Source organism: Apodemus sylvaticus, chromosome 3 (genome assembly GCF_947179515.1).
Source record: "Apodemus sylvaticus chromosome 3, mApoSyl1.1, whole genome shotgun sequence".
In the NCBI taxonomy this organism is placed as follows: domain Eukaryota; kingdom Metazoa; phylum Chordata; class Mammalia; order Rodentia; family Muridae; genus Apodemus; species Apodemus sylvaticus.
The window spans coordinates 146,822,926-146,874,615 of record NC_067474.1 but is presented as its reverse complement, the minus strand read 5'-3'; the positions used below and the strand labels follow the sequence as shown (position 1 = coordinate 146,874,615).

Below are 51,690 nucleotides of genomic sequence, written 5' to 3'. Positions count from 1 at the left end.
TGACTTTCTACTTGCTGAAACTTTCATTAGAAAAAAAACAAAAAAACAAAAAAACAAAAAACAAAAAAACTAGCAGCATAATAAAGGCACAGGCCAGGGCTAGAGAGATGGCTCAGTGGTTAAGAGCACTGGCTGCTCTTCCAGAGGTCCTCAGTTCAATTCCCAGCAACCACATGGTGGCTCACAAGCATTTGTAATGGGATCTGATGCCCTCTTCTGGTGTGTCTGAGGACAGCAACAGTGTACTGTATACATTGAATGAATAATACAATATACATTGAATGAATAATAACAAAATAAATAATAAATAAATCTTAAAAAAAAAAAAAAGGCCAGGCCAGACTTAAGAACAGGAACCTTTTGGCTACTTTTGAAATGGAAGTTTTGGCTCCTCTCAGTGCTACCACAAAGCCCTGGTTTTATGGATTTAAAAGGTAAGAGGTGATTGGTCAAGAAACACCCTAGAACATTTTCTATAAGAGTTACCACTAAAGTATTGCCCACATCTTGTGTGGGGAAAGTGTGTGTGTGTGTTGGGAGGGGGTTGAGGACAGGGGTAGGAGGCTAATCTGATTGCTTCTTTCTTCCTTGTCTTTAAGGAGTGTTCATCGTCAACCACTAGGTGGCACTGTGAAAGGTGGACACACTGATTATGTTATTAGAACCTACCTATCAATTAGAAGAGATGTCAGATCATGAAGTGTAAACTGTTTTTTTTTTTTTTTTTGTGGTTTGCTTCCTTTTGGGAGGGAGTTTCTTGAGATAATGTTCCTGCTCTGAAAGCTCATAGCAATTTTCCTGCCTCAGCCCCCTAAGCAATAGGATCGCCAGCAGATGCAATACCTCCATACCTGGGTTAAAACTCCTTGTTTTATAGAAGAGACATGAGGTCAGTAGAAGTTATCTGCACCTACTTCTGTGATTAGACAAATCCTAGCCACTCAGATTGTTCGCAGTTTAGTGTTTCTACCCATCAATGCCCATTAAAAGACATCCACAAATTCCCTGGCATCTTGGAAAGCCTCAGACTGTATTCACAGAGTAAAGGACTGGGCTGTGTACTTGAAAGTCATGGTAAGCCACAAGGGGCTGTCCTAATTTAAATTAATTAAAGTTATTTGTAATTTAAAATTCTGTTCTCAGCCCTATTTCCGTAGCTCAGCGGATAGTTGTGGGCAGAAACTACTATAACCCGGCAAAAGTGCAGGACATTTCTGGTATTGAGGGGTTGTATCGGCATTGAATGGTATTTAATGTGCTTCCAGCATTATCCTGTTTGTTCCTGGGTGCCCTGAGACAGGGGGCAGGGGTGAATATTAAATGCGTGAGGCTTTCTATCTCTCAACCTGAGTTCCCTTTTGAGATAGGATCTCATGTATTTTAGGCTGACCTTGAATCCTCCCTGTAGGCAAGCATGACTCTAAGCTTTGGTCTTTGTTCCTTTACCTCCCAGGTGCTGGGATTACAGATGCGCCTCTCTCTTAAACTCACATTCCCACCAGCTTCCTCTAATAGCACCCTTTCCATCCCTGTATTATATTAAAGGAGTCTTCATCTGTGATTGTCCGGTGTCCTCACCCCGCAGTTCCAGGCTGGAGCCCAGGGTCCTGGGGCTTGCTCAGTACACTGGCCCTGAGCCACGCCTTCCGGTCTGCTCACATTCCCCCGTGCCCGCCGCCCCCGTTTGTGCAGATGTTAGAGCTGCAGGTTTGGAGAGCCCCACAGTCTCTCCTTTACTTGCATGAAGCGTAGCCCAGGTTGTACTGACGTGGCTCTCAGTGCTGTGCCTTCCTTCAGTTAGGGACTTTCCAGCAGCGGCATTTGGTAAGTGGCAGGTGACCATCAGTTGAGCGAACCAGTACCGATACTTCGTGTTTTGAGAACAGAAGTAGAAAGCGTGGTGCACCAGGAAGGGTGAGAACAGTGTATTGTCCTGAGACACGGATTCAGTTACTGCTTACATGTACATTCCGTAATACCGGTCATGTTGTAGCCTGAGTTTTCTCCTCTGTAAGATAACTTTCTTTTTTTTTTTTTTTCTTTTTTTGTTTTTTTCGAGACAGGGTTTCTCTATGTAGCCCTGGCTGTCCTGGAACTCACTCTATAGACCAGGCTGGCCTTGAAATCAGAAATCCGCCTGCCTCTGCCTCCCAAGTGCTGGAATTAAAGGCGTGCGCCACCATGCCCGGCTAGGATAGCTTTCAAGAAGTAACCGGAGGGGCTGGAGAGATGGCTCAGCTGTTAGGAGCACTGACTGCTCTTCTGAAGGTCCTGAGTTCAATTCCCAGCAATCACATAGTAGCTTACAACCATCCTTAATGAGATTTGATGCCCTCTTTTGGTGTGCCTGAGGACAGCAACACTGCACTTACATACAAAAAAAAAAGTTTTTTAAAAAAAAGTAACCTGATTTCGAATCTCAGAACCGTGATGAGGTAGGACAGAACTGACTTTAAAAGTTGTCTTCTGGTCCCCGAAGGTGCACCATGCCATTTCGATGAACCCCCATCACACACACACACACACACAAACACACACACACACACACACACACACACACACTAATAGTAATGATTTCTTTTTTTAAAAGCTCACCATGGGGCTTGGTGGACATAACTTTAATCTTAGTGGTCAGGAGGCAGAGGCAGACAGATCCCTGGGAGTTCAGGAGCAGCTTAGTCTACAGAGTGAATTCCAGGCCAATGAGGGCTACACAGTCTCAAAGGAAGAGGGGGGGGGGGAGGGAGGAGAGAGGGGGAGGGGAGGGAGAGAGACTGGGAAGAGAGAGAGAGGGAGAGAAGGGTTGTTTATATGAGAATCTTCAATTTCAGGTTGACTTCTGTTGCATTTGTCCAGGAGTCTTAAGATGAAAGCAATATAGCAACTATCTTTGCGGAGGCGGCCATCAGTTGGGATATACTTTGATGTTCTTGGGGAGTGTACTGGCTGGTTTTGCGTGTCAACTTAGCACAAGCTGGAGTTATCACAGAGGAAGGAGCTTCAGTTGAGGAAATGTCTCCATGAGATCCAGCTGTAAGGCATTTTCTCAATTAGTGATCAAGAGGGGAGGGCCCCTTGTGGGTGGTGCCATCCTGGGCTGGTAGTCTTGGGGGCTATAAGAAAGCAGGCTGAGCAAGCCAGGGGAAGCAAGCCAGTAAGTAACATCCCTCCATGGCCTCTGCATCAGCTCCTGCTTCCTGACCTGCTTGAGTTCCAGTCCTGACTTCCTTTGGTGATGAGCAGCAGTGCAGTGGTGTAAGCTGAGTAAACCCTTCCCTCCCCAACTTGCTTCTTTCTTGGTCATGATGTTTGTGCAGGAATGGAAAACCTGACTAAGACAGGGAGGAAAAAACAGCTATATTCATTACCATAAATTATATTTGAAAATACTTTTGTGCCCCCCCCCCAAAAAAAATCCTCAGAGATTATTGGAATTGGTCCCTTACATCCATCTCCCTTATTTGGGTCTAGAGTGTCACAGAAACACAACTGCACCTACTGGCCTTGAAAACGTCTCAAGGGTTCCCAAAGTTGCCTACCCTGCTGGCTGGGTTTTCTTCCATGAATCTGAGTACACAACTTGGTGGAAGATATGTCTGAATTTTTTTTTTCAAAGATTTATTTTATTTATATGAGTACACTGCAGCTGTCAGACGCACCAGAAGAGGGCATCTGATCCCATTACAGATGGTTGTGAGCCACCATGTGGTTGCTGGGATTTGAACTCAGGGCCTGTGGAAGAACAGCCAGTGCTCTGAGCCATCTTTCCAGCCCAATATGTCTGATTCTTAACTGAACATTTTTCCCCCTGTGGTCTTGGGACTCAAAGCTTGGATCTTGCATGTTAGGCAAGTGCTTACCACTCAGCTGTGTCTTACCTGGCGGTTCACTATCTCTGTTTTTTTTTTTTTTTCCTATGTAAATGACTGACTTAGTTAGGGTTTCTATTGCTGTGATAAAACACTATGAGCAAAAGCAACATGTCCTGATCACAGAACACCAAATCAGGGCAGGAACTCAAGGCAGAAACCGAAGAAGAGTCCAGAGGCATGCCACTTACTGCCTTGCCCCTACTGGCTTGCTCAGTCTGATTTCTTTTACAACTCAGGACCACCTGCCCATGGGTAGCACTACCCACAATATGCGGGGCCCTATTGGGTCCTCTCAAATCAATTATTCATCAAGAAAATGTCTCACAGGCCAAGCTGGTGGGAGGATTGCCCCTCCTCGTGTATGAAGTTGACAAAATACTGGTCAGCACAGAGCAAGAATAAATATGCATCCTTCCTCTTTAATATAAGTCTGATAAGTTAGTGTTTGTCAATATATACCTGCATACATAAAAATACTCTATATGTATTGAGGACGAGAAAATAAGCAAGTTATTGTAGTTATTATTACTTCCAGTCATTTCTTGCCAGCAAACATTCATTCTGACTGAAGTTATATACTGTCACAGAAACACGATCCAGCCATCTTATCATTTCTGCAACCTTGTCGCCTTGAACAATTCCCTATTAAAACAATGTGGAGGGCTGGAGAGATGGTTCAGAGGCTAGGAGCACTGACTGTTCTTCCAGAGTTCAATTCCCAGCAACCACATGGTGGCTCACAGCCATCTGTAATGGGATCCAATGCCCTTTTCTGACATGCAGGTGTAAAGAGAGACAGTACTCTTATACATAAATAAATGTTTTTTTTTAATGACTATTAATATATTAGAAATATCTAGGCTTTGATGCCAAATTCTTCTCTTTTTCTTTTGTTTTTTCTCTGTGTAGCCCTGGCTGTCCTGGAATTCACTCTGTAGACCAGGCTGGCCTTGAACTCAGAAATCCACCTGCCTCTGCCTCCCAAGTGCTGGGATTAAAGGCGTGGGACACCACTGCCCGACCTTGATGCCATATTCTACCATTTGTAGCTATAGCTGTATGATTGTGGAGTGTTGTTTAATTCATTGGAAACACTTACCTCTTGAGAGAGATGTAGGATAAATATTAGCTACTTTGTAGCTTTATTGACCCAGTCACCCTAATGAAGAGTATAGGCCTAAAGCTAGGACTGTGGTTACAAGATGTCAAGGCCTCTTCAAGTCTTAATGTCTGTGGGGTTTTTTGTTTGCTTTTTGAGACGGGGTTTCAAGTTGTAGCCCCAGCTAGGCTGGAACTCATTACTAGCCTCAGTTATTACAGGACCACTCACCTCTACCTCCCACATATGGGGATTTAAAGTTTGTGCCACTATACTCAGCTGAGTATTCTCTGTCCGTCTGTCTCTGGTCCTCTCTCTCTCTCTCTCTCTCTCTCTCTCTCTCTCTCTCTCTCTCTCTCTCTCTCTCTCTCTCCTCTTCCTCCTCCCCCTCCTATCCAACCTTTCTAGAAGATGAGGACTGACCTGAATTCACAAGGGTAGGATTTTCTCCAAAGAGAAAGAAATCAGTTTGGACTAATTCACACAAGTGATTGGAACAGAGATGAGTAATGGAGAAAAGAAACTTGGGACCAGCACTCTGAAACGTGTGTGTGTGTGTGTGTGTGTGTGTGTGTGTGTGTATGTTTTTTGGAGACAGGGTTTCTCTGTATAGCCCTGGCTGTCCTGGAACTCACTCTGTAGACCAGGCTGGCTTCGAACTCAGAAATCCGCCTGCCTCTGCCTCCCAGAGTGCTTGGATTACAGGTGTGCACCACCACTGCCTGGTGGGACCAGCACTCTTAAGTTTTAAATGTTTGTATCTAGTTCTTGAGCGGTGCCTGCTTTCAATCCTTGTTTTTTGGCCAGCTGTGTGACCCTGGGCTAGCATCTTTTTAACCACTTTATGCTTGTTTTCTCTTTTTTTGTTTTGCTTAGTTTTTTGTTTGTTTTGGTTTTGGTATTTTTCGAGACAGGGTTTCTCTATGTAGCCCTGGCTGTCCTGGATCTCACTCTGTAGACCAAGCTGGCCTCGAACTCAGAAATCTGCCTGCCTCTGCCTCCCAAGAGCTGGGATTAAAGGCGTGCGCCACCACCGCCCTGGCTTTGTTTTCTCTTTTTATTAAAACATGTAAACAATTATATCTATCGAAGAGCATGCCCAATACAGTAGGAAAAAGGTATTATCACTTGGACGCATGTACCTACTGTGTACCTTCCTAAGTTAGGTTTATCTTCTCTGAAGGTGTTGGCAATGCTTTTGAGTTGAAGCTCCTGGTCTCTCCTCTACCTTTTTTTGGTTTTTTGGATTTGGTTTTTCCAAGACAGGGTTTCTCTGTGTAGCCCTGGCTGTCCTGGAACTCTGTAGACCACGCTGGCCTCGAACTCAGAAATCTGCCTGCCTCTGAGTCCCAGAGTGCTGGGATTACAGGCGTGAGCCACCACCGCACCGCCTGGTCGCTCTACCTTGTTATCTTCAGTGCTACCTTTTTTTTTTTTTTTTTTTTTTTTTTTTTATCTTGGAGGGTGTCTCTGTTCTGATCTGGAGCTTGAAAGTCAGAACAGTAGTTACTCGACTAATATCAGATAGACCTTGTCTGCTATCAATCTGGGTTCCTAGAGCTCCCAGGTCACTCAACATAGGACCCTTTCCTTCCAGCACCTTAAGATTCGAGCATGGAACGTGTTACTTCAGCTGAGTCCTCTAGAGCAGGAAGGGAGTAGGCTTTGCTCTGGGAGGACTCAGGGTCTTAGCCTTAGGTGTCCCGTCCCCTAATTTACAGCATCAGAGACTTTTTTGATGAGCCCTTAGGTGGGCTGTACTTGACCTGGGAGAATATGTAGATTGGGACTCAAAAGGTGTAGTGGGATTGGGGGGGCGGGTGGGGGGTGCAGGTGTGCGTCCAGGTAACTAATGGTAACTGGGCGGGGCAAGTCCACGCCGCAAGACCTCCGCGATGGCGAAAGACTACGACTCCCATGATACCCCAGAGCTGAGCCCCGCTTTCCTGCCCGCCCACTGGCTGCCGTTCCCGCGAGCGGTGAAGCCGATTGGCCCCGGCCGAGCGGGGGGCTCCCCCACTAGCAGGTTAGTGGGCGCCACCGGCAGCAGACGTTGACCGGGCGCGCGGTGGGGGGGCGGGGAGGACTTGGGCCCGCGCTCACTATTCGGGAAACTGCCGGGCGCCATCGCCGTAGCGTAGCCGCGGACCGTGAGTCGCGGGGCCGGCGCGGAGACTGCGCGGCGCAGGCGCAGTGCGGGACTTCTCCTGGGTCCCCCCCCCAGACAGCTGGAGGAGATAAACAGAGGAGGAGGGAGGGGAGTGCGTGTGTGAGAGCGCGCGAGGGAGTGTGAGTGTGTGTGAGCGCGGGTGTGAGGCGGTGCGCAGGGGCGGGCGGAGGCGCTGTCCGGCCCCGGCCAGGCGCCGGGCGGGGAGCATGGGAAGAGGCTAGAGCTGCCCGGGTCCCCAGCCCCCTTCCCGGGATCCGCACCCCTGCTCCCGGGAGAGGGGCCGGGCCCCCCGGACCGACATGGGCTCCTGAAGTTGCTCCGCTGCTGGTCCTGGGAAGAGACCTGACAGGTACGGGTCGCCGCCGCCCCATCTCCGCCGCAGACGCCGAGTCGGGGACGGTCTCCGATAGCCCCGGCTCCCGGGCCGCCCGCTCTGGGCCGGCTCCCTGCTGGGGGGGCCTTAGCCCGGCCGCCTCGGGACTCTGGGGTGTCCCGAGAAGAGGTCAGGCCTCGGCGGCGAGGAAGGGCAGAAAGGGCCGGGAAGGGGAGGCTAGCAGAAAACTGGCAGGGGGGGGGGGGGAATGCTGTAGGAGTCCCGTAGGCTCCACCGGGGCAGTGGTAGAAGTCCTATCACGGGACTTTTATTTATTTATTTATTTTTGCGGAGTTTTGGACATCTGATCTGGCGCTGATCTCACTCAGGGAGAAAGAGGCAGGTGGAAGTTTCAAGAGGTCAATGACCCGATCTGCTCTTTCCGTGTGTCTCTCTGCTTCTCTCTCCCTCTCTCGCTCTGTTTCTTTCTCTCCTTCTCCTTCCTCTCCGTGTGTATGTGTGTGTGTGTGTGTGTGTGTGTGTGTGTGTGTGTTTCAGGCTTCTGGCAGCCGCAGATGCCTTCAGTGGCTCATCCTGGCACCAAACTGAACTTTGCCAAGGTGTTTGCATCATCGACTGTAGCGCTAAGTACAAAGGGTCTCTGTTTGGGAGTGGGCTATTAGTACCCACTTCAAAGGGTAAATAAGAATCGTAGAGATAAACTACAATCCAGCAGGATCTCTTTCTGAAAAGCTTTAGAGATGCGACCCATCCCCGTCCCCCAGCCCCCACCCCAAGCCCGGTGGTTGGAGTTTCTTGGCGACTTATGGCTTGCTCTCCACTGCAGGTGCATTACCAGGGTTAATAAAAAAATACAAAACAAAAACAAATCAGGTATGAGGGTTTACATGCAATTTACTGTACTAGTAAGGACGATTTTATCTTAGCAGCTGAATGTGACTAATGTCTTGTGAAGGTCTCTGGTTTTCTTAAATCTCTTGAGGTAATGTGTTGGTGGAGCAGCTTGAAAGTTTTGTTCTCAAGTTTGAGTTTAGAAGCTGAGTGCCTTGACTGTAGCTTTTCCATTCCTTCCAAGGATGGGGTGGATGATCGGGGATAAAGTGTCAGAATAAGCATTCTGTGCATGTGTGGGTTTTAAAATAAAGTCTCAAGTAGCCCAGGCAGGCCTTGAAATCAGCGTGTAGTTCATACTGGCTTTAAACTCTTCTTTTCCTGCCTCCAGGTCCCAGGTACAGGGATTAAGTGGTATAATGTCATTACCCTTGGCCCAAAATGTTCCTTTTTGTTTTGCTTTTGGAGACAGGGTTTCTCTGTGTAGCCCTGGCTGTCCTTGCATTCACTCTGTGACCAGGCTGGCCTCAAATGCAGAGATCTGCCTGCCTCTGCCTCCTGAGTGCTGGGATTAAAGGCATGTGGCACCACACCTGGCTCCAGGTGTTCCTTTTTAAACAAAGCCTCTTGTGAGTTTGAGGCTAGCCTGGTCTACCTAGTGTGACCCAGTCTCAAAACCCAAGTAAATAAGTAAAGCCTGAATCCATTCTAAGAAAGTCATTCTGGGGTATCTTCTGAGGCAACGATGTTACTGAGGCAACGATGCTACATTATCTCTACCCAGGGCACAGGTGTGTTCACTGGTCTCCACTTAAGTTGTGAGTGGTCAGGCTCTGCTCATACAATGAGTGAGCGCCCTCGGACTATTTCTGGTTTGAATTCTCTATTTTTTTTCTTGTAAGCCTTGTATCTTTAAGATTTGGGATTTTGCTGTTGAGTATAATAATACCCAACCAAGTATCTTTTTTTAAAAAAAATTGTTTTTATTTTACATGTATGAGTCTTTTGCCTGCATGTATGTCTGTATGCACACCACATATGTGCGGTACCCATGAAATCCAAAATAAGGTGGCAGGTTCCCTGGAATGGAAGCTATAGAGAGTTGTGAGCTGCCATGTGAGTAGTGGGAATTGACCCCAGTCCTCTGCAAGAGCAGCCAATGCTTTTAATCACTGACCCATATCTCCAGCGCCCCCCCCCAAATCAGGTAAAACACAACCAGGGAGTAATTAGTAGGGTTGAATCTGCAGCTAACAGCTGATTTCTTCATTGTTAAATTGTATTTCATTTTTCTCTTCTTTTGAGACAGGGTTTTGCAATACAGTTGAGGCTTGCCTGGAACTCAAGGTAGATCCTCCTGCCTCAGTCTCCTGAGCACCGGGATTACAGGTGTGAGTCGGCATGTCTGGCATAAGTAAATAGTCTATTAAATAATTTTTAAAAATACTTTTTATTTGATGTGCATTGGTGTTTTGCCTACATGTGTGTTGGTGTGAAGGCGTTGGGATCCTGGAGTTACAGACTGTTGTGAGCTGCCATGTGGGTGCTGGGAATTTAACTCAGGTTCTTTGGAAGAGCAGCCACCTCTCCATTCCCCCAAAGAATGTTTTTAATATAGATTTCAGGCACAAACATTAAGAAGAAAAGAGGTGCTTGGGAGAGACAGGCCTCAGCATGGATGTAGGCTTCTCTGAGAAAGCTGCCTCTCTTCTGTTCTTTTAATGTCTTGGTTTGGTTTTGGCAACACTGGGGATTAAACCCAGGTCCTTGAATTTACTAGGTAAACCCTCTACACCACAGACCTTTAATCACCAGTTATTCGTTTTTGTACTTCAACTTTTTAAAATTTAAGGGTGAACTATGTTACTCTGTGTGCGAGCCTTTGCACACAGCATGTATGCTGCCTGCAGCATGTATGCTGCACTCCTGTGTGCAGGTACTGCACACACCACTGCTAGTCTGTCCCATTGCATCTGTGAAGTCAAGTGAGACAATTCCGTCCTTCACCATGGCCTCTGGGGATTGAGCTTGGGGTCTTAGGCTTGAGCAAGGACTTTTGCTCACTGAACCACGGGCTGGCCCTTTCCATGAGCCGCCCAGGCTCACTTCATAGTCCGTGCAGGCATTGAACCTGTGGACTCCTAGCCTCAGTTTTGTAAGCACCACTGAAGTTAGAGGCCTGTTTCTTCGCCTCAGCAGAGTTGCTATATTTTGTTGGTACCCTGGAGACAGCCTTTTCTGTTGTAGTTTGGATTAAACTGCCGGTAAATGTGGATTCTTTTGTTTTTTCCATCTCTTTTGGAGCCCTCGCTTTCATGTCCTGTCTTATAAAGGGAGTGCTTGCTACCTTGGGCATAATTTGGCAGAATAGTTGAACAACAGCCTTTATTTCTCCTTTGGACTTCTTTCCTGGAACTCATAGAAGGGAAGAAACAATGACATAATGCTCACAATGACAACATTAGCAACCATTGGCCAACTTTTGGAGTTGTCACAAGTGACTTCTTTTAAAGAAGAAAGCTTAGCTCCCTGGTGGCAAGAGTAAGTGACAAAGGCAAACAGAAAACAGGAGGAGGAGGGTACTGAGGCCAGGCATAAACTTCAAGGGCAGGCATGCCTCCAGTGAGCTCTCCAGGTATGCCCCACCCACCAACGCTCTTCATCCTCCCAAAAGAGCGGCAGAGGCTATGGAGGAAGCATCTGATATATGAGCTTGAAGAGGCTGGCCTCAAACTCACCAAGATCCACCTGCCTCTGCCTCCTGTGTGCTGGGATTGAAGGCGTGTGCCCCCAGCCCTGGAGGGTAGGGTTTGGCTGTATCTTTTTTGTCTGTTCTACCCACACGGGCTTATGGCCATTTTGAAATGCAAAGTATATTTGATCCATCTTGAAGAAATCTCCAAACTCTCAACATGGATCAAAAGTCCAAATTTGGACCAGTGAGATGTTTGGCTGGTAAAGGTGCTTGCCTTGCAGGCCTGACAGCCTGACCTCAGTCCTCAGATCTCAGAGCAGAAGGAGTTCCAGAAGTTGCCCTCTGACCTCTACATGATGCTCCTTTTCACATATACACACACAATAACAAACATAAAACGTAGTTTTTTCTGAAGTTCCAAGGCTCTTCTGAGACTCAAGGTAGACTTTCAAGTGTGAGCCCTTAGAGATGGAGGAGTCAACCGCACGACACAGTGAGCATCCGCTGAGTGGCAGTTTCCTACCCTTGGGCTGCAGGACATAGGACGACACAACTGAACAGACACTTTTCTTTTCTTTTTTTTTTTTGTTTTTTTTTTGTTTTTTTTTTTGTTTTGTTTTGTTTTGGTTTTTTTTTTGAGACAGGGTTTCTCTGTATAGCCTTGGCTATCCTGGAACTCACTCTGTAGACCAGGCTGGCCTCGAACTCAGAAATCCACCTGCCTCTGCCTCCCAGAGTGCTGGAACAGGCACTAAGACACACAGGAGACTGTGCTGTGCTGGGACTCACGGTATAGCTCATGTACTGTAGAATTCATGGCCATCTCCCTGTCTTAGTCTCTTCAGTGCATACACCACGTCCACCAGTGACAGTTCACTAGTTGTCTTACTTTTCTCTCTTTTAAACTTGAGCGTGTGTCCTACGTGTACAGTTCTGGTTCTGAGACAGCCCTGGACAAGTGTAATGTAGTGATTGGCTCTCCTCTGGGCCACTGGTTTAATGCTTACTCTGTTTCTTCTTCCATTACATCTTCGGGCTGCTGTAGATGGCTAGACCCACAGAACTGATGAACCGGGCCTCCTCCTTAGCTGTTATAGCTTAAGAAAATTGCCACCAGAAACCTGCACCTTATTGTTACATATAATTCTACTTTCACAGATATTGCTTTAATTAGATATATCTTAAAAATGGCTGACACATATTGATGTGCTTGGTTTATTTAATATTCCTTTTTATCCCCTTTAACCTTTGGGGCTAGCTTGTGAGATGAAATTTATTTTCCCTTATTTTGCACATGAAGTCACAATTTAGGTGATATAAGAAACTTACTGAAGCAGGGCAGCAGCAGTGGTGCATGCCTTAATCCCAGCACTCAGGAAACAGAGGCAGGCAGATCTCTGAGAGGCTGTGGCCTGACTGGTCTACAGAGAGTTCTAGAACAGCCAGGGCTACACGGAGAAACACTGTTTTAAAGAAAGAAAGAAGGGGGGGGGGTGGAAAGAGGGGAGGGGAACGGGGAGGGGAAGGGGAGGGAAGGAAGAAAGGAAAAGAAAAAACAAAGTCGCTTAAATTAATACCTGCTGCTCTGGGATGCCGGGCTCCTCTAACTGGCTTAGGAGCACAAGCTGCAGAGTCCGGCTCCGCTCAGGATGGGGAGCATGCTACTTGTCCTCAGATACTGAAGGATTGTTAGTGAAGAGGGAACTGGACTTCCTCGGGATTCTAGAAGACAGCATGAGGGTTAAAGGACAGAAATCTCTTAAGAGTTGGTTGGCTTTGGTTCGATTAAAAAAATTGGCTTTTTTGGGGCAGGGGCAAAGTCTTGTGTAACCTTGGCTGCCCGTGACCCTATTTAACCTCCAAGTACTCAAGAGATTCACCTGCCTCTGCTGGGTTTCACAGTGCTGGGGTTAAAGGCAAGAGCCACCCTTAAGAGTGTGACAGAGGGTTTAAACTTTAAGTAATCAAACTAACCAATCTTTTGGTGTCTTAAACTGTTATCCTGTGAAAATATCCAACTGCTTTCTCTTTGATCCGTAAAAAGGTGACATGTATTGATTTTCTGCTTTATCCTGGACACTTGCCAGGCGGTGAAATACCTCACTTAATCCTATCAGAAATCTGTCCCCTACAAGGCTGACATGATCATTATTCCCACTGAAGAAACAGACTCCACAAAGAAATGTGCAGCCAGGAGTGGCGGGGCTGCCATCTGACCACGTTTGCATCCTAGTAGTTATAGGTCGAAGCTCCTCTCTGAGCTACTTCTCCTAGCCTGTAGAGCGAACTTGGGGGTACCTGCTCTGTGAATGCGCTCATGAGGACCAAGACAGTGTGTGCTTTTCCCTGGAGCTCCTTGGTTTCCTGGGAGCCAGGCTTGGACTTACAGGAGTGCAGTTTATTGGCTTCTGTAGGGTGAGCTCAGACCTGAAGAGGTGAGTCCAGAAAGCCCTGGCTCATTCTTTGGACTGTTAGTAATAGCTTCAGAGTCAGCCTCATGGCATTACTGAGCAACACCTAAAACCTTGAAACCTGAGTAAGGGAAGGAGGTAGCCAGCAGGTCAGAGCTAAGAGGTCTGGTCTCAGGGAAAGCTGGCAGGCAGGCAGGCAGGCAGGCAGGCAGGCAGGCAGGCAGGCAGGCCGGCCGGCCTGGTGGTACAGGCCTCCTGTTCCAGCTGCTTGGGAGGCTGAATCTGGGAGGATTGGTAATTTAAGGCCTGCTTAGGCTCCAAGGATGAGTTCAAAGCCAGCCTTGGCAGCCTGGTGTTTTCAAAGTTGGGTGGGGATGGAGGTCAGCAGTAGAGCAAGCATCTGAAGTAGGCCCTGGCCAGCTTGGTGCTGCTTAAGGAGGGGTGCCAGGCAGTCAAGGGTCACTGTGTACATTGTTATATTAAGTACCTTGTTTTAGGATAAGCAAGCTCACAACTACTTGAGCCAGTGCCAGAACTGGGAGGTGCCAAGAATATCGACCCTTAATCCTCCCTATAACTATCAAGGGAGGGATTAACCCCATTTTCTTGGAGTGGGGGTAGGGTTACAGAGTAGGACCTTGCCCAGGGTGTTACCCAGTGACTCTCAGACAGTGTTAGGACCAGAACCTAGTAAACTTTTATTTACGACCCCAGGTTCTATTTTCAGGCAGAATAAAACTGCTTATTCTTGCATGGGAGCCGGCCTGTTTAGGAAGCTCCTTCAGTCAAAGGCTGGCTCCCCCTTCATCACATCTGTGTGTGTGTGAAGTGTCTGCTGTAAAAGGAAGGAAGGACTTCTACTGCCTCACCTTCCTTTCCCTTGGCCTTTCAGGAGACCTGAGTTAGAGGGCGGAGCTTCAGGGGCCTCCCTTCAGGAGGTAGGAATGAAATTCTGGCAGGATTTAGAAAGGTACAAATCAAAGATCAGATCCAAGACAGCTTGCTCATAAACAGCAAGGCCGGCATTATCAGAGCATGCTTCCTTTTGCCTGGTTTGCCTCCTTGCTACACATGTGTAGCAAGAAGTCAGAGGTAGCTAACTACGGAGAGCAACGCTCAGAAAACTCAGGCAGAATGTTCACACAGCCCAAATGTCCTTAGAAATCTCAGTCAGGCAGAGAAGATGTCAAGGTGAGTTTTCGCTCAGTGCTTCCCAGAAAGTAAAGCATTTCTTTGGTTAGACTTCCATGGGATCCGGAGAGCCAGGAGACTCAGAGGTGTTTCCAGAGATGCTCTGTGCGTGTACAACCCTACATCTCTCTAAATCTGTCCATGACCATGAACTTGAGTGCATTCTGACCCTCTCCTCTTATTTGAGACAGGGGTTTTCTACATAACCTAGTGTGCCCTTGGCTTCCACTGATACGGACCTGCGCTGCTGTCAGATTTTTGGTTTTATGGAGGCAGGGTAGCCTCTGCCAGCTTCAAACTCATTTTGAGTGCTGGAGGAACAAGCGTGGACTGATATGTCAACCTGAAGTAGCACTCTTGAATTTTATTATTTGTTTGTTTTTCGAGACAAGGTTTGTCTGTGTAGCCCTGGCTATCCTGGAGCTTGCTTTGTAGACCAGGGTGGCTTCAAACCCAGATTCTCCTGTCTCAATCTGAGTGCCAGGATTAAAGGCATGTGCCACCACTACCTATATATATACATTTGTGTTTAAGACTAGCAAAGCTAGTTTTTTGTTTGTTTGTTTGTTTTTTTCCTGTGAGTGTTGTGGCGTTGAACCAGAGTGCCGCACATTTGTTAAACAGATCGTTCACTGGTAAACCCCACCCCCAGCCGTGGCAATTTTGTTTCCTTGCTTAGCTCTGAAGAATGGTAAGAGATAAAATTTGTTTTAGGCAACTGTTTGGACATGGTCTGATTAAAGATCATAGCAATAGTTGTTTTGTGACCAGTAGCCTGGGGTCTGGTGTGAGACTAGGTTGACTCCTCACTTAATAACTGCATAGCTGTGATAAATTAACTTTTCTGTGTCTCAGAACCTGCATCTGGGATAAGAATAACACCTGTCTCATTGGATTGCTCTAGGGGTCTGTGTAACACGTGTAGACTGCATAGAATGCTGAGCGAGTATCAGTCAGCAGCTCAGCCCAACCCTTTCCTCCCTCGATCTCCCGTCACTGGCTGCTCTGTACAGGATCATAGGGTTGGGAAACCGAGGCTTAGCCCTTTCCCCTCTAGGATTGCTCTAGCAGAGCTACCACTGCAAACAGAAGAAAAGGAAACTTACATCTTTGCACAATGCAGAATGTTGAAAGGAGTCAGTTGTTACTTGAGCTGAAGGCACCTCCACGTTGTGGGAGTTGCATGTCCAAGGACTTGGGAGGACCTGTGTTTGAGGTTCCATCTTTGCTCTGCAGCTAAATAGCAGTGTCTCCTTAGAATCCAGTTGGTAGAAGTGGTTTTATAGCTCATCTTCAAGTCTGCCTCTTATTTAATGTGCATGTGTGTGTACGTGTGTGGAAGTCAGTCCTGTCCTTTGACCTTGTGGATACGAGAGATGGAACTCAAGTTGTTGTAAAAGGTGGCAAGTACCCTTACCCACAGAGCCATCTCGCTAGCCCTTTTCTGTTTTGTTTTTTGAGATGGTTTGAATGAGAATGGCCCCGGTAGGCTCATATATTTGAATGCTTGGTCCCCAGGTGGGATTGTTTGAAAAGGATGCGCAAGTGAGGCCTCACTGGAGGAGCTGGGTCCCGGAGGTGGGCACTGAGCTCTTGCCATTTCCAGGTAGCTCTCACCTTGTACCTGTGGATCAGATATAAACTCTCAGCTACTGCTCCAGCAGCATGCCTGCCCGTGTGCTGCCATGATGATGTAGCTCATGGAGCCCAGGCTAGCTTCTAGCTGACCACTCCCAGTTTGCACCTCTCATTCTATGGGTGGAACAAGAGCCCGACAGCGAGGTGTCTCTTTAAGTTCATGTCAATTAGGGCAGAGGCTGCTCTAGAGCATAAGATCCCAGCCCAGAGGTCTTCCCTCAGCACTACAAAGTATGCTTCAGTCTTAAGTGGGATGATGGATGATACATGTATAGCTGTATGGCTTCCTCATGAATTGTTGGAAACACATTAAAAGCCTGAACAAAGGCACTGTTACGCATACTGCATCATGTGTATGCTGGACGCCACACAGTTAATTCAGCAGTAGTTATTGGCATCTGCTCAGTTCACAGTCAGACTTGGGCACATTAGGAGATGAATCAGGTGAAGGGCTGGCTGGCCTTGAAGGAACAGAAGCTGCAAAGGTCAAGAAGGAGACAGGAAAAGCCAGGCGTGGTGGTGCACCCTGTAATCCCAGCACTTGGGAGACAGAGGCAGGCTGATTTCTGAGTTTGAGGGCAGTCTGGTCTACAGAGTGAGTTCCAGGACAGCCAGAGCTACACAGAGAAACCCTGTCTTGAAAAACCAAAAACCAAACAAACAACCCCCCCCCCAAAAAAAAACAAAAAAACAAAAACAAGGAGACAGACAGGAAAGGTTAAGGACCAGCTTTTCCGCTTTTCCGTTGAGTTGTGAATTTGAAGTAGAAAGGAAGAGAGTTTGAGAATGCCAGAAATGAACTGACATAAAGATTACAGTTCAGCGGGGCTTTGTTTTTTTTTTTTTTGTTTGTTTAAGTTTTTGCTTAGTAGTTTTTTGTGTTTTTTTTTGTTTTTTTTTTTAAATTGTGTGTATGTGTCTGTGGGCATGTAAGGAGCCCGGAGGTATCTGATTCCCCTAGGACTAGAGCTATAAGCGGCTGTGAGCCAGCCCATGTGGGCTCTGGGAGCTGAACTCAGATCCTCTTAACCTGCTAAGCTGGGTTCCCAGGCCACTCCAGTTTTATGCTTTCTTTCCAGCTCGTATTCCCGTGTATGCTTAGACCTGACTGTTTAACTGAATGGAGGGAGCAGGTTTTCTACTTCACTAATCAGTATCCCACACCTGAAAATTGCTGTATCTAGAAAGAAATTCCTGTATCTAGAGTTTAGATTTGTATTTTATTTTTTTAATTTAATTTTTTAATTAACTTTTTGAGGAAGGTCTCTCCTGTCCTAGACCTGTGTGTTCTGCAGGCTAGCCTGTGGATCCGCCTTCCTCTGTCTTGCAGGTGAAGGAATTGAAGGAACCCCCGCTATGCTCTGCCGTGTCAGTAAAACTTTTACTCATTTTTTTTCATGTTGGAAATTAAACCCAGGGCATTGAGCATGGTGAGCACGTGCTCTGCCCCAGAACTACATGTCTTCAAAAGACTGTTACTTAGCCATTTTTGAAGCAAGGTCTCTTGTAGTCCCATCTAACCTTAAGTTAGTTTATTATGCAATAATAACTCCCTCCTGAGGAAGGAGATTTGGTTTGGTTGATTTTTAAGTTTGAGACGGTCTGGTGGAGCCCTGTTGGTCTGGGACTTGCTGTGTAGCTGAGAATGGCCGTAGTCATCCTGCCTGTGCCTACAGAGCTTGATTTCAGGGGTTGCAGGTGTTCTCACACACTCCTACACAAGATTCTTAAAAATATTGTTTATTTGTTTGTTTATTTAGAGACTAGAATCTCAGTATGTAAAACCAGGTGGCCTTGAACTCATAGATATCCCACTGCCTTTGCCTACTAAGTCTGGGATTAAAGGTTTGTGCCACCACACCCCGCCTTGGAGAGAAAGAGTTAAGAAACTCTTATGTGAAGAACTCCAGTCCTTGTATACGCTAGGAAAATGTTCTTCCCTGAGCTACATCCTCAGGACTTCCTCACGATGTTCACAGCATTGCTGACATCAGCCAGTGGGCAAGCACAGGGTATATCAGTGCAGTGGAATACTATTTAGGCATGAAAAAGAAATGTAGTGATAGAAAAGAATGAAAGAATCTGAAATAAAGTTGTGATGATTGGAATACGTCAGTGACAAAGGCCGCGTGTTAGTGAGTCATCTGGAGTAGGTAGATGAATGGAGACAGTGGAGACTGTTGCTTGCCAGGTGCTGGGAACAGAGGGGAAATGGGAACTGTATTTGCTGGGTGGTTCTGGAACAAGCTAGGGTGGTGGCGTCACAACCCTGAGTGTCCTGGATGCTGCTGAGTTGTTGTTCTGCAAAACCCATATCCTTCAGCCATTCTCTTCTGCCGTCTCGTCCAACCTAAGCCACTATTAACCTGTGCTCCATTTACAAGTTCTAAACATTTATATTAAAAGAATTCGATCATATGACATCGTCTTTCATTTGGATGGCTTCAGAGTTTATTCTTTCATTCGTGAGCTGGTGTGTGCATGTGTGTGATGTAGGTATGTGTGAGTGTGTCTTTGAGTTGAGGAAAGAGGTCAACCTGAGGTGTGCATATGTATGTATGTGTGACCACTATTTGTGTGTATGTGTGTGTTTATGATCATGACAGGATGTGTGTGTGTGTGTGTGTGAGGACAAGTCATGAGAGCTCTCTCCCTCCCTGTGGGTTCCTGGGTTAAACTCAGTTTGTCAGACTTGCCTGCCAAGCACTTTCACCTGCTAAATTGTCTCTCCCCACCCACCAGACCGCTGTTTCTGTGAGCTCTGGGATTTGAACTTACTAGCAGGTACTTTATTCTTTGTTGTTGTTTGAGATAGGGTTTCTCTGTGCAGCCCTGGCTGTCCTGGAACTCACTCTGTAGACCAGGCTGGCCTCAAACTCAGAAATCCACCTGCCTCTGCCTTCCAAGTGTTGGGATTAAAGGCGTGCTCCACCACTGCCTGGCAGGTAATTTATTCTCTCAACTGAGTTACCCCCCTTTTTGTAGCTCAGATAGCCTCTAGCCGCAGCCCCTCAGGTTTCCAGGGGTGTGCCATGGAGCCTCTAGTCAAAGGACAATCTCTGTGGTATCATTACCCATTGTGGAGATAGCCCAGGGCTTGTATTTTGATGCTAATTCCACTCCTGAGGGGCTGCAGATGAGGAGCACCCCACCTTAACTTTTCAAATAAAGGTTTGAGCCAATGATTGGGCAGGAGGAAGTGGGAGGAGCTGAGAGTGCAGGGGAGGAACAACGGGGATAAACAGGAGGGGGAGGAGTTACGGGGGGGGGGGGGGATCAACCGAGAGGCAGGAGCTTGTGGCCTGGAGCTACCACAAGTTATTTGGGATAATATAGTTGGAAATAGAGTAGTGTAGTGGAGATCTGTCCAATCTAGGCTTGTAGCTTGTTTAGTTCACTGAGTTGAGCTTTCTTTTACCGGGGAGTTGGGTTGGAAACAAAGTAGCAACAATTACGTTCAGAGGCACTGAGTTGTCTTTTTGTCCATAAACATCTCTGTGTAAGGTTTTTTTTTTTCTTCGAGACAGGGTTTTTCTGTGTAGCTTCAGCTGTCCTGGAACTCACTCTGTAGACCAGGCTGGCCTCGAACTGAGAAATCCGCCTGCCTCTGCCTCCCAAGTGCTGGGATTAAAGGCATGCACAACCACCACCATCTCCCCCACCCCCGCCTCTGCATAAGGTTTTATGTTTCCTTTTAGAAATAAAGTTTAAGGTGAGCTCCCAACTTTAACAGTCAGGACTCAGTGCTGTCTATCACCTTTCAGTTCTGTGATGGGATCCCTAGTGTCAGCTTCATTCTTTTTTTGAAAGATGTTTGTTCAAAGATTTATTTCATGTACGTGAGTACACTGTTGCTGTCCTCAGACACACCAGAAGAGGGCAGCAGATCCCATTACAGATGGTTGTGAGCCACCATGTGGTTGCTGGAACTGAACTCAGGACCTCTGGAAGAGCAGTCAGTGTTCTCAACCACTGAGCCATCCCTCCAGCCCCCATCAGCTTCATTCTTGATAGAGAAACATGGGAGACATGTGACTTGTGCTACTGGACATATGTACCAGGTCTGAACAAGTTTTAGAGTTCACACCTGCCTGGTTTGCTGAGTTTGTTGGGTTCCAGGTACTGTTAGGGACATTCAGATTTGTCATATTTGTTCCTCACAGCTGCCCCCTGAGTTAGGTATACCAGTCCCATTTCCATTTTATAGATGTGCAAACTGAAAGTCAGTGTGAAGACTCCTCTCTTCCTGGCATGTGGAGGGGCGGAATTCATGCCCAGTGTGTGTACGATTATGCTCGTGAGTGTGCATATGGCATGGTGTGTGGGCAGGTCAGACGACAACTTCATGAAGTTGGTTTTCTCCTTCCATGTTACAGGCGGGTTCTGAGAAACAAATTTAGTTTCTTATCCTAGTAGAAGAAAGTTTCCTAGTATTCTAAGGTCAAAACCGGCAGTCAGAATAGGCTAGCCGCTTTAGGCTTGAGGGGAGAATACCTTCAGAGAGGTGTAACATCTGCCCGGAAGCTCAGCTCCCAGTTCTGTTCTGTGTTTGCCTCTGTGCTGCCAGTGTCCTGTGATTCACTTTCTCCTCCTCTCCTGGGTGTCTCGGGGCTGGTCTTGGAGCATCCTAATTACACAGTTCGTCCCCTGCCAACCTTTGTCCTCGTCTTTACTGAGCTTTCATTTTCTGTGAACAAATGAACAAATTAGCTCTCAATGTTCCTCCAGTGCTGACTGTGAGTGTGAGAGTCGGGGTGTGGCATTCACCATCCTGCCTCAGTGAAGAGTCCATGTCCTCTCTGGTGACTCCACGATGGCATGTCCTTCCCTGTGGTTAATGCTCTGCTGTCTTCTGTGATTTCTTCCAAGACATATGAATAAATTAGTATAACTAAGATTCAATTAATCCTTCCAAGCCCAGCTCATTAAAATTTTTGGTAAAATTCTTGAAATTATCAATTCCAGCCATTATGTAATTTGCATACTGCATCTAACGCAGAATTCCCACTGTGTCTTCTCTAGTGTTTGATCCAGTATGTCACTGTAGCGTGCCTAAGCTTATGTGTGTGACTTGTTGACGATTTCAAGAATGCTCACTGAAGTCACACTCTAAAAGTTGGCCATGCCTTCATCTTCTCATTATGAAATAGGTTTTTTTGTTTTTTGTTTGTTTGTTTGTTTGTTTGCTTGCTTTTGTTTTATTTGGTTTTCTTCGAGACAGGGTTTCTCTGTATAGCCCTGGCTGTCCTGGAACTCACTCTGTAGACCAGGCTGTCCTCAGAAAGCTGCCTGCCTCTGCCTCCCAGAGTGATGGGATTACAGGTGTGCGCTACCACTGCCTGGTGGTTTTTGTTTTTCAAGACTGCAGTTTCTCAGTGTAATCACCCTGACTATCCTGGACTTGATTTGTAGACCAGGCTGGCCTCAAACTCCTAGAGATCCACCTGGCTTTTATCTCTCAACTGCTGGGATTAAAGGCGTGTGCTGCCACGCCCATCGTGTTTGAGAGACTTCTGAATGGGACTAAGCCTTCTGATAGAAATCCTTGTTTCTGTCTTACCTGACTGTGTCCTGTGCGCCTGATTTCCTCCTTTGTTTCTTTCTGTATTTCCAAGCCACACATCAATCCGAACACACACCTCTTATCCTTAACCCCAAGCTCTCCGTGTAGGTCTCGCATCTCTGTATTCTCCATTTTAACTGGTCTTCACATTTGATAACCACTTGCAACTGTTCTGAGAAAACTCATAAGTAACTACGATTTGGTTGTCTCTGACTGCTGATGTGGTCATTACTCTGGGAAAGAACACACCATTGTGACTAAGGACCATTGTGACTAAGGACATGAGCTTTGGAGTCACATAGTCTTGGGTTCCAGTCTCTTCACTGCTCCTGTTTATTGGCCATATGACACTGAAACTGTTAAATGTCCGTGAACCTGTTTGCTTCTGTTTACAGACAGGTGTCATGTCCATGGCAGCTGTTTTCCATGCTGAAGCTGAGACCAGAGCCTTGGGCATGCTCTCCCCACCCCCAATGCCTGCCCGGCAGCGCCCACCCCACCCCCTGCAACTTTTTTTTTTTTTTTTGAAACAGTCTCACTAAATTACATAGGCTGGCTTTGAACTTACTCTGTATCCTTGGGCAGCCTCCTAGCTATAACAGGCCCGCATCATCAATCTGGATCCTTCTGGCTTTGTCCCGTTGGTAATCTCTCCTCTGAAGCCTCCTCCTCTTCCTTCAGCTTTAGAGTTATCTTATTTATAGTTAAAAGCAATGGAAACCAATTCCAGCAGATTCCTGAAAGGGTATTAAAGCTGGGTGTGGTGGCCCAAGACTGTTAAGGCCAAGGCCAGCCTGGTCTACAAAGTGAGTTCAAGGATAACCAGGGCTAGAGAAAAACCTGATTGGGAGGGGGGGGGGGGAAATCGCCCCAAGGTAGCTAAATTGCATTTTAAACACTTAGCTGTGTGCAGTGTTTGTTTATGGGCCACATGGAGCACAGGCCTTTACCCTTTAAGACTGCTTTTTTTTTTTTTTTTTTTTTTTGGTCTTTTGGTTTTTTGGATTTGTTTTTTTCCAGACAGGGTTTCTCTGTATAGCCCTGGCTGTCCTGGAACTCACTCTGTAGACCAGGCTGGCCTCGAACTCAGAAATTTGCCTGCCTCTGCCTCCCAGAGTGCTGGGATTACAGGCGTGCACCACCACCACCCGGCCTGCCATTTATTTTTAACGAGCTTCACTGTACGCGTTTTTGTGTGTGTGGAGCATGTATGTGTGTGTGGTTGCTCAGGTGCTGGCTGGAATTTCTCCTTCTCTCGTGGTTGCCAGGGAAAGCCCCTTTACACACTGAGCTGTCTCTGACCTGGTTATCATTCCTCATCTCTGAGATGTTGTAAGCAATACATTCCTAGTAGTGAGAACTTGAGGACTTTTCTTCTTCTACAAAATCTATGAATTTGCTTAAACTTTCTTCTTGCATTTTTCCTTTTGCTGTATGCTGAAGAACTGGACTGCTTGCTCTTTATACAGAATTAGATAATAGAGGAATAAGAACTGAGAGGTGCTGGGACAGAGGCTAACCTCTGCAGATACTGAAGAAGACTTGAGTCTTGACCATGGTCATCATATGCGCTTAACATTTGCTCGGGGCTGGGGAGTGGTCCGGAGGCCGAGAGCAGGGGTTCTTCTTGGAGACCCAATGTCTGTGACTCCCAACTCCTACGGGACCTGACTCCTGGCCTCTGCTGGCTCCTGTTGTTCATGCTTACACAGCAACACACACATAATCTAAAATAAAGGTTAAGAACACTGGCTGGTCTTCCAAAGGTCCTGAGTTCAATTCCCAGTACCTACATGGTAGTTCATAACTGTCTATAATGGGATTTGGTGCCCTCTTCTGGTGTGTGGGCACACATGCAGGCAGAACATTGTATACATAATAAAATAAAGCTTTTTAAAAAATTAAATCTTAAAAAAATAAATTACTGGATGAGTTTGGAGAGATTGCTCAATGACAAAGAGTTCTCTAGACGGTCCACACTCAATTCCACACTCCTACATGGTGGCTCAGAACCCACTGTAGCTCCAGTGCCGGGATCCAGTACTCTCCTGGTCTCTCTGGTCTCCACATAATGCAGTCATACATGCAGGCAAGGTACTCCTTTACATCGAATTTAAAGATATTTTAAGTTTAAAATTTAATATTATTTAATATTTTTAAATTAAAAAAAAATTATTAGAGCTGGTGAGATGGCTCAGTAGTAGTAGAGCAAGCCTGTTCACCTATGTTGGATTTCTGAGATCAAAGGCAGGAGAAAAGGAATGTCCAATTCCATAAAGAAGTCTATGCCTCCACAGAGACAGTAGTAGTAATAATAATACTTTAAAACTATTTACTAGGGGCTAGAAAGGTGGATAGGATAGCTTTCAAGAAGTAACCTGAGGGGCTGGAGAGATGGCTTAGTGGTTAAGAGCACTGACTGCTCTTCCAGAGGTCCTGAGTTCAATTCCCAGCAACCACATAGTGACTCACAACCTTCTGTCTCCTGCTGTCTCTCTACAGACAGCTACAGTGTACCCCAATTATATAAAATACATACAGCTGGAGCCAGTGGGGCTGGAGGTAGGGGGCCTGGGCAGGGAAGGGGGGACAACTATTTACTGGTTTATTATAAAGGATTTTACAAAGAACACAAACAAATAACCTGGAGTTTCCTTGTGTCAGCTCTCTGGAAAGCTCCCTTGGTGAGGCTTTATAATGCTGATGTGGTTGTGATGGTTTGTCACAGGTCTGTGGAGGACACAGAGTGCTTGCTCCGTGCTCCCTATGGTTATGAGTCAGGTGCTCTCCATCTGTCCCCATCCTGGGGTTCTTCCATGTGGTGGGGCAGGGCCCCCCATGTTAGAAGTCGCCGAGTGGGCTGCCTTAGCCGTGGGGTCAGGCTTTCAAAGGCACCTATTCCATTTCCCAGGGCTTGATGGATTTTTTTGTTTTCTCCTAGGTAATTAAATGCTTGTCTTGTGGACCTGGGCTGGGCTGGAATGTGCAAGGGTCTTGAAGATCCTTCTGTAGCTTCTTTCTGTTGAACTCTTAAGAGAAGATGGCAAAAGTCAACATAACTAGAGACCTCATCCGTAGGCAAATCAAGGTAAGCAGCAATCCTTTCACCCAGTGCAGCAACCCTGCAGCACCACAGAGGTCCTCAGTCTTCCTAATGCCGCCCTTTAATACAGAGCCCCAGCCATAACACTGTTTTTGTTGGTATGTCATTACTTTTCTGGTGTTATGAATCATAATGTAAATATCTGTGTGTTCCTGTGGTCTTGGGTGGCCCCAGGGAAAGGGTTGTTCTACTTGCAGAGGGATCACGACCCATAGGGTGAGGACTGCAGCCCTACAGATTCATTTAGAGATGAAAGAAGGCTGAAAGCCAGAGCAGACAGACAGACAGACAGCGCTCAGACTGGTGGCTTGCAAGTCATGTAGCTTGCTAGTAGCATTCTGAGGATGAACCAGGCTTGGCTGCCTCCTCCTCCTCCTATGTTGTCAAGGCTCCTGTCTCTGCACTTGTACCTCCAGCGCTAAGATGAATGTAGCCTGGTGAGGGAGCCATCAGTGTAGAGAAGTGCCCATGTGGGTGTGCACACAGCAGTGTAGATGAGGCCTCTTCGTGGCCTCAGCTGGAGAGTCCAGCATGGCTGCCGCAGGGGCTTAGAATGTATGAGCCTCTGGTAAGAGCCGCAAGCTGGAGCCTTGAGCTCCACATACCATTGCCCTGAGCAGTGTGGCCACCGAAGGCCACCTGTGTTGCTGCCTGTGCTCTAGGTTTTCCATTGTTAAGTGATAATATCTTAACAATATCTTTTTAAGCTAAAAAGAAAAATCAGCAGTCGGACGAGGTGATGCATACCTTTAATCTCAGCCTTCAGGCAGGTGCATCTCAAAGCTAGCTTCATCTACATAGAGTTCCAACTAGGGCTGCATCTTGAGACCATGTTTTCAAATACAGAATTACCTGCCGAAGCATTAAGCTTTGGTGATCTTGTGATGAACTGGAGGGGCTGAGTGTAGTGTACGCCCGGATAGGAACCAGGTGTCTGGTGGGCCTTAGTCTGGACCTTTGTCTGTCTTAACCTTGTATCGTCAAACCTTTCTGGTGTACCTTTATAAGGTTCTGGGGAGTTTTATTGGCCCAGGTGGCCTTAAAGACAAAGAACTATTTTAAGAAGCTCATAATCAGTAGATTATTTGGGTATGTGTATATGTGTGCCTTAACAGTGTGTGTCCTAAAGATGATGGCCTTCCATCCTAACTATGGAAACATCCTCATCTGTTCTGTTTCTTTCAATTCTTCATTACCTTTTTTGTTTCTTGTTGTGTCCAGTATAGGGTTGCATATAGGAAAGCTGGCTATATTGGAGATTAGAGAGGTGGCTCATTGTGTTTAGGGTACATTGCTCTTCCAGAGAGCTCAGGTTTAATTCCCAGTATCCATACGGTAGCTTACAACCAGCTAGGATTTTGTTTCAAGGGGTTCTGACACCCTCTTCTGACCTGTAGACACCAGGCATGCACATGGCACACAGATGTATGTACATGGAGACAAAACATCCATGCACATATACTAAATTTGAAAAAAGATAGATACTAAATAATATTGAATTGAATCAAAGGAAAAACAAGTTTGTTTTTGTTCCCAGGAGCGGGGTGCCCTGAGCTTTGAACGGCGATATCATGTCACTGACCCCTTTATCCGGAGGCTGGGCCTGGAAGCAGAACTTCAGGTAAGAGATCCAGACACACACATCCTGCTTTCCATCCTCTGCATGCAGATCCATCTGCTGCTCGGTGCTGGAGTTACAGGCGTAGCCTCTCAGGCTTAGCTTAGGTGTATGTGGTGAGTAGGCATATTCTGTGTGTGTGCAGGCCGTCTTGGACGCCAGAGGCATCCGATCCCCCTAGAGCTGAGGTTACAGGCAGTTGTGAGCCATTTGATACGGGTTCAGGAACCGAACTCACGTCCTCTCTGTACACAGTGTGTATGTAAACTGCTGGCCCCTGATTTTCTTTTTTGTTTTTTGTTTTTTTGAGATAGGTTTCTTTGTGTAGACCTGGCTGCCCTGAAACTTGATGTATAAACCAGGCTGGCCTCAAACTCATAGATCACCCTGCCTCTGCACCGGAAGCCCTAGAATTAAAGGCGTTAAACACCCAGCTTGATTTTCTTAACATCACCCTTCTGTAGATTTGTCTTAGTCAGGGTTTCTATTCCTGCACAAAACATCATGACCAAGAAAGCAAGTTGGGGAGGAAAAGGTTTATTCAGTTTACACTTACTTCCACACTGCTGTTCATCACCAAAGGAAGTCAGGACTGGAACTCAAGCAGGTCAGGAAGCAGGAGCTGATGCAGAGGCCATGGAGGGATGTTACTTACTGGCTTGTTTTCTTATAGAATCCAGGACTACCAGCCCAGGGATGGCACCACCCACAATGGGCCCTCCCACCCTTGATCACTAATTGAGAAAATGCCTTACAGCTGGACTTCATGGAGGCATTTCTTCAATGGAGGCCCCTTTTTCTGTGACACAGCTCCAGCCTGTGTCAAGTTGATACACAAAACCAGCCAGTACATGTGTATACATGTTCTACCTACTAGTATGTGCTACAAGAAGATGTCGGATCTCATAGAACTAGAGTTGCAGACAGTTGTTGGTCAACACGTGGGCGCTGAGAATCAACCTGGGATCTAGGAGCCCTGAGCTCTCTCTCCAGCTCCTGTTTATTTTTTGGTTTGGTTTGGTTTTTTAGTGTTTTGAGGTAGTATCTTGCTGTGTAGCTCTGGCTGGCCTGACACTCTCTTATCTAACTAGGATTAACCTCAGATTCTCTTAGATCAACCTGTCTCAGCCTCTCAAGTGCCAAGACAGAGCTGTTCTGCCACTGCTGGCTTACATTACAGGTCTGTCTAACACAAATCTCACCAGGCTAAAAGAAGGTTTTGGCAGCTCCGTCCCTCCAGGAGGCTGTAGGGTAGAGTAGAATTTCTTCTCTTGCTATTCCCAGTTTCCTAAAGCTGCTTCTGGTCTTGGCTCCTGGCCCTTCCCTCTGCCACGGAGCCAGCCAGCCCCAGTCTGTGAACTTAAGGACTCACGTGACTTGCACTGAACCTACCTGGACAGTCCAGGGTCATCTTGCCTCTCATAGTCCTAACCTTGATCCTATCTGCAAAGTTCTGTTTGTCACCTCAGATAATGTTTGTAGGTTTCAGAGCTATGGCAGGACGTCAGTAAGGGGCCATTATCCTACCTACACAAAGCCATTGGTGCTCCAAGATGAAGCTGTGACTTCAGGCACAAGGATAGAAAGGATTTTGACTCAGATAAGGTGTGAGGTTGCAGCCAAGTATTTGAGAAGGCAAGCGGTCTTGGGTCCGCAGGGGCGCTGACAGCCTTGAGCAGAGGGCACGATGTACATTCAGGTGCAGAGCCAGGGGAAGGGTCTGAGGAAAAACAAAATGGCCTCCTATGCTGTGCAGCTGGGAAATTAGATGTGTCTCTGTCTCCTCACTAGCCCCACTGGACAGATGCGTCTGTTCAGTTAAGCAGCAGATACGTTGTGCTAGACACTGTGGCTGACTTCAGAGGTGCAGTGTAATCCACAAAGCCTGCTTTCTCAGGCCTCAGTCTGGTGGAGGAAAACAATCCCAGAACTGCAGAACTGTAGGATAGCATAGGAGCCAGCAGGAAAGAGGCCTCCACATCCACCACCACCACCACCCCCAACAAACACACACACAGGATATCTTGAAAGAAGGTCCTGCTCACTGAAGAATGGGTTGGAATTACTGGTTTGGATGTTTATACTACAGATAACAAACATCCCAGTTTAAATTCTAAAACAAACATGGACTGGAGGCAGGAGAAGGTCAGCATCAGGGTTTGCTACTACAGTCAGTCTGCCTCCATCCTCCACGACTGTGGGGTCAGTCTGCCTCCATCCTCCACGACTGTGGGGTCAGTCTGCCTCTAGGTGCTGATTCCACCCACTCTAGGCTGCTTGCCCTCAAGGTGTCAACAACTCAATCAGTCAATCCACATGGCTGGCTTTCTCGGGAGCACCGATGTATCCAGAGCTGTGAATGGGACACGTTTGTTCCTCTCACCCATTTCCCTCATGGCATCTGATTCCTGGTCAAGGTTGATCTCTCAGCTGATCACTATGGCTTTCCTGTTTTCTATATACTGTTCAGTTTAGGCCTAATTCCTGAACCTCTCTCGTTGTGGCAAGACAAGTGGATTTGTGCTTCCCAGGACACTTGGTTTGATTTTCGGCAGGAAGCTGGAAGTTCAGTTAGTGATCACCTTGGTACCCTTAGGAAGGGGGCAGAGTGAAGGGACAGAGAGACGCCTGCCTGGTCTAATTTCACCTCCTGTGCTGAGAAACCCTGGGGTCCACTCCTCAGACCTATAGGTTTGTAAGTTCAAGTTTATTCTGCACCGTTGACTGCCTCATTTTCTGTTTCTTTCTTAAGATTTGCTTTATTTCATGCATACAGATGAACATTTTGCCCTCATGTGCCGGCGCCCACAGAGATCCGAAGAGGGTAACAGATGCCCTGGAACTGGAATTCTAGGCATTTGTGAGCCAATCATGTGGATGCTGGGAATTGAACCTGGTTCCTCTGCCACTAATCCATCTCTGCAGCCCCACTTCCTCTGATTCTTAACTAAAAACCCCAAGGCAAATCAGATTACGTTTTTGCATTAATCTCTGGATATGCCTTATATGGAGTGAGGTTGGAGGAATACAGACTGGAACTCGAGGCCTCAAGTTTAAGGCATTCTGGCCCTAAACTTGTCCCTTGAAGGAACTGTCCCTATGCCTTCCAGGGATAGGGACAGACAGTTTTAGGCTTTTCATACTTACTTTGTGTGAATTTCCTGCAAAGTGGAAGAAACCTGCCTTTACAACTCAGGTGTCACTTGTGTGTGAAAGCCCGTTGTGTGCCATGAAGGCCCCGCAGGCCCCTGGCCCACGCTGAAGGAGAGGCAGTTTGCTTGGATGACGGTCTTCCCAGGGAGCTGTCTTCCCAGGGAGCTGTCTTCCCAGGGAGCTGTCTTCCCAGGGAGCTGTCCATTTGACTCTTTTCTTAACCCTCTGTCTCCTCCCCAAGGGTCACTCAGGATGTGTCAACTGTCTGGAGTGGAATGAGAAAGGAGAGTGAGTGTGAGCCGTGGCAAGGAAGGGGTCCAAGGGGGGGAAGGGGGTGTGGAGAGAAGGGGACGGGGGTATTGGGGGAGGGGGAGGGGGGGAAGGGATCTGAGGGGGGGAGGGGGTGGGGGGGGGAGGGACAGATCTCCTTCTCTGACATCCTTAGCTTGTCTCAGACTGTCAGTACAGTTGGACTAGTAACTCAAGTACAAACCAACAACCAACATCCAAACCCTATTCTGCTGTAGGCCAGTGTATTGGGAGAGTATTGGAAATTCTCAGCAAAGTAATATATAAGCTAGTAATATTTATAAGCTAACTTTAAACTGCAACATCTACTGTCCTTGGAGTTATCTGTGCCCAAGTCCTATCCTCTGGGAATGGGGAGGCAGCCGGGGCCTGAAGTCAGAGCTTATTTCCGCCCTCAGCTTGCTGGCTTCTGGTTCTGATGACCAGCACACCATCGTGTGGGACCCACTGCATCACAAGAAGCTGCTCTCCATGCACACGGGACACACAGCAAATATCTTCTCTGTCAAGGTGAGCTACACAAGCCGCATCCGGGCCTGGGCTGTGGGCGGGGCTGCACTGGTATAGCATGTCCTGTGAGTGTATCCCTGAGGTGTGGACACTGGATCGGAGTGCTTGAACCCTGTCTCTCTTCTGTTCTCAAAACCATTGGCCAACTCAAGATCCATTTGTATTTATTAAATTTGTTTATGTTTGTTCGTGTGGGAGTACACCTGTGCCATGCTGTGCATGTATGTTGTCATACATGTGGAGGTCATAAGAACACTGCCATGAGCCAGCTCTTGCCTCTCACCCTGTTTCCAGCACCCCATGGAGGCTAACTAACTCCAGTTCGTCAGATCAGACTCCCATTTCTGACCTCCAAGGGCAAACATGCAAAACACTCAGATCTTAGGGAAAAAACCAAAAACACCTAGCATAGATCTTGTAGGTCTTCCACCTTGTCATAGGAAATGAATCTTTGTTTCCCTTGATAAAAGGGAATTTAGCTGGGAAGAGGTGGGGAGGGCCCTACCAACCTTGAAGCCCTGTTCTGTGAGACTATCCCTTTGAGACAAGTCTCCTGTAATTCCAGGTCTGTGGCTGAGAATGACCTTGAACTCTCTGTTGTGCCTTCTTTGAGTGCTGGGGACGGAACCCAGGGCTTCATGGATGCTAGCCAAGCACTTTACTGTCTATAATCTACAGTCTTCATCCCTGTGCACAGAAGTTAGGTCTTGATCTCAGAGAACAAACCCAGAAGTGGCTCTTAGGCCTTAGACTCACACATGGCTGGAGAGGAAAGAGCTCCTGATGCTTGGGGCTCCTTGAAGAAAGTTGTTTTTATTTGCTTTTTCAAGGCAGGGTTTCACTATGTAGACCAGGCTGCCCTCAAACTCATAGAAATCTGCCTGCCTCTGCCTCCTGAATGCTAGGATTAAAGGCATGTGTCACTATGTCTGGCTCAAACAGCCTCTGCAGATGTGTCAGAGTGAGGGGGTCTCTGCAGGTGTCAGACAGGGAGGTCAATGAACCACAAGGGTGAGAGTGGGGACTTGGTTCAGATTGACCATCAACCTGGATCGAGATTTTGGGGAGTCCAATGCCAGGTACTTTATCCCACAGATTTAACCATAGTTTAATCTGGAAAAAAAAGCTTCCTGGTATACTACAATCCCTGGTACACACGGAATTGTAATTACATTGAAACTTGACTTGGGGTACATCTTCCAAAAGGATAGATTCTAGGTTGCCTGCACTAGCTTAAGGACCTAAGCAGTGGTCTGGCCTGGTCTTAGTCATAGAAATAGCATAGCGGTCTTTTAGGCTATTAGCCACCCCTGGTCCTGGCTGTGGGAGCTTGGGGAGGCCATGACTGTAAGGGTCATTTAGATTACTAGCCACCTCTTGTCCTGATTGTGTGACCTGGCCCAGCAGATAACACAAACCACCAGGCTGTTAATCGCTTCCAGTTCCCAGCATTCTGGGTGGAAGAACAGGATTTACATCTTTCATTAGAAAGACAATCCTGCAAGCTTATCATTCCTGGTTTCTCTGGAGATCTGTGGGCGCAGGACCTTGGTGCTCTGCTCCCAAAGGCAGGGGGTTTGCCCTCTTTCTTTCTTTCTTTCTTTCTTTCTTTCTTTCTTTCTTTCTTTCTTTCTTTCTTTCTTTCTTTCTTTCTTTCTTTCTTTCTTTTTTTTTTAATTGATTTGGTTTTTTTGGAGACAGGGTTTCTCTGTTTAGCCCTAGCTGTCCTGGAACTCACTCTGTATACCAGGCTGGCCTCGAACTCAGAAATCTGCCTGCCTCTGCCTCCCAAGTGCTGGGATTAAAGGTGTGCACCACCACCTCCTAAACTAAAAATACTAAATTTTCAACACTGTATTATTATCGTTTATATAGGTATGTGATATGGGAGGGGAAACCAGAGGACAGTTTTGTGGGATTGATTCTCTTCTTCCTTTTTGTGGGACCCCAGGATTGATTTAAGTCACCAGGCTCATATGGCACCCACTGCAATCTTTCTTTTGTTAAGAAAAGCCTCCTTTTCAATGGAGGGCGTTAAAACACTGCCTCTGGGCATTTACTGTAGCCCACCTATGCTCTCCCCCTGGTGGCAGCTGCGCTACATTACAAATGTGGCAGCACTGACGGCGCTCTTTGCTCACGTTTGCTGTGGCTGGAATCTGTGCTACCTCCAGGACAGAGTGAAGATTAGGGCATGCCCCTAAAAGTATGTTTATATATTCCTGTTCCTATGTGGCAAAGCATAAAAGCAGTTTTTTTTTGTTTTCTTTTCCAAATAAAAACAAAAGGAGAGCTGGGATATAGCTTTATGGTAGAGCATTGCCTGTCTTTCTCCATCTGATCCACAACTCTATCTGATCTGTCTGCAGTACAGGGAAAGAAGCAGGAGAGACAGATATACACACAGATGGAGGGAGGGAGAGGGAGGGAGGGAGGGAGGGAGGGAGGGAGGTTTTATTCATCTGGAATGCTGTCTTCTCCGCTTGACACGGGCTTGATGGCTGTGGTCTTACGGTGGCCAGCCCTTCTCCACTGTCCAGTGTCCGCACTCTTCCACTGTTTGCTATATAAGGAGTATTTTGCTGGGTGTTTTGCCCAAACTCCCTTTTTTCTTTGGCTCTTTTGGATCTTTCTAAAAGTGGGAGTTTAGGTCAAAGATGGGAATTGCTTTTTAATCCAAACCTGGATGGCTAGATGTGTGGATGAACTGAGGTGTAGGTGGGTGGGTGTGTGGATGGATGGATGGGTGGGTGGGTGGACAGATGGAGGGAGGTGTGTGTACATATATGTTGCCAACAGTCTGGGTTTCAACAGTCTTGCTGTGTTCTGAAACTCAGTAGTTGGGTGCTGTTCGTTTACTTGCTTTATTTTGGTGCTAGATTTGAACTCAGGACATCAAGGATGTTACACACATGGTCTGCCAGTAAGCTACACCCTTAGTCATGATCCTTAAAGGTTTTTTTTTCTTCACCTATGCTCAAGATTAAACTTAGGTTTTTACATAAGCTAAGTGAACGTTCACCTGAGAGACGCACCCAGCCTCTAATTTATAATGAGGTCGTTTTCAGTATCAGCAAAGTACAGTACTGACCTGTTGTCTTCTGGTATTTGGAAATTCTTAGTAAGTGATCATCATCCACTCAGTTCCTGTTTGGAGAGGAATCAGAAAAAAGGGCTCCTTAGGCAGCGCAGCTCAGCATGAGTGGTGGCCACTCCGACTTCATGAAGTACAGCTCTTGGTTGGACTTTGGGCTGATAGGCTGGCTGATAGTTAGACTTACTTTGCTAAGCTCTTATAGACAAACTTACTTTCCTGAGTGATAGGAGGGAGCCGGCGTGCGGACACCCAGGCCAGTGTCCTTCAGTAGCCAGCTCTACCCTGTCTCCTGCCAATCATTCACTCTCTTGTGAGCAGTTCCTGCCTCATGCTGGAGACCGCATCTTGATCACGGGGGCAGCTGACTCCAAGGTGCATGTCCATGACCTTACGGTGAAGGAGACGATCCACATGTTTGGAGACCATACAAACCGGGTGAAGCGCATTGCCACGGCCCCCATGTGGCCTAACACCTTCTGGAGCGCTGCTGAGGATGGGCTTATCCGGTAAGGGTCTCTGCAGGAAACTGCTGTGTCCTCAGTGGCGCTGCTGCTGCGCCTCCTTCCACAGACCTGGGTTATCTTCCCAGCAAACAGGAAGTGGGTCTCCCCCTGTCTAGTGTCCTGTGTGGTTGCATATTTGCCCTGTTCCCTTCAGACAAAAATGGCATTATTGCCCTCCTTTCTTTTCCCTTTGGGGTACTGGGGTACATGGCCTCTTACATACCAGATGAATTTTCTACCACTGAGCTAAGTGACAGTCACCCATGTGTCATGGGAGGGTTGGATGCTGAGATGGGGCTTGCTCTGTAGCAGGTCTTAGCTCCTCAGCCGCTCGAGTACTGAGACCCAAGCATGCTCCTCCTCGGTCTGCCCCCACTCTGTTGTGATGAGAGGGTCTCTGTTACTCAGGCTGGCTGCAGACACGGGGCTCAGTGGCTGCCATGCTCTGATTCCTAAGCAGGTAGACTTTAGTCTATTTATAAAAGAGGAATAATCAGGATATCGCCTTTGTTGATTTGAGTATGATAGCTGAGAACATTCATGTAAAACACACAGTACTTAAAGGGCAGCCGTGGGCAATGACATGCTCAGGAAGCGCTTGCTGACCTAACAGACCACCTTGCTGTCAGGGCCAGCTGGTAGAAGCCAAGCATCCCAAGGATCAGGTAGAACCCTGAGGACCTGAGCAGAGCAGAAATAGCCTAGCAGTGTGTGATCTGAGCAGACAGTCATGGGCAAGAAGAGGCAGAGTGGATTCTCCACCTGAGTGGGGGCTGCGAAGGCAGGGTAGAGTGGCATACAAGATAAAGAGTGCCGTGGGTACAGGCTGGGGACACAGCTCAGCAGCAGGGAGCCCACCTAGCGTATGTGAAGCCCTATATCCGATCCCTAGTACAGAGAGGGGGAGAGGAAGGCTGTGCTTAAAATTGGCCCACATAGAAAGCTGAGGAAAGCAAGGTATGTGAAATTGGGTCTTAAAGTCAGAGTGTGGATTTGATGGATTTGATAAACTTAACACTCAGGCTGCAGGTATCAAGTGTCAGACTATTTTAGGAAGAGCATTCCAGTTAAGATGGCCTAGAAGGGCCAGTTAACTGTGTGAGGCTTTTTGAGCCAGTTAGGCAAGAAGCAACTGGGTGCATGGGTGATGCCATGCCCCCTTCTGGAGGATCCTGTGTAGTGCAGCAGAAGTGTCCCTCAGTCCTAGCTGGATTCTGCTACTGCTTTTCCTTTGCCGTGCAATTGGGGCTGGGGGGCTGAGGGGCTGAGTGGCTGGGGGCCCTGACTTTCACGGTCTTAGGCAGCTCTCAGGCAATCTCAGTTCTCTCTTCTCTTACCTCCGTGTCACCCTTGTTTCCTTGTTACGATGGAGCATCACCGAGTAGGTTCTGGGACTTGAGGTTCTGCTTGGTTCATTGGTTGGTTTTTAAGAAAAGGTCTTACAGCTCAGGTTGTCCTTAACCTCACTATGTAGCTCAGGATTTGAACTCATGATCCTCCTGCCTCAGCCTTCTGAATGCTAGGATGACAAGCATGCACCATGACTTCCAGCCAACATGGTGATTTACATGCCATAGTCTTAGCAGGTGTTCTGCTCTGTACTGCAGAGACGTTTACTGAATGTCCCAGACCGTTTATTGAATGTCTGTAAACATTAGTGTTGTAGTGGCACAGGACTGGTGGTGTTTAAATTAATAGTCCATGGGAAACACTCAGGACTGTCAGATGAAAAGCATATTTTTCTTCAGTATTAGCAGTCAAAGGTGGAGTAACAGTAACAGGAATGCTGATATTTATAAAATTTCAAGTGTAGGAGCTACCTCAAGGGTTAATTTAGGATAAATCAGAATATGTTAAGCCAGGCATAGGGGTGCATGCCTTAAATCCCAGCACTTTGGAAGGCAGATGGATCTCTGAGTTGAAGGCTAGCCTGGTCTACAGAGTGAGTTCCAGGACAGCCAGAGCTACATAGTAGAGACCATGTCTTTGAAAAGGCTGCTCTAGGCACCTGGCTTGCAGTGGACATATTCTTCTCCTGTATCACGAGGACTTAGTTTCTCCCCTGCTTTCTACATAAGAACCCTGGTCACTAATTTCATCCTCTCTTACAGCCAGTATGACCTTCGGGAGAACAGCAAACACTCAGAGGTGCTGATCGACCTAACAGAGTACTGTGGCCCAATGGTGGAGGCCAAGTGCCTCACCGTCAACCCCCAGGACAATAACTGCCTGGCAGTAGGGGCCAGCGGGCCCTTCGTGAGGCTGTACGACATTCGGATGATCCACAACCACAGGTGCGACCAGCCGACACCAGTAACCCCACTTCCAAATCACTGTCCATTTCCTAGTCGGTTTTAACTGTCCGCCTTTCCTTCCATCAGAAAGAGCATGAAGCAGAGCCCTTCGGCAGGTGTGCACACCTTCTGTGACCGGCAGAAGCCCCTTCCGGATGGTGCGGCACAGTATTATGTTGCAGGTAGGGCCCAGCCTGGTTCTTGCCTGAACCTTGGCTCTTGTCCAGAGAGGGAAGGGACAGGGGGTGGGGGTTAGGTCTAGACTTCACTCCTCATGTTGACCAGCTGTGTTAACTGTCAACAAGTCACCTAACTCTGAGGAGTTTTTTTTCTCTTTAAAAATGGGATTGTAATCCCAGAACTGGAGAGGCTAAGGCAGGAGCCTCAAAACTGCAGCACTAATCTGAAAGAGCTTGTAATAAAACCGTTCTGGACTACACAGCAGGACCCTGTGTCACACACAATGACCGAGGGCAAGCCAAGGACTGCTGGCCCTCGACTATACTGAGGGCTCAACGCTCGTAGCTGCCTCCATCAACGGGTGGTTAGATTTCCAATTTGGCTGTCTTTACACTGTCCCTGGCTCTGTATGTAGGGGCTGAAGTCTCATCCTACGGCCGTTGTGCTCTTCTTGGCAGGTCACCTGCCGGTGAAGCTGCCTGACTATAACAGCCGTCTGAGAGTGCTGGTTGCCACCTATGTTACCTTCAGCCCCAATGGCACGGAGCTGCTCGTCAACATGGGAGGAGAGCAGGTAGGGCCTCTGCCTGGTAACTCACCCACATTCCCTGTCTCAGCAGATGAAAGTACCAGCTTTCAGTAAATGACATGTGACATGTGAGGGACCACAGTTACCCTACTGGAGTCTTTTTATTTCCTTCTCTTTTTAAAGAACTAGACAGACATATGGTATTGTGGTTAAGAATACTTTAGAGGCTCTTTCCGCCATCTTGGCGCCTGTGGAGGCCTGCTGGGAACAGGACTTCTAAAAGCAAGTCTGTCTGAAAGGCTGTGGTGCTGGACCACTTTTGCTGGCTACAAGAACCAAAGAGAGCACGCGCTCTTCTTAAAATTGAAGGCATTTATGCCTGAGATGAAACTGAGTTCTACTTAGGCAAGAGATGCGCTTATGTGTATAAAGCAAAAAACAATACAGTGACTCCTGGAGGCAAGTCAAACAAAACCAGAGTGATCTGGGGAAAAGGAACTCAGGCCCATGGAAACAGTGGCGTGGTTCGTGCCAGATTCCGAAGCAACCTTCCGGCAAAGGCCAGTGGACACACCATCCCGGATGGAAACTAATGGGGAATAAAGAAATAAAAGTAGATTTGTAAAATCTTTAGAGGGTCTGGCAAGTGCCTCCCCAGGTCAAAATGCTTGCTGTTCAAGCCTGACAACCTGAGTTTAGTCCCCAGATCCGGAGGTTGGGGAGAGAGCCCACTCTCCAGCTGTCCCTCTGGGGATGGCGGCACACACTTTTATTCCCAGCACTTGGGAGGCAGAGGCATGTGGATCTCTGTGAGTTTAAGACCAGCCTGGTCTACAGAGTGAATTCCAGGCTACCCAGAACTATTGAAAACAAATGGAAGAAAGCTGCCCCGACATCCATGCGCTCTGTGCTGTGCGCTTGCCTACCTTCACAGGGACACCACACTCACAGCCTAATGAAGAGGAGAAGAAAGGGGAGTGGAAACTGACAGACCGCAGGCTGGGGGTGTTAGTCACTGAACAGTGTGCTTGCCTAGTGTGCACAAAACCAAGTTTGATCCCTAACACCACGTAAACCAGGAATCCAGGATGGTGATGTATGCCTTCAAATCCCAATGTGTGAGAGGTAAACACCAGAAGATCATCCTTGGTTAAACGCAACAAGTTCAAGGCCAGTTTAGGATATGTGGAACCCTATCTGAAAGGGAGAGAGGGAGGAAGAGGAGATGGAGAAGGTTGGAGGAGGAGAGGGAAAGGAAGCGACAGACAGAAGATGGTGGCTTCCTGTGGTGGCTCCTGTAATCCCAGCTTCAGACATGGCTGATGCAGGAGATAGAAAATACGAGGCCATCCTCAGTTCACAGTGAGACCTGTCTCTGAAAAAGAAGGGAATGCCACACCCTCTCTAAAACTAACATGCTGCTTACTGTAAATTCCCGGGACTTGAAGCAATTGTCTTTTTCCGAGCCTCAGTTTCCTCTCCTGGTGTTTCCTGGAAGGAAATCCTTGAGACTTAGAGCTCAGCCAAGCCGTGATTTAGGGCCAGCTTTGGGAAGTGTCACTTGGGGCAGTGGTGGCACATGCCTTTAATCCCAGTGCTTGGGAGGCAGAGACAGGTGGATTTCTGAGTTCGAGGCCAGCCTGGTTTACAGAGTGAGTTCCAGGACAGCCAGGGCCACACAGAGAAACCCTGTGTCGAAAAAACAACAAACAAACAAAAAAAAAAGAAATCATAAATCCAGTACAAGAAGTGTCACTTGATAATACCAAGGTGCCAACTCCTATTCATGTGCTCTCAACTTGATGTGTCCTGAGCCTTGTAGAAATTCTTCTCCAGTCATCTCTTGCTGCGGCACTAGCCTTCTCATAAACACAATGGGACAGATGCAAATACAGATGCACACGGCAGGGCACAAACACAAAGGAGCCGGGCTAGACAGTGGGAGAGCCCCTGGCAAGCAGGCAGAGGCAGGCAGGGCTGGTGGGAGTCCTGGCTCTGCTGTCCCCTGCTCTTAGGACCCTGATAGGTATGGGATTCTAAGTCTGTGTTTCTTCATCTACAGAAAGGATGATGCTGATACTAATAGGCTCTTCAATAGTTTCTGTGATAAGTCCATTTAGTTTTAATAATGTGATAGCATCAAGTTTTAATAATAGATAACATTTGCTTACTGACAGGAGTAACTGGCTTCTCTTCTCTGAGGCCTCAGTTTTCTCATCTATAAAACAAGATATTTGTACCTTTGAGGACTTTCAGATTTAAGTCTGTATGCCCAGGTAGTAGCCATGTGTCAGTGAGGGCTTTGTGTAAATCACATAGCCTACCCAAGACTCAAAAGCTTGGAGGATTTTCCTGCTTACGGTTCCTCATGGAAACATCTGACTGGCTCTAAGGTTCCGTGCTCAGTGCTCACAGGGAGCTGAGGATCCTGGTCTTGAAAGCTGCCCAGATCTTGCTGACGCTTCAGCCACATCCTTGCCTCATGGCCTCGTCTTTCCTCAATCCCAGGTCTATCTGTTTGACTTGACTTACAAGCAGCGGCCATATACCTTCCTCTTGCCTCGAAAATGCCACTCAGTGGGTAAGTCCTCCCTTAGGGGGCCATGCTGTGGTGGGTGGAGGCACGTGTACTTTGCTCTGTGGAGAAGCCCACTCTTTACTCTGACCTGTGTCTACCCACTCCAAAAGAGAAGATCGCTACACTATCAAAGGATAGTCATAAGGGTCAGAGATCTGCCTGAGGCTTTGCATTCAGCTCTGTGGAAGATGGGCCCTACCAGTGCCTTAAGGACGCGAAGTAGTTACCCTTTCCCTCCTCATCCTGGTTCATGGACTTCTTCCTGTGGCTTACAGCTGATGAGCCCTCCTCTTAACCCCTCATTTCCTCCCCAACCTCAGCTGTGGAACATGTCAGACAGAAAGGAGCTATATCCTCTGTGGCCAGCAGAGGGCGCACAGGCTTTAGCCACTGCCTGCCTGTCCCTGACTTGTTTTTTGGGGGGACTGGGTCTGACCTGGGAGAATAGTCTGACAATGGAGCCATCAGATCCTGTGATGGAAGCCAGAGGGATGCAGAGGAGTGAAGCCCTCCTCCTGAGGTGTCACTGTTACTTTCTTCTCATTCTGCCAGAAGTCCAGAATGGCAAGATGTCTACTAACGGTGTGTCCAACGGCGTGTCAAATGGCCTACACCTTCACAGCAACGGCTTCCGGCTTCCAGAAAGCAAGGGGTGTGTCAGGTGAGGCCAGCGGGCCTCCATGGCCATTCAGTCTTGGTTACAGCTGTGGACGGGAGAGAGAACGTCACCTCTCTTCTTGGGGTTGGAGAAACTACAGTCGAGCACTGGCTGCTCTTCCATGGACCCAGCTTCCGTCCCCTGACCTTACATAGTTGCCCACAGCTGTCTGTGACTCCATTTCCAGTCCATCCAATCCCACCTTCTGGCCTTCTCAGGCACTGCACATACTTGGTGCACAGACATTGATATAGGAAAAACACACCCATAATACAAAAATCTCAAACACACACGCACAATGCATGTATGCGTGTGCACACCTGCACATACAAAAAACCCTTCCTCCTGACCTTAACCCAGTTGTGAATCCCAGATGGTAGAGGTCGGCCCAGAGAGACTTTTTAGAGAGCAGCTAGTGTTCCGAAGGCAACTTCTGTCTGAGAGGCAGCCAAGCATACCCAAATTGAGGTTTGTCCTTCTGTCCCGGTCGCTGAGGTCAGGGTGCAGAGGCAAGCTGCCTCTCAGCATTAAATTGTCTCCGTGCAGATGTTCTATCCGTCGCCTGATTTCCCATTTTACAGTCCAGCCCTGCCCTGTTCTCTTCTCACCGATGTTGGGCTTAGACATTCAAATTCCAGTCCTTGGAAAAACAATTCTCCCATAGGAGGAAGTCGAATGGTCACGGGGTTTAATTCAGTGTGGGTGCAGGTGGCATCAGTGGCTGTCACCTGAGCCCAAGCATTTGATTACTAATTGCCTTAGACCTTTCCAGACAGCCTGTCCTGCCTCTCTCTTAGTGGCTCCCGGTATTTGGAATGATACATAGTCTTTTGTGGCCCAAGGGGGAAAGTGTCCCCTTCTCCTGGATGGCAGTGAGATGCCAGGGTCCACAAAACCAAGCGTGGCCCTTGGGTTGGACACCGGACCTTTATTGGTCTGACGTGGCCCCCCCTTCCCTCACAGCCCCCAGGTGGAGCTACCCCCATACCTGGAGCGCGTGAAGCAGCAAGCCAATGAAGCCTTCGCCTGCCAGCAGTGGACCCAGGCCATCCAGCTCTACAGCAAGGCTGTGCAGAAGGCCCCTCACAATGCGATGCTCTATGGAAACCGAGCTGCTGCCTACATGAAGCGCAAGTGGTGAGTGGGACCCGCACAGGTTTCTGGGTCAGAGCAGGGACTGAAGCACCTGGACCATGAGACCGGGTCGTAGGGCATCCACAGGATGTGGCACTGGCATCCACTGCCTCTTGGGGCCTCTTGAACATAGGCTCCTCCTTTCTACCTAAGGCCAAGGTAGCACAAGACATTTAGTGTGCAGGAGATTCGCACATTGCTGTGTTACAAATTGTAATTGGAAGTAGGGATTAGGAGGGATATTCATACTAATTATTGGAGAATTGGGGCTTGGATTGTACTTTGAAAGAAGAGTGGAATCCCGACAGATACAACTGAGGAGCTTGACAAACTCAGTTTGTATTTTGATAAAAATGATTCTGCAGCTGAATGGCCCTGCATTTGCTTTCTGGGCTCTTAAACCTACTCACTGGACCAAGTACAAACTAGACCTCAGAGATACACTGACTGGTGATAAAAGGATAGACAGGTCAGTATCCTAAGATGCCCCACATCTTCAGAGATCATCAGGGCCCCAGTCCTGCCTGCAGCACCATCAGACAGGCAGGCAGGCAGGCAGGCCCCATCCCCCAGCCAGGGCCAAGACTAGAGACGGATAGAGCTGGGCCCACAGCCATTTCTGCTCCGTCTGGCATCCGTCGGCTCTGCCCAGACAGACAGGCCAGCTGGTGTGCCATCGTCTGGCTGAAACTAGGCAGGCCTGGGGAAGCTTAAGGAACCCACCCCAGTCAGCAGGATGGGAGCGGGGAGAGGCCACACACGCAGAAGTTAGCTGAAGCATTAGGAGTTCCCCTAGGGATCAAGTTCCCCTAGGCACCCACATTCAAAAGAGGAGAGTCTGGGGGCCCGGCCAATCTGAGGGGTGTCACCTCTGTTACAGTGGCTGGCTAGGATGTGACAGCCCCTTCACCTAGGCTTGGCTGAGAGCTCAGCTTTGTGGCTGTATATTTGCTGAGAGAAGTTGGTGATTTCCTAATTCACAGCTTGTTTTCTGAGTTCCTACTATGTGCTAGGTACTGGGGAAACAGGGTTCTATCACTCTTGAGTCCCTGTGCCCAGCCACTGGACAAAAATAACATGTCTGATATAGTTGAGCATGAAACACAAAAGATGCGGGAAGCAGTAAGTCTTGTAAATGGTCAGTTATAGTGCTGTGGGTACCAAGAAGAGTTGAGTCACCTCAGCTCAGGATCAGGGAAGCCTCAGAAAGCTGTCTTGTGTGAATGGGCTCTAAGTGTGGGCAGCTTAGACAAGGAGATGAGGGGGAGGAGAGGACTGTGGGGAAGGACACTGCAGGGAGAGGAAATGGTGTGAACAAAGGCGTGGGGGCGGGGGACTGACTGAAGAGCCTGCTTCAGAACAGCAAATCCATTTGGCTGGAGCAGAGGGTTCTGGAAAGGACTGGCAGGGGATGAGTCTGTGAGGTAGCCTGGGGCTTGCCTGGAAAGGGCTTGGAATGCAGAGGGTGGCATTTGGCCTTGATTCAGAGTGTGATGGGCAGCTACTGGAGAGATTTGAGCAGAGGGCTGTCTTTTCAGGGAGATTGATCTGGCAGTACATCTAGGATGGGTGAGCCCTGGGGCCAGCCTGCTCTTTTTTTCCCCCATCTCCACATGCCTGCCAGTGACCCCTAGAATGTCACATTCTGTCCCAGGCCAGTCTCCCCAGGGCTACCATCTGCTCCTGGAAACAGACCACCCTCTGGCTCCTGGCTGGTCTCTGATTTGGCTCTTGCTAGGAGCTCAGAAAGGGGCACCTTGCAGGCAGTGACTGGGCTTCCACACAGTGCCTGCTCCTTCGTCATAGCCTCCCGTGCTGACGCAGAATGTACCATCAAAGAGCTCTACTTCCTGCCTGCCTGGTTGCTTAGCTGTCGGTTCCTAGTTTGAGTGGCTGCTCCAAGGGCTGGGTGCTCCCTCATGACAAGAGAGGGTCGGGAGGCACCTCTGTGCCCTGTGCCCTTGGTGAGTGCTGCTTCCTGCACAATAGGCCCACCCCAGCCCAGCAGGAAGAGAGGTGGCTTCAATCCCCAGCATTGAAAAGATGAACATTTTCGTGTTTCTAAAGGGGACAGTGACCCTCTTTGCTGCTTGGCTGTACAGATGAGAGGCGAAATGGGTTTCTGGCAACAGGGAGGTGTGTGTGAAAAAGAGGGCTTCTCTACCCTTCCAATAGAAAGCCTCCACTCCCCTTTCTCCATACTTGTCCATTGGAGAAAAGAGTGGAGAGGATTTGGAGCGTTCCTGGTGTGCACAGCTCCCTCACCATCAGCTTCCAGGGAGCTGACTTTGCCAGATAGTCAGGCCCCATCCTCCAGCCCCAGGAGGTGGAGGCCACAGCTGCTGCAGATCAGTCAGCCAGGACAGGGGGGGTCTGGCTGAGGGCATGCTGCCTGCTGCTCAGACCCTGAGCCCCTGGCCTAACACTTCTGGCTTCTCCAGACCACAGAGCTGTCCTTGAGGGCCCCCCCGCCTTGGACATAGCTTTGAAGGCCAGCAGGGGGATTTGAGGAGGTGGATGAAGGAATAGAGAAGGAGGGCTTGGGGAGTCTGAGGTGGGCAGGATGCCAGGCCTTCTGCTGCAGAACTGCGGGTTCCTGAGGTGAGCAGTGCGCAGTTGCAGTCCATGTCCAGCAGAGGGCAGCCTGACACTGCTTTTCACTCTCTAAGCCCCAGGGGCTCCTGGGTTGCTCCTCAACCTACTCAGGCTCCCAGGGAGGGAGCAGGGGCTGAGGCAAGGCTTCATTTCCATATCTCCTCACCCTGAGGTTTGTCAGAGATGGCCTAGAAGTAGCCACAGAAAATGGTGGGAACCTTGTATTCACCTTGTATTCCCTCACCTCTGAGCTGTATTTCCGTACCTTCCCAGGGATGGCGACCACTATGATGCCCTCCGGGACTGCCTCAAGGCCATCTCCCTAAACCCTTGCCACCTGAAGGCACACTTCCGTCTGGCCCGGTGCCTCTTTGAACTGAAGTATGTGGCTGAAGCTCTGGAGTGCCTGGATGACTTCAAAGGGAAGTTCCCAGAGCAGGCCCACAGCAGTGCTTGTGATGCACTGGGCCGGGACATCACAGCTGCCCTTTTCTCCAAAAGTGATGGTGGTGAGTGTGTGCCCAGGGGACACAGCTGTCTGCTCCCTACCCAGAAAGGCCATGGTGCTTTGATCTAAAAGCCCTGGCTTCAGAAACTGATTCTCAAACTCCGTGGCCTTAAGACAGTCTGCTGAACCCTGAACTCACTTTTCATACCTGAAGAAGGGGATGGTCTGCATCTCCCATTGAAACTCTGTTGAAGGTTAATGTTAGCATTCGAGGCACCAGGTCCAGCCCAGTCAGGCCGTGTGGGCTCCAGCGGGGCCTTCCCACCTGTTCCCGGGTAGGGTCTTGGCAGAGAGTGCGCTGGGCCAAGAGAGGCGAGTGCTGTTTGGTGCCTTTGTTCCAGTCTGGGCGTGTGCAGCGGGCATGGTGCCTAGGACAGTGTTACAGTTCCCAGCTCAGCAATACCAGCTTGAACTGTGTGGCCATGGGTCCTGCACAGCCTTCAAACCAGAATCATCTGCAAAGGGCACACCAAGCTGCCCAGTGCCTCTGTAGAGTTGGAGGGCAAGCTGGGTCACAGAGATGTGGTCTCACCAGAGGCAGATGATAGCGACAGGACTCGCACATTCTGTGAATAGTGTTCAGGCTGAAGCCAGGGATGCAAATTCCTGCGGACTTCTCTCAGTTCTCCAGAGAAAAGCTGGGGTGGGCGGCCTCAAGGCCGGGTCTGGGCTGGAAACTGTAGGCCAGAGACAGGAGACAGTGAGGGAGTGAGGGAGGGAAGCCTCTCACCTTTCTCTCCTCTCCTTCCTTTCTGCCCCAGAGGAGAAGAAGGCAGCTGGTGGTGGTCCAGTTCGCCTTCGAAGCACAAGTCGCAAGGACTCCATCTCAGAAGACGAAATGGTGCTACGGGAACGGAGCTACGACTATCAGTTCCGCTACTGTGGTCACTGCAACACCACCACAGATATCAAAGAGGCGAATTTCTTTGGCAGGTGTGAGGCCCTGAGCAGGAGGAGGGTGCATGTCCCAGTTGGCAGCAAGGGTTTGAGTGGGGCCCCATGGGAGACATAATTTGGGGGCCCTCATTGCCTGGATCTGCCTCTGTACCCTAAGGTTCCTCTGGCAGTGCAGTGAGACCAGCCATACTACTCTGGATCATAACAGACTGGTCTGAGAGTCGTCAGTGCTGTGCCCAGGAGTCCCCTCTGCCCCTCCCCCTCGGGCTAGTGTCCCAGGGCTCGTTGGCTTTGTCTGGACACTTGGAGCCTTTGCCTGCTGCTGAAGGGGGGCAAGAACTATGAGACTGGGTACAGGGACACAGCCTGTGTTCTCAGACACTCCTCCCCAAGCCCCATCCTTGCTTGTTTATAGCCTTTGGCTTACATCAGAGGGTCTCTCTCCCCAGATCCCCTCTGAGTGTCAGCAGTGCGGGAGGGCCTCTATTATGGATGGATGGACTGTATGAATCGCTAGTCGGGGTCCAGGAAGTCTTGGATTGCTGAGAGAAGGTTTAGCTAGATGAGGCTGTTCTTACAAGAGATAGATACAAGAGTTGGCCCTACCCAGCGAGGTAATACTGTACCTCGTGGATACTACGGTACAATATTGCACCCAAATAGTCACTGATGTTGGGGGGTTTTTTGTTTTGTTTTGTTTTTGTTTTTTGAGACAGGTTTTTACTGTTGTAGCTCTGGCTGTCCTAGAACTCACTCTGTAGACCAGGCTAGCCTCAAAATCACAGAGATCTGCCTGCCTCTGCCTCAGTGTCTCACAGGTGCTGGGATTGAAAGTGTACACCACCATGCCCAGCAACTGATGCTGGTTTTTAATGCAATGATGACTGGTTTGGAAGAGGGAGATCGTTTGCATGAGAGAGTTCTGAGCCAAGGGTATTCCCTTGAGTGTGAGGACTGAGTGGGCCCAGGCTTCAGCCTTAAACCCCCACCCCCACCCCCCACCCCCGCGCCTTTCGGGCAGTCTCCCACCTGACCTCCCTGCCCTTTGCCCCTGCCAGCAATGCTCAGTACATCGTCAGCGGCTCTGATGATGGCTCCTTCTTCATCTGGGAAAAGGAGACCACCAACCTCGTCCGAGTGCTCCAGGGGGATGAGTCCATTGTCAACTGCTTGCAGCCGCACCCCAGCTACTGCTTCCTGGCCACCAGTGGCATCGACCCTGTCGTGCGACTGTGGAACCCACGACCAGAGGTGCATAAGGACTGTTTGGAGCCGGAGAAGGGAAGGGAAGGGAGCTATACAGGCTAGAGAAAGAGAACGGCTGGGGAAGAGACAGCTGGAAAATGGGAGCCCCTAGGCCCTAGGAAGCTCTACGTGTAGTGGGCATTTCTGGGCTGAGATTGGCTTTTGTCCTCTTGGATTCTTGGAGCATATCCTTGAGCTAGCTGTAAAGGTGAACTGTCCCTATACCATGAGCAGGTGTGCAAGGGGGTGAACAGAACTAGACCAGCCTCTGGGACTGCCTCAGGCTCGCGGGGACCTTTCCCTTCATATGCTACTGTGAGGGGTCCTGCAGAAGCTGTTGAAGGGACTGCCCCGGGGGCACAGACTTTGGAGTTGATTGCTATGCAGTCTTGCGCACAGAGCAGTTAGGCCAGGGTGGCCTCCTCTACTCTCAGCGCCCGTGGGCAGGTAAGCCTTCCAGAGACAGCAGCAGACTGAAGCTCATGAGGTGGATCCGAATCCAGAAGCGGTTTGCTGTAACTTTTATAAAGAGGACCCTACCAGACCTATCTCTGAGGGAGAAAATGTACAGGGTTGTTAGAGGTAGGGGGGCTGTATCTGGTCCCCAACCCAGCACATGTGAGGCACCCCCCCCAACTGGATTTGTGTATGCACACTTCTCCCTTGTGCATAATCTTATGTTCCCTCAGATACCTCAGTGTGATCTTCTTACATATCCTCTTATTTACCCCAGTGTGTGTCCCTCCTCAGCCCCTATGCATATGCCACAGGCTTGTGCCTGCCTCATACCTGCTGTCCCTCCTCCCTGAGCTCACTAGAACTGCCTTTTCTTGACAGAGTGAAGACCTCACAGGCCGAGTTGTGGAGGATATGGAGGGTGCCTCTCAGGCCAACCAGCGGCGCATGAATGCCAATCCCTTGGAGGCGATGCTGCTGGACATGGGCTACCGGATCACAGGCCTGAGCAGCGGGGGCGCTGGGGCCTCTGATGACGAGGACAGCGCAGAGGGCCAGGTGCAGTGCCGGCCCAGCTAGCCGCTCTAGCCCGAGTTCCCCTCCCTGTGCCAGAGATCAGAGGCTGGCTCCGTTTGGTTTGTCTTTCCCACCCCCATTTTTCATTGCCCCCCGTTTTGTTTGTTAGTTTGACATTGTGGGTGGGGATTGCTGCAACTTGCTGGCTTTCAGACTCTTGGGCTGATTGTCCCTTGACTGTCCCCAGCCCTGAGCAGAAAAGCAGGAGAGGAAGGCCTTCTGTATGCCTGTACCTCCTGCTTCCGTGTCTCTGGAAGGCTCTGGCCCTTCTCAAATCCCCTTCGGCCTCCAGTGGGGAGCTGAAGCTGTCTTCAAGGACCGCCCTGCCCCATAGTTGGCAACAGAAAGGGAGTAGAACTCCTGCTGGCAAAGGCTTGCCCTGGCTGTTGCCGCGGACTCTCCTGCTCAGGGGCTAGCTCCCCTGTGGTCCTTCTGGAAGGTCCTTCCCAGCCACCAGTGTGGAAGCCTAGGAAATGGGAGCCCTCAGTGGCAAGGTGGGGCCACCTGCCCTGGTGGCAGTGGAACTTCCTCATCCCCCCTCCCCTGGCCTGCTCTAGGCTGTCTCTGAGGGCTTTGCCTTTCCTGTGGTGTGACGGGTGGGGTACCTCCCCACCCACCTGCCCGTGCAAGCACTAATGCGCCATGGCCGCTCTCCTGGGGCGCTCCTCGGCCTCACTGTGACCTTTCTGCCGGAGCTCCCAGCCAGGCCTACTCTGCTGAGGTGGCGCTTCCTAAGGACCTTTCTCGCCCTCTCTGCCCTCCTTCCCACCCACGTGCTGAGCCGCCACAAAGACCAAAGAAGTGATGGCTTTTCTCTGTCCCCTGCTGCTCTGGGGGGAGGGGTGGGATAGTCCTCAGCAGCCGCCCCTCCTCAGCAGCCCCAAGCTTTACACTGGACAGCACCCACTCCACACCAAGTCTCCCTCTCCCTCTCCCCTAGCTCCTGCTCTGGAGCTGGGAGTTGGTTCCTGCCAGCCCCGTGTGCTTCCTCTGGGCTGTAGCCCTCCAGCTGCAGCCTCTGGGGAGAAGCAGCCTCCCTCCCTTCCTCCCTCCCTCTCTCCCTCCCTCACCCCAGTCTCTGCCAGGTGCCTCCTCTCAGTCAAGCTTCTGAGCAGCCCTGGAGACAGGAGGGCCATGTTAAAAGCTTTTTCACAGTTTTAAGGAGACGAGGGGGGTGAGGCTAGTGGTGGGGGGTCTGGCACCATCTCATTGCTTTAATCTCAGCGACACAGGTGGCAGCTTCTCCCCCCTTCCGCCCACCCCAGGTCCTCGTCCCACCCCTCTCTCCTAGCTTGGTAATGAAGTGTATTTATTGGTGAAGGAAACAGCTGCTGCTGCTGCCTCTCCTGCTGCTGGGACTTGCTCCCCTGTCTCTTCCTCATGACCTTTCTCAAGCCGGGGAGGGGGAGGGGGAGTGTTGGGCTAGGCCCTGGGGCACAAGAACTGGCCAGGGTCCCTTCGCTTTCCTATGTTCAAGCCACCTGCCATCCCCCTGTCCATTCTCCTGTCTCCCACCCGCCTGCCTAGCCTGGACCCTGCCGTGTGGAGACACATAAGCCTTACTGTCCTCTGGGGCAGGAGCCGAGCCTTTTGTTGCTCTGCTCCCAGGAGAGTGAGGGTGACACAATTGATTAAAACCATTTTGTTGTAGCTGTGACTGGTGGCATTTGTTGGGTCCCTCCCTGCCATGACTCTGTGACAACCACTCCTCTGCTGAGCAGAATGAGACCGGCCTTGCAGGTCACTCAGCCCAGCTGGCCTGGGACAAAGCCCATGGCCCGGCGAGAGCTGCGATTGGCCATCATCAACTTTTACTCTTGGGCTTTTTAAACCCTTGGAAATGAAGGATTTCAAATCTTGGTAGTTTTCAGATTCTTTAAACTAGAACCCAAGGCAGGTGCACAGCCCGTCCTATGATCCACAGTGCCCTTGGTTCTTGTGTGTGTGTGTGTTACAAAGAGCGAATGTCTTACACAGTCGTGTTCACTCTTCCCTACATGCCCTGTGTTCTGTGTACCTTTCTATTGTAGCCTACTCAATGGACTTAAGAACCTGTGGGGTTTAGTTTTAGTTTTGTTTTGGGTTTTTTTGTTTTTTGTTTTTGTTTTGTTTCCTACATTATCTGGTGATTTCTTAAACCAGAAGATTCCAGAATTTTTCAGCTCACAACAGTATCATCATAGTAATTTTTCATGGGTTAAGTCAAATCGCTTAGGAGTTTTTATGGCCTAGCAATCTAGCCATACTTAAATTATATTTTTAAAAATTATACACATAAATTAGGAGAAACTTTTGAGACAGGCTCTCAGGCCCAGGCTGGCCTTGAATTCACTAGGTAGTCAATAATGATCTCCCCCCCCCCCCAAAAATGGGTTTCTCTGAATAGCCCTGGCTGCCCTGGAACTCACTCTACTCACTCTGTAGACCAGGCTGGCCTTGAACTCAGAAATCCTCCTGCCTCTGCCTCCCAAGTGCTGGGATTACAGGCGTGCGCCACCACTGCCCGGCCTATCTTTTCTTTAACAGCCGGTTCCAGGTGGGGTGTATGTACCCGCTGGGTGCTGCGCAGCCTCTCAAACTTTAGTTCAAAGCAGGCACCACTGCTCTTTCTAATTCCACATCCAGTCATTTTTATTGCAGCGACTACTAAAAACCCAAATTTGTTTTTGAGACAGGCCCACTGTGTCCAGGTAGAACAGGAACCTTGAATTTAAACAGATTTGCCTGCTTCCCCAGTGCTAGGGTTAAAGGTGTGTGTTACTACAGCCAGCTAAAACCCAACTTCTCAAAAGGATATAGTCAGCCAGGCATGGTGACATGCCTGTAATCCCAGCACTTGGGAGGCAGAGGTAGGTGGAATTCTGAGTTTGAGGCCAGCCTGATCTACAGAGTGAGTTCCGGGACAGCCAGAGCTACACAGAGAAACCCTGTCTCAAAAAGAACCAAAAAAAAAAAAAAAAAAAAAAGGGATATAGTCAAAAGCAGTGTTTTAGGGGCTGTTAGTGCCACAAGAACAGTTCGACTGTGAAACTTAAGAATCTTCTCTTTAGAGCTGTGGGAAGAACCAGACAGGGATGGCTGCCTGTGCTTCTTCATGTCTAGACAAAGACCCTGTGTTCGCAAATTAAATCTCCAGAAGCTTTGAGCATTTCCAGACTGCAAGAGAGGTGCAGTGTTGTGTTTGTGATTGATTTGGGAGTGGTTATAGTGGGCTGGAGAGGCTACCTGGAGGATCCAGGCCCTCAGTAAGAGACTGGAGGCTTGCTCCTGTGCCAAGGAGCCATTAGCATTTACCAAGAGGATAGGAATGATGTAAGTACTTGTAGGTCCTTGCAGAGGACCTAAGTTCTGTGCCTAGCGTACACATCAACCAGCTGTAACTCCAGTTCCAGGGGACCCAACTTTCTCTCCTGGCCTCATGGGCACTGCGTACATGTGGAGCAAAGACACGTGCAGACAAACACCTAGGCCCACAAAATAAAAATAAGTAGTTAGGAAGTGAATGAGAGGCTGTTTTGGAATTCATAATATAGACCAGAGGCTGGCTTCTGCCACAGGGATCCACCTGCCTCTGCTTCCCTGGTGCTGGGATTAAAAGCCACCATGCTCAGTGGGGAAGAAAGTTTGCAGAGTTTTGCCAGGAGCTCCCCTTTCTTGCGATTGGTGCTCCTTTTCCTTCTCTTAGTTAATAGCTTAATAGCTTTAACCATTTTTTTTCCTAGAGTAGTTTTAGGGTGACAGAAAGTTGCGGGGCCGTGGATGACTTGCTAAAATCCATGCCACTCAGGCCTGAGGATGCAGATGTAGCTGTAATCCCGGTGCTGGGGTAGCAGGGACAGGAGGAGCCTTGGCAGGTCAGAAGTCCACTGAGTCAGTGAGCTCCAGGTCCCATAAAAAGGCGCTGCCTCAAAACACAAGGCAGCAGAGGAGAACGCCAAACACC

The 51,690-nt window shown here is 48.8% G+C and overlaps 1 protein-coding gene across 3 annotated transcripts; it reads left to right on the top strand.

Moving 5' to 3' along the window:
* Positions 1-6,920: 6,920 nt before the first annotated feature.
* On the top strand, positions 6,921-49,397 carry Wdtc1 (WD and tetratricopeptide repeats 1). Of its 3 annotated transcripts, none has more exons than XM_052177628.1 (16): positions 6,921-6,997; positions 24,746-24,892; positions 26,445-26,528; positions 29,920-29,966; positions 30,386-30,497; positions 33,913-34,100; positions 36,209-36,391; positions 36,479-36,573; positions 37,030-37,145; positions 39,609-39,681; positions 40,231-40,339; positions 41,300-41,473; positions 44,339-44,574; positions 45,335-45,506; positions 46,529-46,721; positions 47,553-49,397. In XM_052177628.1, exons 2-16 carry the CDS (start codon positions 24,845-24,847, stop codon positions 47,748-47,750), a joined length of 2,028 nt encoding a protein of 675 aa, XP_052033588.1. In that variant the 5' UTR covers positions 6,921-6,997; positions 24,746-24,844; the 3' UTR covers positions 47,751-49,397. The 3 variants fall into 3 exon arrangements, with proteins under 3 accessions (XP_052033588.1, XP_052033587.1, XP_052033589.1); XM_052177627.1 differs by lacking the exon at positions 6,921-6,997 and adding an exon at positions 7,050-7,490; XM_052177629.1 differs by lacking the exons at positions 6,921-6,997; positions 29,920-29,966 and adding an exon at positions 7,050-7,490.
* Positions 49,398-51,690: the final 2,293 nt, after the last annotated feature.

What these genes read in the sequence shown, in the direction of transcription:
- Wdtc1 (XM_052177628.1), top strand. Translation starts at nt 24,845, where the DNA reads ATGGCAAAAGTCAACATAACTAGAGACCTCATCCGTAGGCAAATCAAG. An exon ending in CAAATATCTTCTCTGTCAAG is followed by an intron (nt 30,498 to 33,912) that starts GTGAGCTACACA and finishes TCTTGTGAGCAG; the next exon opens with TTCCTGCCTCATGCTGGAGA. An exon ending in TCGAAAATGCCACTCAGTGG is followed by an intron (nt 39,682 to 40,230) that starts GTAAGTCCTCCC and finishes TCATTCTGCCAG; the next exon opens with AAGTCCAGAATGGCAAGATG.